We start from the raw sequence: 72,089 nt of genomic DNA on the forward strand, positions 1-72,089 counted from the left end.
CCCTTAAGGACGCAGGGCTTTTCAGTTTTTGCATTTTCATTTTTTCCTCATCACCTTCTAAAAATCATAACGCTTTCAATTTTGCACATAAAATTCCACATGATGGCTTATTTTTTGCTCCACCAATGCTACTTTGCAGTGACATTAGTCATTTTACCAAAAAATCCACGGCGAAACGGAAAAAAAATTCATTGTGCGACAAGATTGAAGAAAAAATGTAACTTTGTAACTATGTTACTATCTAATCTAGTAAACCTATTAGTCAATAGCCCAGCATTCAGATGATCACTACAGGTCCAGCTTCCTAAATTGAAAGGAAGATTTTTTTTTTTGGCATTCTTTTCCACCGTTCAGCGTGAATCAGAAGGTCCACCAATTTTTTCCTGAATGCTTAATTTGTCAACGTAACTATGCAATAGAAATGGCATAAGAGAAATTGCCACTGTGTGTATTGTAGATCACATGGATATTAATACTGTACATATTTTATATCAATGACAGAAAAATACACCGTCTATATTACTTTTCATCATGTCTGCTGCATTTTGTTTCTGCTGTTTGTATTGTACTGCCAGGTCTATTCACATTAGCCACTTAGTGCAAACTACCAACTACTGTTTTAAGTTGATAGTATTTATGCAAAACCCGACATGGAAACCAGTATGATAAAATAGAGGATATAAACATTGACATATCCCATCAAAACAAGTATGTGCGCCTTCTCATACTGCTGCTGTATGTGATTAACCAGAGCCGCATCCGATCCAGGAACAGCAAGTAAAATACATTAAGTGAGTTTTGTCTGACACCATTCTGGATTCGACTGCACCTCTGCAGTTGTACTCAAGGCTTAGTCAGAAGCCACATGTTACATATCCTCATCGAGAAAAGGAAATTGAAGGTAATTTGGAGCAACCTGGTAGGTTTGTTAAGTTGTTTAGCCTTTCCCTGAAGTTTTTTTTCATATGACATTAAAACTTACTTGCTTGAATAACTGCTGAAAACAAATGCCATGAATCTGGGTAAGATTCTATAACCACAAAAAATCTGTCTAAAAATGGATATATTTAGTTTATTCCAACTATTAAGTGCTGAGGCATCAGAAACCATGCTATTTGCCACAAAAAATATTTTCAATATATTCAAAACTGCCTGCAGCAAAAATCTGGTGCTGTTTGTGCAATAACAATAACATTGTTCCACATTCTCGGTCTTTTTGGACACTTTAGGGCCATGCTTGACAAAGGATCCTAACTTAAAGTTAAATGTGACAAAATCACTTATTGGCACACATTTTTGACGCAAGGTGCAATTGTTGACTAGACAGCCTAAAGATGGCCTAAATTTTTATATATATGGCCTGAGCCATTATTAACCTCTTGGGGATGCAGGGTGTATGCATACGCCCTGCATCCCCGATCCTTAAGGACTCAGGGTGAACCTGTACGCCCTAAGCCCGGTCCCGGTGTTTAAAACAGGGTCACGCCGTGACCCCGCATCACACCGGGTCAGTCCCTGTTGCTATTCATAGCCGGGACCCTGGGCTAACAGCACGCGGCACCGATCGTTGTGCCGCGCACTATTAACCCTTCAGACGCGGCAGTCAAAGTTGACCTCCGCGTCTGAAAGTGAAAGTAAATGCTTCCCGGCAGCTCAGTCGGGCTGATCGGGACATCGCAATAAAATCGCGATGTTCCGATCAGCTGGGACACAGGCAGATATCTCCTTACCTGTCTCCGCGGTGTCCAATCGGGGTTTGATTGCACCAAGCCTGAGCTACAGGCTTGAGCAATTGAGCCCCTATCTCACTGATCCGTGCAAAGCTATGGCTTTGCAGGGATCAGCATAAGAGATCAGTGTGTGCAGTGTTATAGGTCCCTATGGGAGCTATAGCACTGCAAAAAAAAGTGGAAAAAAAAGTTAACAAAGGTCATTTAACCCCTTCCCTAATAAAAGTTTGAATTACCCCCCTTTTCCCATAAAAAAATAAAAAAAAACTGTGTAAAAAAATAAACATATGTGGTATCGCCGCGTGCGGAAATGTCCGAACTATAAAAATATATCATTAAATTGCACGGTCAATGGCGTGCGCACAAAAAAATTCCAAAGTCCAAAATAGCGTGTTTTTGGTTGCTTTTTATATCATGAAAACATTTATAAAAAGTGATCAAAAAGTCCGATCAATACAAAAATGGTACCGATAAAATGCCCATATGCGGAAAAATAAAAAGTTATAGGGAATGAGAATTTTTAACGTATAAATTTTCCTGCATGTAGTTATGATTTTTTTCCGAAGTGCGACAATATCCAACATTTATAAGTAGGGTATCATTTTAACCTTATGGACTTACAGAATAAAGATAAGGTGTTATTTTTACCGAAAAATGCACTGCGTAGAAACGGAAGCCCCCAAAAGTTACAAAATGACATTTTTTCTTCAATTTTGTCGCACAATTAATTTTTTTTTCCGTTTCGCCGTGGATTTTTGGGTAAAATGACTAATGTCACTACAAAGTAGAATAGGTGGCGCAAAAAATAAGCCATCATATGGAATTTTATGTGCAAAATTGAAAGCGTTATGATTTTTAGAAGGTGATGAGGAAAAAATGAAAATGCAAATACACGGAAAAACGCTGAGTTTTTAAGGTGAAAATAGGCTGAGTCCCTAAGGGGTTAAAAATATAATATAAACAGAGGTGGGGATGGCGTGACTATAAACTCTATACCAAACCAGGTGAATTCAAAGGAATGCAAAATTTGGCACATTCTTAAACTGTCTAAGTATACACTGTCTAATTATTAGACAGTTTCGGATTATGTCCCCCAATGTCTCTTAAAAGCATTCTCGGGTATATAAGGCCAATGTCTTGAATAGGCTATCTATGTTTAAATAGTGTTGGTCCAACCACGGAAACCCCTTCCAATCAAATACAAAGTGTGGCATATATGGACATCGTGGAACACTTTTCTTTGTTTACTCAGGTACAGTGGAAGGAATAAATAAATAAAAAATGTACCCCAGAAAAACAGCTCCAAAGTATTGGCAACTAGGTTTTCTCCTTCCCTGCAATCTTTTGTTCACTTCCTGTTGTTCAGAGAAATCTGTCTCTAGTTACAGACACAGCAAGATGGAACACAGGAAATGGGGTGGGGCTTAGCATGTGCTCTGTGCTGGAGAGAGGAGAGAGAAAGACTGTTCAGAGGATCTCAGTCTAGACAAGGTAAGTTCCCTCTCATCTCAGCAGCAGCACAGTGCTAAGGTAACCCTTTCCTTGAGTTAATGCTGCTGTTGCTCATATCATTCTTGCAAAGCCAGTGCATTAGTAACTCCTTCTGCCCCCACATGCCGCCTATAATAATGTATTGTATAAATCCTCATCAATCATAATGCCAGCCTATTTAATGCATAGGGTAAGCCTTTCCTTGCTGTGGTGCTGCTGTTTCTTTTCTTTTCTGCTGACATAGCACTTGGCAAAAAATCCAGTGCATCAGTAACCTTTTCTCCCTCCACATACCATCTATAGTACTGTACTATGTTAATCATCAGCCCAGGACAGTGAAAAGCTTCAGTGCACTTTCATGTGCCGTATGTCATGACATAGCAGAGAAGAGTATGCGATGTGTTGTGCTGTGATTGGCCAAAACAGTAATTGAAGAAATATCTATGTAAGTACTACTGGCAAACAGCTCAGCTCTGGTCCTGTCCCTTCCCCTCCGAGACGGGGAGCATAAGAAATAGCTGTGCACCATGAAGTGGACTCTTATAGGATCGATTATTTAAGTTTTTTTAATGATAAGTATGCCAATTCCCCTTTTCATGTCACTCTAATTTTTCATGTCATCTTTTTATTTTTGGTTGAGTAATTGGAAAACCTAAACTGTATGCACAATTTATGCATGTGTTTTTTTGTTTTTTGTTTTTGACAATTTTATTGAAGTTTATTACCAAAACTGTGGCAAAATACTTAAAAAAAAATGTTTTAGGGTTCAGGGTTTATCCACAAAGTAACCTGTCCACCTGTTTATTCTTCCCTCTTTGCAAGCAGCATAAATTAATGACAGATGGGCTGATTTCCGTTTCACTATATCTATAATGAGGTTTTATAAATCTCATAATTTATTTGATGCATGACTATTCCAGTGTCATAAGACAGGAAACCAATGTATTCGTTAGCCTATTTGTCAAGTTATGTGGGAAATTACACAAGGAATAACTGAGAAATAGTACAATTTAGAATTCCAAGAAAAAACTTTGAGTATTGTTTTTACCCATGAATTTAAAGGGGTTTTCCCATGAAGATAAGTAAGTCTTAACAGGGTACTCCGGCACTAAGACATCTTATCCCCTATCCAAAGGATAGGAGATAAGATGCCTAATCATGGGGGTCCCACCGCTGGGGACCCCCGTGATCTTGTACGCAGCACCCGTTAGAATCAGTCCCCGGAGCGTGAACGCTCCGGGTCTGATTACTGGCGATCACGGGGACGGAGCATTGTGATGTCACGGCTCCGCCCCCGTGTGACGTCACACTCCGCCCCCTCAATGCAAGCCCGTGGGAGGGGGTGTGACAGCGGGACCCCCGTGATCAGGCATCTTATCCCCTATCCTTTGGATAGGGGATAAGATGTCTTAGCGCCGGAGTACCGCTTTAACTGATACATATGTGAAAATAAACATATTTCCAATGTACAAGCATTTCTGAAAATGCACTATATGGGAGACATAGACTTACAAATCGCCAAGGTGCCTGCTTTTTTTTTCCCTTGCTGCCCTAGGTTTTGACCATCTTAGGGCATCCACTGAGATGGTCAAGCATGCTCAGTTAACCCCTTAAGGACCACGGGTGTACAGGTACGCCCTGACGTCCTGGTACTTAAGGGCCAAGGGCGTACCTGTACGCCAGTGGGAATTCCGGTCCTCGCCGCTCGCCGGGTGGGGACTGGACCGGGATGCCTGCTGGATCATTCAGCAGGTACCCCATGAGTCTTCGGTGAGTCGGAAAAAAAGGGTGAGTGGGCACAGCCCCATTCACCCTTACCCAGCAGGAGTGAGGTGGCACGGGTACCAACTCACGACCACGTGATTGATCGGTCGGAACGACCGACCAATCACTACCCTGCTGGGTGGTGATCGGGGCGGTGATCGGTACCGGCGGGGGTCTTCTACCTTTGCCTGGCCCAGGGGGGTTCCCCTCAGGAGCGGCGGCAGTGGACAGGAGCAGCAGGAGCGGTGGCAGCAGCGGCGGCGGTCCCGGCGGTGCAGGTGACAGGATACAGCAGGAGGTGAGGCCTGTTCATCTCCGGCTGTTGCTTAGCAAGAACTCTCAGCATGCACAGCCAAAGGGCATGCTGGGAGTTGTAGTTTTGCAACAGCTGGAGTTCCATATACAACTCCCAGTATGCCCTTTGGTAGTCTGTGCATGCTGGGGGGTTGTAGTTATGCAACAGCTGGGGGCACATTTTTTCTATGGAAAAAGTGTGCATCCAACTGTTTCTATAACTACAACTCCCAGCATGCACGGACAGCTGAAGGGCATGCTGGAAGCTGTAGCAGTGTGCCTCCAGCTGTGGCAAAACTACAACTCTCAGCATGCCCTTCGGCTGTCAATGCATGCTGAGAGTTGCAGTTTTGCAACAGCTGAAGGCACACTGGTTGTGAAACAGAGTTTGTGTCCTAACTCAGTGTTTCGCAACCAGTGTGCCTCCGGCTGTTGCAAAAATACAACTCCCAGCATGCACTGAGAGACTGTACGTGCTGAGAGTTGGTTGTGAAACAATGAGTTAAGTAATAAACTCTCAGTGTTTCGCAACCAATGTGCCTCCAGCTGTTGCATAAGTACAACTCCCAGCATGTATGGTCTGGCCGTTCCATGCTGGGAGTTGTAGTTTAGCAACCGCTGGAGGTTCCCCTCCCCCCCCCCCCCCCCCCCCCCCCGAGTGTGAATGTACAGGGTAATTTCACACAGGTGGGCATTTACAGCGAGTTTTCTTCTGCAAGTTTGAGATGCGGTAAATTTTCTGCCGCAGCTTAAACTCCCAGCAAGAAACTCACTGTAAACCCCCACCCATGTGAATGTACCCTAAAAACACTACACTACATCTACACAAAATAAAAAGTAAAAACACTGCATATACATATACCCTTACACAGTCCTCACCCCCACACCCCCCCCCCACCAAAAAAAAATTCTTGTATGGCACTGTTTCCAAAACGGAGCCTCCAGCTGTTGAAAAAAAAACACCCAGTATTTTGACAGAGAGCCACTGACTGTCAAAGCAGGCTGGGAGTTTTGTAACAGCTGGAGACACCCTGTTTGAGAAACACTGCCATAGGGTATTTTGGTGGCGGATGCAAATCTCCAATTCAGGTCTCAAATGCACTCGCTTTGGAGCCCGATTTTGTTGCCTTCCTCAGGGGGTTGCCACCCCCTGAAGAAGGCAATGAAACAGCAGCTGTTGGAGTAGTGGAGTGAAGCGGTCCCCAGTGAACATGGGTGAGGATAATCTTGGCGCTTTATATGCATGTGCACTTTTGTGTTATGTAGTACTGTAGCGGGGTGCTATAATAGGTTGAGACTTTCAGGTGTGAGTCCTGATATTTCAGGCATACCCACTGAGCACTAACTGTATTATTTGGTCACATTGCATATTAGTGTTGAGCGGCATAGGCCATATTCGAATTTGTGATATTTCGCAAATATATGGACGAATATTCGTCATATATGCGCTAAATTCGCATATTCGGAATATTCGTGTTTTATTTTCGCATATGTGAACATTCGCATATGTGAAAATTCGCATATGCGAACATATGCATAAACAAAAATTAGCATAAACAAAATAAATCGCATATGCGAAAATTTGCATATGCAAATTTCCGCATATACAAAAATTTGCTCGCCAGTCTCACACAGTAGTATTAGAGTCTTCTTTACACCACACAAGCTGGAAGCAGAGATTGCTGATCACTGTGATGTGTACTGTGAAAAAAAAAAAAAGAATATTCGTAATTGCGAATATCTAGTGCTATATTCGCGAATTCGCAAATATTCAAGAATATGCGAAATTGGCGTATAAAATTTGCATTGTGAATATTCGCGCGCAACACTATTGCATATGGCACTTTTTTGGAATTCTTTTGAGAAATAATATTACCTATATAAAGTTCTTGGTGTATAACAGTACTGAACCGCACACTCCAACTGTATTATATTGGTGAATCCTGTCTGTAAGAGCTTGATGTTATTTTAATATATGCTTAATAAAATTGTGTTCTATTCACTTATCCAAGTGTAAGCTCTACATTTCTTTAGTATATAGCAAAAAAACAGCATGTTAGTGTAACATTTTTTATTTTTTACACTAACAATCTGATGTGGCCCCATACTTAAAATTTTCACAAGCGGCAAAAGCAAAAAAAAAATAATAATAATTTGTAACGCAATTCCTCCTGAGTACAGAAATACGTATATGTGTAAGAAAAGTGCTCTGCGGGCACACAGCATGGCTCAGTAGTGAGAGCGCACCATGTACATTTCAAGTCTAAATTGGTGATTTGCACAGGGGTGGCTGATTTTACAGCGGTTCTGACATAAATGCAAAACAATAAATATCCACATGTGACCCCATTTTGGAAACTACACCCCTCATGGAACATAACACGGGGTATAGTGAGCCTTAACACCCCACAGGTGTTTGATGAATTATCGTTAAAGTTGGATGTGGAAAAAACAAATTTCACTAAAATGCTGGTGTTACCCTACATTTTTAATTTTCACAAGGGAAAATAGGGAAAAAAAAGCCCCCCAAAATTTGTAGCCCCATTTCTTCTGAGTATGGATAACCCATATATGGATGTAAAGTGCTCTGTGAGCGAACTACAATGCTCAGAAGTGAAGGAGCGCCATTGGGCTTTTGGAGAGAGAATGTGTCCGAAATTGATGGCCATGTGTGTTTACAAAGCTCCCATGGTGCCAGAACAGTGGACCCCTCCCCCCCCCCCACATGTGACCCCATTTTGGAAACTACACCCCTCACGTAATTTAATAAGGGGTACAGTGAGCATTTACACCCCACAGGTGTCAGATTTGTGGATCAGTGGTCCATGAAAATGAAAAATTTTATTTTTCATTTGCACAGCCCACTGTTTCAAAGATCTGTCAAACGCCAGTGGGGTGTAAATGCTCACTGCACCCCTTATTAAAATCTGTGAGGGGTGTAGTTTCCAAAATGTGGTCACATGTGGGGGGGGGGGGGTCCACTGTTCTGTCACAACCGGGGCTTCGTAAATGCATATGGGCCCCCGACTTCTATTCCAACCAAATTCTCTCTCCAAATGCTCAATGGCGCTCCTTCTCTTCTGAGCATTGTAGTTCGCCCGCAGAACACTTTACATCCACATATGGGGTATTTCCATACTCAGAAGAGATGGGGTTACAAATTATTGGGGGAATTTTCTCCTATTACCCCTTGTAAAAATTTTAAATTTGGGGGAAAACCAGCATTTTAGTGAAAAAAAACCATTTACACATCCGGCTTTAATGAAATGTCGTCAATCACCTGTGGGGTGTTAAGGCTCACTGTACTCCTTGTTACCTTCCTTGAGGGGTGTAGTTTCCAAAATAGTATGCCATGTTTTTTTTTTTTTTGCTGTTCTGGCACCATAGGGGCTGTCCAAAATTCCATTGTCACTCTTTCCCTTCCGAGCCCTCTACTGCGCCCGCAGAACACTTTACATCCACATATGAGGTATTTCCTTACTCAAGAGAAAATTAGGGTACAAATTTTAAGGGGATTTCTCTCCTTTTAACCTTTGTAAAAATTCAAAAACTACAAGAACGTGCGAGTGTAAAAAGATTTTGAATTTTCTCCTTCACTTTGCTGCTATTCCTGTGAAACACCTAAAGGGTTAACACACTTTCTGAATGTCATTTTGAATACCTTGAGGGGTTTAGTTTTTAAAATGGAGTCATTTATACTCTATTTCTAATATGAAGGCCTTCCAAATCCACTTTGAAACTGAACTGGTCCCAGAAAAATTCAGATTTAGAATTTTTTTTGAAAAATTGGAAAATTGCTGCTGAGCTTTTAAGCCCTCTGATGTCTTCCAAAAGTAAAAACATGTCAACTTTATGATGCAAACATAAAGTAGACATATTTTATATGTGAATCAATATATAATTTAATTGGAATGTCCATTTTCCTTACAAGCAGAGAGCTTCAAAGTAAAAAAAAATGCTAAATTTTCAAATTTTTCATAAAATTTGGGAATTTTTCACCAAGAAATGATGCAAGCGTTGACGAAAATTTACCACTATGTTATAGTTAAATATGTCATGAAAAAACAATCTCGGAATCAAATTCATAAGTAAAAGCATCCCAGAGATATTAATGCTTAAAGCGACAGTGGTCATATGTGCAAAAAATGCTCTGGTTCTTAAGGTGTAAATGGGCTTGGTCTTTAAGGGGTTAAACTGCATGTTGTTTGTTAATCTCTACTGTGTATGCAAGCAAGAGGAGTTGTGGGAAAGTATATGCTCTATTGCCTAGCAACAGCAGGTCACAGTTCTGAGAAGAAACCAGGAAGTGAACAGATCCATGGGGGAGAAGAACAGTACAATGGTGTTATTTATGGTACCTAAGAAAACAGCACACTTGTGCTCTCTTACATATATGTATGTGGGACACATCTGATTTTACCAACTCTGCTTCATGAAAATACCCCTTTAAGTACTTCCTAAATCAGACATGTAAGGGGTGCTGATAAAACTTCTTTAAATCAGCAATAGGCATGCAAGGGATAACTTAGCCTTCTACTTACATGAAAACATCAGAAAACATACAACGTTCCAAGCCCTCTGGGTGATAATTGGTAACATTGCAAAGTTGTGAATGTTTCAGAAAATTACCACATATAAAGTTCAATAGAGGACCACTGGGACTATTACTAGGCCAACAGTCTATGCAGCTGAACTAATAAAGGCTGAACGACTGCAGCCCAAATCAACATGTTAAAGAGAACCTATGGTTACAAAACAATAATCACAATGCCTCGGTAGTGAGATGAAGATGCGTTTAACCTCCATGTTTGGCTCTTTTTTTATTTCATAGTTTTTTTTTGTTCTTTGTTTTTTTTCCCGAAATGTTCATATTCTTTATAGAGATGAACAAAGTTACAGTGATTCGATTCGTCATGAATCTCACGGCTCGGCAGTTGCTGACTTTAGTGATAAAAATGGGATATTAGTCCTCAGCTCAATATCAAAAAGATTAATGGGGGATGTCTGGTATCAATAATAGAGAAAAAACTAAATTGGTATATAAATGATATTTAATAGATATTAGATATTAAATAGTGCGTTCCCGCAGGGCCCTACGGTGGCGCACAATTAGTTAAAAAGTAATAAATATAAAAAATGCAACAAGTTATTACACTACAGAGCGAATGATGCTCCTAATAACAAATGTATCTATTATGGCTATTATGGCTAACAGCCGTATAATGATACACTGGGTGATGATGTGACATACAATGTTACTCTGATCAGAATGGTGGTAAGTTCAATGTGCACAAAAAATAAAATTAAATATAAAACGTTCCTACTGGAAAGGAAATGGCCTAATAGAAAAAATGATAAAAAATGCAAAAAAAGTCCTGTAAATAAAAAGTAACAGTGCAAAAAGTCCTGTAAATAAAAAATGATGGAATTGTGTCCTGTAGGGTGGATCCTACAATTGACCTGAAATAATGTCCTGCAAAAAAATCGTATGCTGTATATGATTATAACATGTGAATAATTTGGAATTGGATCGCTGTTGCCGGTTTCTCCACTCCACAGCCAGATGGCCTGCAAATAGAAATATAGTCGCTGGCACAATTGTGCCACTCACCGCACCGCTGGTGGACAGATGGACGATGGACAAATGCGCTCTAGCCGGGGCGGCGTGATGGTCACAGGATATACAGCCGTTCTCACCGGCGAGCTGTCCCTTGGCATCAGGTGTACTCTAGCCGGGGCGGAGTGTTGGTCGCGGAATATCCAGCCGCTCTCACCGGCGAGTTGGTTCTTGGCGTCTGACGTAGCAGGTCAGCTGATGGCAGGTCAGCTGACCTTGTGTGGGAGGTTAGTTGATACTAGATGACGTTGAATATCAATAATGCATGCAGATGGAGATATTAATCCGATGATGGAGGGCTCTGCACCGGTTCAGCAGATGAATTGGAATACAGGACCATGTAATGGATGAATAGTAAATGAGATCTCTCCAGAGAGGAACTATCCGATCAGTGCTTGTATAACCGCAGCTGTAGTGTGAACTAGACCAATATAAAAAGGCTCAATCACAGTCACTGTGATTGAGCCTTTTTATATTGGTTGGTGACTGTGATTGAGCCTTTTTATATTGGTTGGTGACTGTGATTGAGCCTTTTTATATTGGTGGTGACTGTGATTGAGCCTTTTTAAATTGGTGGTGACTGTGATTGAGCCTTTTTATATTGGTGGTGACTGTGATTGAGCCTTTTTATATTGGTCTAGTTCACACTACAGCTGCGGTTATACAAGCACTGATCGGATAGTTCCTCTCTGGAGAGATCTCATTTACTATTCATCCATTACATGGTCCTGTATTCCAATTCATCTGCTGAACCGGTGCAGAGCCCTCCATCATCGGATTAATATCTCCATCTGCATGCAGTTAGACAAAAAATTGTTAAGAGAAGAGGCTACATGGATATATAGACTAAAAACCCTTAGCCCATATGGACTTAACGAAGGGTTTACTTTCTCCGCCTTCCTCTAAAAATTGCCTGCCCATCATTCTATCAATATATATTTTTAACAATCAGTTTATAAATTCAACACTAGTCTACACAAGAGCAGATGTCGTGTTATGAGTAGAAAAAAGAAGAAGAAAAAGAACCATTAGAAAGCAGGTTGTGCCTATATCAATTTAATGTAGGTTCTGTTGGAATCAAATAAGTAAGCGCCCTGTAAACCTAAACATCATAATAACTATGTAATACTAATACCATTTAACAACGCCTAATAGAGATCCTTAGAGCATGGTTTATATATATATATATATATATATATATATATATATATATACATATATATATGTGTACTTAGTTGTGTGTATATATGCATATACAAAAAATATGATTCTAGCCGATTCAATACTCACCTGTGGGGAGGATAGATTCGAGTGCGATATTCCCCTTGGAGGTTGGTTGATGAGCAGGTTCAATCTAGTTAAAGGTAACACAAAGACAAAAATATTGTTACTCAATTCCCCCCCCCCCCCCCCAAGATACTCACCTAAGCTTGATGGGGGTGTCCGATGAGGGTGATGTGCCTTGCCCCCGTGGTGGAGGAGGGTGATAGAGGAAGTCTAATTCGTAAAAGAATAGTGAATAAGTCAAAAAAATTAATCTTCCTGTTTGGTAACTAGTTTAATAAAATATTCAGTCATCAAATTAAAAACCTAAGGAAACATCAGGAATTTCCCCCACCTATATAACAAACAAACCAACCCCCCCTCCCCTTCCTCCCTCCCCCCCCCCTCCCCCCCTTCTCCTCTCCCCTCTCCTTCCTTCCCCCCCCCCCCCCCCGCCCCCCCCTTTCCCCTTCCCCTCTCTCCTTCCAAATTTGGAAAGATATTACATAACTCTGGACAAGAACTATCCAATAAAAAAAGAAAAAAAGGAAAAAAAATGTAATCTTATTTAAATATCAAAGCATAGGATCATAATGCAGAGATGGAATAATGGAGTAATATACCTCTAAAAGACTCTAAGAGCTTGCGCACACTAGTTTGCGCATACAGTGTTTAAGACATCTAACAGTTCGCGCACACGAGAGTGCGCACACGTGATGATAAGCCCAGGGACGAGGAAAAGAGATCAAGAGTTCGCGCAGCCGAGACTACGCCACTCACGTCATGTACTGACGTAGTAAGTAAACAAAAGAATTGATTGGCTAACGGACCTGAGAAGGATGTCACAAATTAGGGCTGACCTTGGAGCAGGACTCTAAATGGAGCCAGAGCCCATCAATCAAAAGGGCTGATCCAATGAGCTGCCTGCATTTTGACAATTGCAGCTCATTGGTTGTGTAACACATCCTGCTGTCTATCAGTGACGTTACAAACGTAGGCTATAAACATGACCGACATCGCATCCACGCTCATTTTCCCGCTACCTCTTGATAACGCTACGTCGTAGCGAAACATGTTGAGGGGGGCAGAGTGGATATTTTAACCATGGCAGCGCTTCTGCTCCTAAGCAATAACCCTGTATGACCTGCAGGCATACAGGATAGTTTACTCACAAACAAGGAGGAAATTAGCAGAGAAGTTTGCATTGAAAATCTAACAATCAAAAGGATAATTGGAGCAAATATCGCTGTTTGATTTTAATACATATGTGTAGAAACTAATAAAGCTTATGGGAATTTTAATCACAATAAGTAGTATATGGGAAATTAGGTTTTTTTTGGATTCCCAAAGGGGAATCTATTGGAAATAAACGGCACTGGAGACATGGCGCCTACATCTCACGGCCACATGAGCCCTGTGGGGGCTGAACTGGAGGAGGAGGGGCACATTGGAGCACAGTTTAGGTTTTGCGAGATGTGTGGTTTGTATAGTCATCTGACAGGAGAGGAGGAGCAAGAGGAGCTAGAGGGTAATGAGGGCCCAGACACACCGTGGCAGTATACAGTGAAGATGGAGACAGGGAGTCCCTCCGAGCCACTTTCACAAATGGCACGATGCATGCTCACTTGCTTGCGTAGTGACCGCCGAATTGTCACCATTCAGCAGCGAGATGACTTCTGGCTCTCCACCTTATTGGACCCTCACTACCAGTACCAAATGGGGGCCATTTTTACACCCACTGAGAGGGAGGACAAACTGACCTACTACAGAGACATCCTACGTAGTCAGTTGGTCGATGCCTATCTGTGCCATCGTCCATCCTCTCTCAGGTCTGACCCGGGGGGGCCCTCTGCAATCACCTTCCACTGCCATAGCTGCTACGGAGGGGTGGGGTGGCAGGAGCAGTACCAGCTCCATCAGCAGAAGCCTGAGTCTACAGTCGCTGATGAGTAGCTTTTTTCCCCCGCAAAGTGAAGCAACTCATCAGCAGCAGGTAGACCTGGAGCAGGACCAGAACCAGCAGGTGGTGGAATTCCTTGACATGACCATGCCAACACACCTTGAAGATCCGCTGGACTTCTGGGCAGCCAAACTTGATTTGTGGCCGCAACTTGCAGAGTTTGCCCTGGAAAAGCTGTCCTGTAGTGTGCCAGTAGTGTGCCATCAGAGTGGGTGTTTAGTGCGGCGGGGGCCATTGTAACCCCAAGGAGAGCTCGTCTGTTCACGAAAAATGTGGAGAGACTGACCTTAGTGAAGATGAATCAGGCATGGATCAGCCAGGATTTCCACCCACCGATGCCTGATGCATAAGAGTAGATTGACCATGGTACCACACCAACACTTCACAAATATGGATAGTGCTAGACATATTTAAGGTGCTGCTCCTCAGTTACAGACATTCCTTGGCATCAGACATCATGTAAGTATTGATGATATGCATTAGCTTAAACTTAACGTTTCTTAGGATAAAATGCATGTACCTAAATTCTTTTTTAAATCAAACCAAAGGAAAGGTGTGCAAAAAACACCATGTGCCACCTACACCACCAAGTATTGATGTGATGAAAAAACCTCTAAAAGGTGGAAGGGAACAACGTATGGTCCATTGTAACCAGTGGGGGTAAAAACTTCCCCTGTAAGGCAGCATTATTAATTCCCTTCTTGGCAAGTGTTACTCGCCCTAAAAAGTGTGGCCACACAGTAACCTCTCCCTATTTCCACCTACAATCACTGCCATTTCCCACTGCCAAGAAGGGAATTAATAATGTGAGAGTTGGGCCTTACAGGGGTAGTTTTTACCCCCATCGGTTACAATGAACCATACATTGTTCCCTTCCACCTTTTAGAGGTCTTTGCATCAGATCAATACTTGGTGGTGTAGGTGGCACATGGTGTATTTTGCACACCTTTCCTTTTGTTTGATTTAAAAAAAAATGTGGGTAGATATATTTTATCCTAAGAATATTATTAAAAGTTATGTTTTACGTAATGCATATCCTCAATACTTACTTGTGCACACTAACACTTTTACAAAACAGAACATTTTCTTCTTCCTACCTGCCTCAGCTACTATTCTGATCCTGCCACCCGCCTGATGCCACACATCTGATGCCAAGTTCTCCTTTTTTCACCCACCTTCGTCACCAGGTACTGGTATTGCCACCCTCCGCCCCACTATGTCAACGGGTCACTTTCAGGACTCCTGATGCTGCTGATGCCACCTCCAGTCTGTCTCATACTGCCACCATATGTTCTCCTCATGCTGATGCCAGCTCCAGGCTGTCTCATTCTGCCACCATATGTTCTCCTCATGCTGCCACCTCCAGGCTGTCTCATTCTGCCACCATATGTTCTCCTCATGCTGCTGCCACCTCCAGGCTGTCTCATTCTGCAACTATATGGTCTCCTCATGCTGCCGCCACCTCCACGCTGGGTCATTTAGGCACTATATGGTCTCCTCATGCTGCCGCCAACTCCAGGCTGTGTCATTCAGCCGCTATATGGTCTCCTCATGCTGCCGCCAACTCCAGGCAGTGTCATTCAGCCACTATAGCATGCAAGGGCCCTTATGTTATGCGCCAACACAGTTTTTGTTTTGGGATTGTATCTGTAGAGGTAAAGCTGCTCAAAAATGGCTATTTTACATATCAGAAAATTTCAAAAATGTGCAATTTTATACCATTAAATCCAAAATGTCTTTTAGTTCACATTGAACCCAATATTACCTCTGTAATTATTATGGATTTAAAATTACGTGCAAATGTCAAACATAGAAAACATCTGCTTTGCAAATAGTTTTATATTTTTTGCTTTAACCCCAAAGGTCTAAAACAACATCTAAAAAAACTAAAAAAAATGACACTAATGCTAAAACAAAGTTGAAAATACAGATAAAATGCAGAACAAGAAACATTGAAAAATGTCAGGTTTTTTTTACCTATAAAATGGATTTTTGTGAGGACAGAAAAACACACCAAAAATATGTTCACATAACCTTGAACTTATTGCGAGATTCCATTAAATGTTCATTCTTACAAGGAGATACAGGTTGGGAATCTCTATCCTGTGTTGATGCAGGTGAGGGTTTGTTTTCAATCTATTGTTGTAGAATCACCAGAAAGTATGTAGTGGGTAAAGATAAGAAGAACATATAATGGAACTCATAAGTCACAAAATTAGTTATGTGACCTTGAAGATGCACGTACAAAAATGTTTCCTGTTATCACATTTGGTGTTATCTGTTCTTGGGTAAATGAACATGTTTCCAGAATACAGTCACTGCTCTGTTTCTTGGATCTGTTCCAATAACTAATGATAAGTATGATATCTGTCTCGCAGGGTACTTGTTTGCTATCTGAGAGTTCTAGTGTTTAAGTAAATTCCTTACTGTGTAGTCTTAAGCCAGTGCTTACTATCATATTGATTTAATAATAATAATTCTTATTTATTTATATAGCGCACACAGATTACGCATCGTTGTACACTCAAATAGGTTCAGTTTCAACAAAGTTTCAACAAAAATATATCAACGTTGTATGCATGAAAGTATATAGAGAACTACAGTATATGATGCCATAAATACCTGCAAACAATTTAATACGAGTCTCGCAAGTACCTTATCAAATCCTATGCCTTTGCTTGTCTATAGCCACTATTACATTGTCTTTTTCCTATGCTGATTTAATGATCAATGTCAAAATATCTTTATGAACTAATGAACTCAGTAAGACTTTAATCTAAACATGAAACTTATACCTATTTATAGTTTTATACCATTGCTTTGCTTTCTTATTGGTAAAAATGCATGCTTTATTTCTGTGGCTGAAGTTTTGATCGGCAATCTGTGATATCTCTTCTTTTTATTGGGGAGGAATGTCTCTTTTTTATTGTTATTGTTATTACTATGTTATTAGAAAAATTACAATTCAATACAAAACTGTTTTAAGAAACACATTTTCTCTGTACAGGGATTCTGAGATTGGTATGCTGTGCTGTTTTTTTTCATATCATACATATAAATATAGAACAACCTAGTGCTTAAATAATTCTCACTGCTCATTAAAACCTTAAATCACTTGAACATAACTTAAGTTCTTTTTTAAATGTAAAAAAACCCCATGTAATATGTCAATTTACTCACCCTATTGCAGATAATAAGAGATACATGCAGCTTGTTTAAGCCTGTTATAAAGTTTTTGATGCCCCTTTAAATTGTTACTGTCATCAGAAACATTTTTTGACATGCTGCTCACACATCAAAAGTTTTGATGGAACCAGGTGTCCCCCTAAGACCTACTCGCTAGTTTTAAGTTCACTCCCCAGCTGTCAATCAAATCTGACTTTTTCTCTGTCTATGCAAACTGCCGCCCTATTTCCTGGCTTATAATAAGCAATCACAGCGGGTCTCCGGAGTGACACGTGTGGGCAGCACGTCAGTAGTTTTTACCATTTAAACATTATCAACTAAGAAATTCTGTATGTATGTATGTCCTAAATTATAAATTAATGTAGTCATTTGATTTAAATGGGCACTGTCAGAATAAAAAACATTTTTTTTTACATCTTTGCAAAGCATTAACCATTCTAATAAACTTCATAAATGAATTTTATCTCCTTTTTAACTAATACTAATTAGAATATAATCCTGTCTGGCGGCAGCATTATCTTTGCCCCAGCTGAAGCACAGGCCAGGACAAAATCATGTAAGTGAGGGTGGGAAAAGCACTACTTCGTGCCCACTCCTGTCCTGAGTTACAGAGCAACCTGTAGTGATTGGATAAAGAGACCGGGCTCATCACAGCAGACTCTAGGAGGAAGGGAATGCATGGTGAGTGCAACGGTTGTGGTAAGGTGGATCCACTGACCTGTGGGGATGAAAGCATGGGCCATATCAGAGAGCGGAGTCTAAGGTGCCACTGGTTTCCACCAGAGCCTGCCGCAAAGCAGGATGGACTTGCTGCAGCAGGTGGCACCCAGGTCCCTACCCCTGGTACGATTCATCCCATCAGGCAGCTGAGGAATAACATGGCACAGGAAGATAGAGGCACAAACGTCAGGACTGGCAGGAGGTCAGGGCAGGCGGCAAAGAAGCGAGGTCTGGTTACATAGCAAGTAGGTCAGAAGGCAGGCGGCACAGGAGCAAGGTCAGAATACGTAGAAAGGGTCAGATACACAGCGAGGCACAGGAAAATGCTTTCTCTAAGGCAACTAGGCAACAAAGATCTGGCAGGGGTCAAGGGGAAGTGAGAATTACTTATAGGGTCAGCGCCCAATTATTGGTGCGCTGGCTCTTTAAATCTCAGAGAGCCGGCAGGAACCGATGAATCAGACCTTGTGTCCAGTATGTTCTCCTCAGGTTCCCAAGATCTTTTTTCAAGCCCAAACCCTTTCAAATCCACCAAGAAGCAGCGTTTTCCTCTGACGATCTTGGTGGACAATATCTCCTTGACTTCAAAGATGTCAGAGGAACCAGAAACAGGAGTGGAAGAGACATCCCCATGAGAAAAACAATTAAGAAAACGGGTTTGAGGAGAGAGACGTGAAATTACTTCTGAATGCGTAGAGAAGGAGGCAGATGGAGTAAGACACAGGATTAATGCATTGCATGACTTTTAAAGGGCCCAGGAAATGGGGACCCAATTTGTAGATGGGAATCTTAAAAGGAATATACTTGGTGGACAACCAGACTTTGTCTCCAGGTAAAAAGATCAGAGGAGGTCTTCTTTTCTTGTAAGCCTGTGAGTTCATGGGGAGGATACAAGAATTAAAGCGCAGAGTTTCTTGCCAAAGAGAAGAAAAGTCCCGTAATAAAATATCCACCACAGGTACTTCAGAAGGAACAGGTAGAGGAAGAGGAGGATGAGGGTGATGGCCGTAGACAATGAAGAACGGGGAAGTTTTAGTAGCTTCAGAGTCCCGGTGGTTATTTGAAAACTCTGCCCAAGGAAGCAGGGTGGCCCAAACATCTTGACGAGCAGAAACAAAATGACAAAAAGATAATCTCAGAGAATCTAGTATGTAGCAGAAAAGTCAAGCTTGATCTTGAGACAAGAGCAGAGAGCCCGCCAGAATTTGGAAACAAACTGAACCCCACTATCAAAGACAATGTGACACGGAAGACCATGCAAACAAAAAATATGCTGAAGGAATTGATCCGCCAGTTGTAGAGCTGATGGAAGTCCAGGTGGGGGCACAAGATGAGCCATCTTGGAAAAACGATCAACGACCACACAAATTACTGAGTTTTTGCAGGAGGGAGGCAGATCGGTGACAAAGTCCATAGCAATGTGAGACCAAGGGCACTCCAGGAGAGGCAAAGGAAGTAAAAGTGCCGCAGGCTTGAGCCGAGGAGTCTTGTCACTGGCACAGGCCGTACAGAAATGTACAAAATCAGTGACCTCACGCTCCAGATTCGGCCACCATTAATGTCGGGTGATCAATTGAATGGACTGACGTATTCCAGCATGTCCGGCTAGTAAAGAAGAATGTCCCCAATACTACACTTTGTGTCTCAGACGAGGAGGCACAAAAGACTTTCCTGGAGGAACTTGCTGAAGTATAACAGGCACCACTGTAATCATTCGTTCAGGAGGGACAATATGCTAAGGAGTAGAGTCCAGACCATTTACAACAGAAGCTTTAGAGAGAGCATAAGCTCTGACATTTTTGTCTGCAGGTCGAAAATAGATAAAGAACTTCAATCGGGAAAAGAAAAGAGACGATCTGGCCTGCCGGGGGTTGAGACTCTGTGCAGACTGAAGATATAAAAGATTTTTATGGTCCGTGTAGATACTGACAGGATGAGTAGAACCTTCCAATAAGTGACGCCACACTTCTAAGGCAAGTTTAATGGCCAAGAGTTCCCGGTCTCCAATAGAATAGTTCCTCTCGGCAGGCGAGAATGTTTTAGAAAAGAAACCACAAGTCACCATCTTACCCCTTGAGTTAAGATGGTGCCAGCTCCTACTGTAGATAGAACAGCTTTTCTGGGTCGGGTCTAGACAGAGCTGGTGCAGAAGCGAAGGGAGACTTCAATTGGGTAATAGAATCTTCTGCTTCCGTGGACCAAGACTTGGAATTACAGTTTTTCTTGGTGAGTGCCACTATCGGAGCAATCAAGGAGGAGAAATGTGGAATGAGTTGTCTATAATAATTGGCGAATCCAAGAAAGCGTTGTATGGCCCAAAGGCCGCAAGGTCATGGCCAATTGAGTACAACTTGACTGGATCCATCTGAAGGCCTTTGCTAGAGACAATGAGAGATATTTATCAAAGGATTTAGACTGGTTTTTCCTGTCTAAAATTGTCTTTTGCTTTAGAGGATTTTTAGAACATGATGCATTCTAGTCAATTGTAGACAGAAAAAAGCATTGGTGCTGAATTTATCAAGAGCGACTTTTCAGCGACAAGTCGCATTGGCTGAGAGTATGCCAAAATGTCAGACCATGCTGGAGCAGGTTTAAATACAGTCTAAAGCATAGATCCCGAAGTCTGTGCACAGAATTTATCAAGAGCCGTGCGACTTTTGATAAATTAGGCGCGACTTTTGATAAATTAGGCGCACAATAGACCTGCCTAACACTCTGTAGTTTGGACTATATTGATGCGGGACATAGACAGCTTTGATAAATCTCCCCCAATGTAACCCAGGAATGGAAGACTCTTCTTTTCAAAGAGACATTTCTCGAGTTTGGCATAAAGATGATCATTCCGCAGGCGACGTAAGACCTGGCGCACATGAGTGCGATGCACCTCCAAGTTTGGAGAGAAGATCCCGGAAGATGTCATTTACAAATGGCATCACTAAGTACTGAAAGTGTCCATCACGTGTATTAAAAGCCGTCTTCCATTTGTCTCCCTCTCGAACCCTGATTAAATTATATGCTCCTTGCAGGTCAAATTTGATGAAGACCTTGGCGCCCCTCAGACAGTCGAAGAGCTCAGAAATGAGAGGTAAAGGATACAGATTCTTGATGGTAATTTTATTGAGACCACAGTAGTCAATGCAAGGGTGAAGATAGCCTTCCTTCTTCTCCACAAAAAATAATCCAGCTCCCACATGAGAGGAGGATTTCTGGATAAAACCTCTCTTGAGGTTCTCCTTAATATACAGAGACATAGCTTGAGTTTCTGGCACTGAGAGAGGGTAGATTCTTTCCCGGGGAGGTGTAGTGCCTGGCAGAAGCTCAATAGGACAATCATAGGGTCGATGTGGAGGAAGACTTTCGGCCTGTTTCTTGCAAAACACATCAGCAAAGTCCTGATAAGGAGAGGGCAGACCCGGCAGAGAAGAAGGTGCAGGAAGAGAGTGCTTCAATTGTGGTGCCAAAAGGCAGTGTTTCTGACAACCTTGACCCCAGCGAGGAATTTCTCCTGTTTGCCAATTAAGAACGCTTTCTCTAAGGTAAGTAGGCAACAAAGATCCGGCAGGGGTCAAGGGGAAGTAAGAATTACTTATAGGTTCAGCGCCCAATTATTGGAACACTGGCCCTTTAAATCTCAGAAAGCCGGCGTGCATGCGTCCCCGCTCCCTAGGGCGTGCCCGCTGGCTCTCTGAGATTTAAAGGGCCAGCGCACCAATAATTGGGCGCTGAGCCTATAAGTAATTCTCACTTCCCCTTGACCCCTGACTGTGAGAGAGCACAGTGGAACCAGGAACGTGGAAGGGAGCGAGTCTGCTGGCCGGGAGGCTGCAGACAGGGACAGGTAAGGAGGCAGCAGTGCCACCCGTTCCGGAGACAGCATAGGGCGGCGGGTTAGAAGTGCGCCCGTGACCAGCATGTCTGGCCGCGGGGCCACTTGTAGCAGTGAGTGAAGGCGGGCTCAGTTCTTGCCTTTGACAGGCCCCTTCCTAAGCAGTGGATGTCAGAATAAGTGAGCATCAGAACAGTGGTACTTGTGAGACAAATACAGAGACTAGACACATAAAAATACATGTAAAAAATATGCATGACCTAGTAACATACACAAGCATAATTTTTTCAGCAATATGACAAGTACGCTTTATTAATTATTAATTATATGATTATGACTTATGGCCATGCAGGCCTGAAACATGACAATCTGTTACGGTTTCTATATCCAAGAATGTGGTTTTGTAACATAGTTTGTAAGGTTGAAAAAAAGACAAGAGTCCATCGAGTTCAACGTAAAACCTTTCTATGTTGATTCAGAAGGAGGCTAAAACTCCCAATGAGGCTGATGCCCCATAACAGAGAATTTACTTCCCGATCCCAATATGGCGATCAGAATAAATCCCTGGTTCTATCCCTATAAATCTAGTCTCCATAACCTGTAATGTTATTACACTCTAGAAAAACTCTATTTGACATGGTCAAATAGCGGTTAAAGGGGTATTCCATGAATTTTTTTTATTTGATTATGCTACAGGGGCTGTAAAGTTAGTGTAGTTCATAAAATAGTGTCTGTCTGTACCTGTCTCGCATTCTTATGTGATCTTTGCTCTGGGTGTTCATTTTTAACAGCATAAAAAATTACTCCTGTCTCAGGTATTCCAAAGACGCAGTGCGGCCGAGACACTACCTCACTAGTCAGGTGATGACAGGGAGCCTGTTCTGCTTCAATGGGTGGAACGACCATCGGGAATTAGCAACAGCTGGATGCACCCTGGTCAAAAAGCACTGGTCTTTTGCATTGAATTCAGCTTGTTTGTGATTCAATAGGTGGGGTGGCTGATGTGTGGGAGGGAGAAAAGTGGAATGATGGGATTTGTAGTAAAAGAGAAAACTCCAACAAGAAGTACAGATCTCGTTTCAGCAGTATCCTGCGTATCATCACAGAATTCACAAAAAGAGAGCCACAGATTTATGATAATCTCACAACATAGCCATTTAACCCAAAGACAAGAGTAGATCCTTCCTAAGCATGTTCATTACTGTCTGGCAGGTATGTACTAAAATCACCTTATGGTGGATAACCCCTTTAAGGATTTTTATGCCTCACAAACGTGCTGAAATTCATGCACTATACTTTCTTTGGATTTGGGACTTAGCTCCGTGCACATCTCATCACTTCTAATTCTAACTGAGGATAGTTTGTATTTTCTTACACTGCTTTCATGTATGTTTCTATCAAAAGGGATAAAAATGCAAAAGTGATAACCAATAAATTATCCAACAAAGGCAGAGGTGCAATTTGAAGTTCTTGGTCCCTAAATCAACATCATTAAGAGGGCCTCTTAGCTAGCACACATAAATTATTTATAATATCACTCTCATTAAAATGGACAAGGGGAACTTTAGGCCCCAGAGGCCCCACATGAGGTGACCACAGCCTCTGTAACACCCAGATTTATTTCACTGTAAGGGCACGTTCACACATACAGGATCTTCTGCATATTTTTTCTGAATATTTTGTGCAGCTGATTTTGCTAGTATGGATATTGTAGTATATGTGGAACCTAAAGTCTGATGGTCTTTTTATCGATTATTTCAAATGTGTCCTTAAACAGTGAAACTAACAGCAAAGGACTGAAATATCCCTTAGAAATGAATGTCAATTATTATTGTCTTCTGCTCCTAGGTCACTGTTGGGGGAGGATATGCGGGGATAAAGAAATAGACAGGAAGAGGAAATGAGCAATTTATTGTTTTTGTCATCCAGAAAGTTGATGGGGAATAAAGCAGCAGGTGCTGTATGCAGACTGTGTGCTCTCAGATGGAAGGACATTGACTGAAGCCTCACACAGAGGAGAGTCTATCCAATCGTGAATTCAGGACAAAAAGAAAATAGGTCATGTTATGCTAATGTCGCTGCCACTGCACATATGTTACTGTCTCCTGAGGGCAGATACTTCGTAGACTTCATTGAGATCAGGAAAGATTGAGAAAGTATCAAATCTTCCGTAATATTTACAAAGCAAACACCTCCACATTTATTTACTGTAAACACATATGTTGTATACAAACATAAACTCTAGAACTGTGAGACAACCTCACTGTATGTAATTTACTGTATTAGTATATCATTTACTGTCATTGTGCTTTATTTACAACTCAGTGTATACCAATTCCCCTTTGGCCTAAGCCCATCCTGGACTGAATCCCTATTTCTAGGGAACCCCCTCTAAAATTTCCATTTTATTATTTCTCACTTAAGAAATAATTCATGTACCGTATATACTCGAGCATAAGCTGACCCGAATACAAGCCGAGGCCCCTAATTTCACCCCAAAAACCCAGGAAAAGTTATTGACTCGACTATAAGCCTAGGGTGGGAAATACATCATCCCCCCCCCCCTGTCATCATCCAGACCCCCGTCATTAACACCCTCATCATCATCACCCTGTCATCATCCCCCCTTCATCATCACCGCCTGTCATTATCCCCCCTTCATCATTACCCTGTCATCATCCCCCTTCATCATCACTGCCTGTCATCATCCCCCCTTCATCATTACCCTGTCATCATCCCCCCCTTCATCATTACCCTGTCATCATCCCCCCTTCATCATCCCCCCTTCATCATCACCGCCTGTCATCATCCCCCCTTCATCATTACCCTGTCATCATCCCCCCTTCATCATCCCCCTTCATCATCACTGCCTGTCATCATCCCCCTGTCATCATCCCACACCCCCCTTCATCATTACCACCTGTCATCATCCCCCTGTCATCATCCCATACCCCCCTTCATCATCACCGTCTGTCATCATCCCCTTGCCATCATCCCACCCCCCCTTCATCATCACCACCTGTCATCGTCCCCCTATCATCATCCCACACCCCCACTTCATCATCACCATCTGTCATCATCCCACACCTCCCCCCCCCCTCATCATCACCGCCTGTCATCATCCCACCCCCCCTCCCCTTCATCATTACCACCTGTCAATGACACCCCCTTTAGTTTTGTACTCACCTCTCCACTGCGGGAAGGAAGGGTGAGCTGGTCAGGGCCATCTGTGCTGCAGGGACCATCCGGTGGGGAGGGATAGTCATTCCGGGCTGTCCATCTTCACCATGGGGGCCTCTTCTCCGCGCTTCAGGCCTGGAATAGGGACGTTGCCTTGACGATGACGCACAGGGACATTGCGCATTAACGTCCCTGTGCGTCGTCGTCAAGGCAACGTTACTATTCCGGGGCCGAAGCGCGGAGAAGAGGCCCCCCAGTGAAGATAGACAGCCCAGAACGACTATCTCTCCCCACCAGACGGTCCCTGCATAGATGGCCCGGACCAGTTCACCCTTCCTTCCCACCGAGGGGTGGTGAGTACAAATCTAAAGGGGGTGGGGGGTCTGGATGATGACGAAGGCCCCAGTGGTCTTCAACCTGCGGACCTCAATGTTTCAAAACTACAACTCCCAACATGCCCGGACAGCTGATGGCTGTCCGGGCATGCTAGCAGTTGTAGTGGGGGTACACGTGTGAAACTTAAAAAAGCATTGGGGATAGATCATATTAGGGAGATACAGCAGCATACCAATCTGAATATGAACATCAATTAGGGTTATACCCAATATAATTGTGTTGACAGTAATGATCGGAATTTCTCAGAATTATGATTCTGCTGCAATAAATCCCCAAAATAAAGGAGTGGACTAATACAATCACTCAGAAAAGGATTTTATATCCACTTTGTAATTTTACATTTCTATATGACTATATATGAACACATAGAGTATACAAGAATAATTTTTAAGTGAGAAGTAATAAATTGAAATTTTAGGGGGGGGGGGGGGGGGTTCCCCAGAAATAGGGATTCAGTCCTGGCTGGGCTTAGGCTCAAAAGGGAATTGGTATACATTGCAACCCTGGGAATCCTTTTGGGGAATTTTGGATTATAGATGATTATTTACAATTCAGGGCACCTTCACTTACACATGTGTGAGGCATATAAGAAAACTGGATGAATGGATAGATATTTAATAAAAAAGGATTTTAGCTCTGGATTTTTTAAATACTTTGTTGGTTCCAAGCAGGGGTTTGGATATGAACCGACCATACTTTCATTGATCCTTTGAGCGGTGCCAGACATAGAAGGACAAGTAGCTCCTTAGCAAAGATTTAAAAAAAAAAAATTAGGTCACTTGCTTGTTGGCTAATAAGGCAGAAGCTGTGGACACCTCATCCATATGCAGAATCTCCCCACCCATTAAAATAGTGACAAGACCGAGCTCAAATGGGTATGTTCTCTGCAGGGGTGACATCAAAAACAAGGTTTAATTAACAAGTAACAAGCCTTTGCCATGCAATGCATCACCTCTAATTTCTTACACCTTAAAGGGGTACTCTGCCTCTAGACATCTCATTCCCTATAAAATAGGATAGGGGATAAGATTTCTTGTCTGGGGACCCCTGCGAACTCAGCTGCGGCACCCCAGACATCCAGTGCACGGGCGAACTTCGCTCCATGCCAGATGACTGGCAATGTGGGGTGGAGGCTCGTGATGTCATGGTCACGCCCCGCTTGTTACATCATGGTTACACCCCCTCAATACAAGTCTATGGGAAGGGACTTGACGGCAGTCACGCCCTCTCTCATAGACTTGCATTGAGGAGGCGTGACTGCCGTGACCTCACGAGCCTCTAGCGTTGTACCCGACGCTCTAAACAAATGCCAGGTGCATCAGGGAGATCGTGGGATAGGATAGGGGATAAGTTGTCAAGGGGCAGAGTACCCCTTTAACATCTGCACCATTCCACATCTGTTTAATTCATCAGTGGTGCCACTGGGCTTTATGGCCTGGAGAGCCAGAGCAAGCACCTGGACTTTCACATTTGATACCTGAACCTACAAGATACATTTGTATATGATGAAATGAATCCCTGAGTTACTGTTTGATAGTCCTTTTCTTTCAAAAGGGCACCATTACTATGTGTTCACTCTCAAATTAAATCAACAAAAATGTCTGGGAATGTTTGGTTGGAATGCCATAAATGTCAAAAACATGAAAACCCTTTTTAAAAAACAAACAAACCTTTTGACAAGACATACTTACGTGTCAGTAGGTTTGATCAGTGGAGGTCCACTGGTGAGGAGCACCAATCTCTGTAACAAAGGGAAAAAGGTGCTCAGCTGGGCATCATCAAAAGGGGGAGAGGGGGGGGGGGGGGGCATTTATGAAACTAGTAGGTATTAAAAAGTTGCAGATTTATGTGCAAATTCCTATTTTGCACAAAAATTTTATATTTGTTTCAACTTTGTATCTCACTTACCCTGTGAGCAGGGCCTAGTGTACAGTGTAAAGGGAAGGGGTGTGGCCCCACGCTACACATGATTTACTACACTTGACTCTAGAGAGTTAACGTAAATTGTAGCTGAAATCTATGCTAGCTTTAGTTCACTAACAGATTTAGAAGCGATGCACATAGGCAGTGACTGATTTATTAAGGGGCATGCTCCACTTAATAAATTGAGCAAAGCAAAAGTCAGCGGGATTTACTTAAAGGAAACTGACAGTTAACCTGCACTAAACCCAGTATACTGGGTTATATTGCGGGTGAACTCCTTTAAAATGGGTAATTCACTTAAATCCGTTCGGGAGGTTTAGAGTTATGTTGGTAAATACCTTTATTCCTAATGTGCTCCAGTGCGCATTGGAGGTGGGGAGCCGTCTGGCCTGGCTCCCCTGCCTCATTTATATTCTGCCCGCAGCCCCGCCTCTGGCTTCATTATTCAAATTGTTCATTCCCACGTCACTAGGAAGTGAGAGCTGGGGGGGGGGTGAGCACTCTGCTCTCTGAGTTTAGTGCAGTTGAACTATCTGTCAGTTTCCCTTTAAGTCCGGCATTAAAACCACCGGTTTTAGTATATTCCCCCAAATGATTTATGCTTTCTGACCTATTTACTAATTTTATGGTATTGTTAACACATGGCAAAAAAAATGTCATGAGTATTGGGGTATCTATTAGGGGCCTAATTTAGGTTAAAGATTTGTACTGTGAACTAAATACATACACATATCATTTTGTATGTCTGGGGGACTTTGTAGTGTAATTTTGTTGGAAGGGTTATATAAGTTGCTCCAGTTTCCTGGTGCCGGACCATATGTTCACTACATCTCAGCTTAAATAAACTGTAATTACAGCCTAACATGAGCTAAGGCGTACAACAAAACCAAGGCAGCCAACTGAAAGGAATGGGACCATATGGTACGAGCTGTTCTTGCTTTGCCTCCTAACTCTGACGCTCTTGATTTTTTTACACTGCTTTCTGATACATTTCAGCTTCATTAAAAAAATCTGGTCATTGTCAGACGTTCGAGACAGTCCATTCACAGTTAACATGCCTTGGCCATACTTTCTAAACTCATTGTCCAGGATACACAGCAGAAGTTAGGAGCTGGGCCAGCGCCAAGAAGTGCACAGTTTGGTTCTAAAGAATGCTGTGCAGTCTGCTGCTCTCGGGCTGAAATGACATTCCCATCTGGTGGTTGTTTCCTGAGCGTTCCAACATCACTGAAACTTTTTTTTTTCTGAGTACTGAAAGACTACACATGATGTTATAATTGTTAAAGACATATGCACAAAAAGGTTTTAATTAATGTTGGCACATGCAAAAATAGAATTATAGAGTGCAAGACGTTCTCCGGGAAATATCTAGTATTCTTTATAAAGTGACATTTTCCATTACAGAGAAGTTATGCACAAAATCATGAGCTTGGGACCATATTGTGAGAAGCTGTGGGCAACCATGTACATGCTTTGTAAGCTACGCTTCTTTCCTTCTTTTACTTCTTACTAAGAGTGTATATAATAAGAACATTTAGTAAAAATATATTTGGTTTTGTTTTCACATATTTGTCTGTTCGTCTAATAATAGTTATTATGCAAGACTAGGTTTATACTTGTGTTATAAAACAGTTTTATCTGTATCCATGAGTCACTTCTTGCACAGACATTATCAATCACCCAATGAACCCTTTGTCCAATATGTCCATCAGTACGGAATAAACAAGCCTGTCTAAAGCTAAAAATATAACACGCTGAAAAAACATATTACATATAGAAAAATATACCTTTTGCAGACATGGCTTGATGAGCTGGAGGCAAGACACACCTAAAATGAGCACTGCCTGGTGCCTGTTCAATAAAGGGGTTATTATATATATATATATATATATATATATATATATATATATATATATATATCATTTTTTTTTTATATGAGAAACAGCTCCCATTGCCCCCTGGCACAAAATATGCCCTCCCAAGACTCCTTAGAGACACCTCAGAACCCCAACAAGGTGATCAGGCACACAAGCCGGTCCACAAAGAGTCAGATCCACATACTGACCAGCCATACTGCCCCTTATCTGACTTCCATACAGGTTGCACTGTTTAAGGCTGTCACCAATCCAGCCCTGCAGGAATGCAGAGGTTGTCCCTTATTCCTTCAAACCCACAAACCCAACAGATGGCAACATTGTGATAGAGGTACGAACCGCACCACTACAAAGCCTCTAACTAAGCCATCAAAAAATGCTGACTGCTCTCTTGAATTCCACATATCCAGCTACATACGCTACTCTTCATATGATCCTGAACAATACCTTACTCCAACTCAACTTCTGTGTTCACAGAGGAAAATGAAATGGCAGGTAATATACAGCGAGATAAGGTAAACTCTCCCTTACGTGACACTTGTCTAACCAAGGAAGAAAAAAAGTGGCGCCTAAAAAAAGTTACCCGTCAAAAAATAACATTTTGCCATAAAAACAAGCAAAGAAAGGCATACAGTAAGGTTAACAACCTTCCGGCTCCTTATATATGCCGCTAGCTAGCTGTGTTTTGAAAAAGAGCTTTTATTAAGTGATCTTGCTGAGCAACAGATTTAGCAAGTGCCGTCTGACATTATGATTTGTTACATGTTTGTCAAAAACTCTGTAACACATGAACTGACAAAAGGCCATAATTAATAGATGACCCTCAAAGTGTGTAAGTGGGTAAGTAACTGTCAAAGTGATAGGAAACAGAGTGTGGTTATTAATGGTACATACCTCCATACATGTTTAGGGTCCTATTCTTTTTAATATATTTATTAATGACCTTGTAGGGGGATTGAGTAGTAAAGTGTCAATCTATGCAGATGATACTAAGCTCTGTTAAGAGGTTAACACAATAGAGGACAGCACACTGTTCCAAATGGATCTAGATAGACTGGAGGTTTTGGTTACGAAGTGGCAGATAAGCTTCAACACTGATAAATCTATACATTGGGAGGGAAAATCCAGGCTGGGAATACGTATTAAATTGGAAAACACTGGGAATGATTGACATGGAAAGGACCTATTATGTATAAAGAGGGAGCAGTACAGAGATCTTTCCCATGATCAATTAATACCCAGGACTGTATCAGTATCAAAGGGGCATCCTCTATGTCTAGAGGAAAGAAGGTTTCTACACCAGAGGAGCTGGGCTTCTTTACTGTAAGAGCAGTGAGATTATGGAATGTATTGCCATGAATGGGGGGCAGCAGGGAGTAGTGATCCCTAAGCTGTCCCTAAAAAACACTCTTCCTGCCTACTTGCTCATCCACCCTAAATGATGGATCGACAACAAGTGCATAGGAGTAAGAGTCAAACAAAACAAACTGTACATGTCGGGAAACAAGTTAGGAACATGAATACTACATAGAAACAAACAGATATACCAGCACAAACAAGGCAGGAAATCAAGGTCAGGTCAGGAAATCAAGAGTACTGTTCACACTGGACTCAGAACAAGGAACACACAGGACACCACACTACAATCATGGAGGGACATCAATACCAAAGCCAAATAGGCTCCTAGCTAGTGGGCACTCTCCACTAAGTAATCAGGATACTAACCTATGAGAAAACAAAAATCCTAAATACAAGCAAACACAGGTACAGACACAAGACTAGATCACTCCTAGATAGACGGATTAGCACAAGGCTCAGAACAGGATTTTATCATAGGAGATCCAAGATCAAACAAGGTCAAAACAGGACTGACAAATGCACAGAGTGAATATGGACTCAGGAAACACAAAGCATATGCAGAACGAACAATACATGAAAATTAAAACCCGGCAAAGGTACTAAAACAAGGCAAGCTAAAATCTATATCAAACAGGACAGATAACCATGGTTAAAACTCAGGAAATTTGCTCAGACAGACAAAAGCTAAGGTGCATCATAAACAAGCCATGATCAGAGTCTTATTACCAGCCCCAAACAGCACCTGAAGGGGTCTTATATATCCTCCCAGTGCTGAAGTCAGGAAGGTTAACTCTTCCCATCCCAGGGAGAATTAACACAAACTGTTCAGACACAAACCTAATGTTTGAACAGGACCCAAAGCATAAAATGCAAAATACAGACAAACGGACATTACACCAATAAAGTTTTTTTCTACCTTACTCTGGATCAGCACGGTAGGGACACAATAGGGATACAGGTTGAACTTGATGGACTCCCACTGGCCTCTGACATATGGCAATTCTCCACATGGAAATGGCAGCTAAAAGCTTGAGCCACACAGTACTTTAGGAATTAACTTATTCTATTCCTCAATTTAAAAAAACTGTGTTTTAGCCTCTTAAGGACCAAGGACGTATCGGCCCGTGTCATAAGGGATCAGGCCTGGCCGGGACCCGTGGCTAATAGCGCACAGCACTGATTGTGGTGCCGCGCGCTATTAACCCTTTAGACACAGCGTTCAAATTTTAATACCGCATCTAAAGTGAAAGTAAAACAATGCCTGTTAGCTCAGGGAGCTGTTCGGGATCGCCGCGGCAAAATCGCGGCATCCCGAACAGCTTACAAGACAGCCGGAGGATCCCTACCTGCCTCTATGCTGTCCGATTGCCAAATGACTGCTCAGGGCCTGAGATCCAGACATGAGCAGTCAAGCGGCAGAATCATTGATCACTGGTTTCCTATGAGAAACCAGTGATCAGTGTAAAAGATCAGTGTTTGCAGTGTTATAGTCCTCTATGGGAGCACTGCAAACACTGCAAAAACACTGCAAAAAAAACCTGAAAAAAATAAGTGAATAAAGATCATTTAACCGCTCCCTTAATAAAAGTTTGAATCAACCCCCTTTTCCCATTTAAAAAAACAGTGTAAATAAAAATAAACATATGTGGTATCCGAATGATAAAAATATCCGAATGATAAAAATATATCATTAATTAAACCGCACGGTAAATGCCGTACGCGGCAAAAAATTCCAAAGTCCAAAATAGTGTATTTTTAGTCACTTTTTATATCATGAAAAAAGGAATAAAAAGCGATCAATAAGTCCGATCAATACAAAAATGGTACCGCTAAAAACTTTATATCAGGCCGCAAAAAGCCCTCATACCGTCCCATACGCGGAAAAATAAAAAAGTTATAGAGGTCAAAAGAGGACAATTTTAAACGCATAAAATTTCCTGCTTGTAGTTATGATTTTTTTCAGAAGAACGTCAAATTCCAACCTATATAAGTAGGGTAAGTTACAAAATGGCATTTTTTTTTCAATTTTGTCTCACAATGATTTTTTTTTCCCGTTTCACTGTAGATTTTTGGGTAAAATGTCATTACAAAGTAGAAATGGTGGCGCAAAAAATAAGCCATCATATGGATTTTTAGGTGCAAAATTGAAAGAGTTATGATTTTTTAAAGGTAAGGAGGAAAAAATGAAAGTGCAAAAATGGAAAAACCCCTGGTCCTTAAGGGGTTAAAAATTGTACAGCAGGCTCCACTTAACCTAATCGCCAGGAGAGGTCCTGGTTAGAGATGAGCGAACTTACAGTAAATTCGATTCGTCACGAACTTCTCGGCTCGGCGGTTGCTGACTTCTCCTGCATAAATGAGTTCAGCTTTCAGGTGCTCCCGTGGGCTGGAAAAGGTGGATATAGTCCTAGGAAAGTGTCTCCTAGGACTGTATCCACCTTTTCCAGCCCACAGGAGCACCTGAAAGCTGAACTAATTTATGCAGGATAAGTCAGCAACCGCCGAGCCGAGAAGTTTGTGACGAATCGAATTTACTGTAAGTTCGCTCATCTCTAGTCCTGGTGTCTGATGTCCTTATCTGTTTTTACAATAAATCTACTGCTTGAACTAGTGAGTGCTGCAACATTTTTCTTTGTGGATGTTTCCAAAATCTATTGGTCAAGCTTATATACCAAGCAGGTTTTTGCCCATTTCAGTGCTTGAAAGAGGCAGTGTTACCTGTGGCCTATGGAATCCATGCAGGGCCGGCTAAACTACTTTAGCTTGACCTCCAATATTTTGCTGAGTGTTAACTAGAATTTGGAAATAAAGTGAAAGCTCCATTCTGAAACAATGCACTTACGGAGATCAAGAAGGTAGAACACATGCTCGATGAACAGGAAGGACAAGGCTGCTGTTCAGGAAAGTCAAGTGAATTAAATATTCTGTCCCCCCACAAGACTGTGCAAATATGAAGCTTATGGAGATGTCCACAAGCTCTCTAAAGTAAGAAACTGATGGAGTAAACTGACTGGTCATAAGTGAGACCTCTTAGAACAGGACAACACAGTCCTTAAAGGGGCACTCCGCCCCCAGACATCTTATCATCTTATCCCATAAGATGTCTGATCGCGGGGGGTCCTGCCGCTGGGGACCCCCGCAATCTCCGTGCTGCACCCGGTGTTTGTTTAAAGAGTTGGGTGCAGCGCTGGAGGCTCGTGACATCATGGCCACGCCCCCTTAATGCAAGTCTATGGATTACCCCTTTAACATCTCATGCCATAGAAGACCATTAGTAACCACAATAAATAGAGTCCAGATTTTTTATGTACTCCTGGATTGGCAACACGATTGGATGAACGGAATCAAATAGGTATCTCTTATATTATGGAACAGAAAATTGCCCAAGAGGCATATCTTTGAGCAAGATGCAACTGGATCTGACAAATGATTGGAGCTTAGAATCTTGGTCTTTAGGATCAAAAGAGGCAAACAAGGCATCTGCCTTCACAATTTTGCCTGAAAAAAGTAGACCTTAGAGAAAAGCAAGGGCCAGCATGCTTGATGGGGTTAAAACAAAGTATAAGCTGTAGATAAATCAAAATTGTGTAATGGTGTAAAGTGTCTCCACACCTTAAGAGCTAGTTAAAAAGCCAAAAACGCCAATGCTGTAATTCTTTTCAGCATGAGGAAAAGCCATGGTGAAGAAACCACAGGAGAAAAAATTCCCATTGCTTCTTACTTTTTGTGAGAGAACAGCTGTAATGTCTACTGATGATGCATAGACTTCAAGAATAAAGGACTTGGTGAAATCAGGCCAGTGATAACTGTAGCCAAGGGGAAAGCGTACTTTAACTCTAAAAGACCCATTCTTCCTTTGAACCCAGTTCTTGAGATGGACCCTCTTTTCGGTGAGCAGTGATGAATATATTGTTGTAACAAATCGCAGGAAACATTGGATGGCACAAATGACCTGTGGATGAGGTCAGAATCTTCTGTAGGCCCTAGAAGGAATATTATACCAGAAAACATTGAGTTCATACAGCACTTCATATAAAAATTATATTTTATTATAAATTTAAAACATGATGACAAAAAAACATGTAGCATGAATAGGGTTTTTAAATGACAACATCCAGAATACAAATAAAGTGCCCAGAGGAGAAAGTTCAGATGGCTGATAAATGAATACCTCTTGTATTCAATCACAATAGTTGGGACACTACTTAGTGCTGATTGCACTGCCTACATCTACCAATAATATCCAGGGATGGCTTCATACTACCTCATAGTTGCCAAAATTATTTGAATTAACATTTCTTACCCATAATTGTGTGATGAGGGCAGATGTTATTACCCTAGGGCAGATGGCATTAACCCCCTGTGTTCGTGATGCCAGGGCGTGGTTTAACCTCTTCACCACCCGAAGGTATACTGCTGGATCCTGGGCTAGGCACGGGGCAAATAATGACTCCGACGCCAAGTTACAGAACAACGGCAGCTTTACTGAGATAGACAGGTTTAACAGTCTTAACAGCTTAGCCAGGCCCAAGGAGGTGACCAGTGACTTCAGAGACTTTAGGGCTCGCTGGGACTTTGATACAGGGCCACGCTGACTTAACACAGATTAATCTTGACTGACTTGACTGGGACTGACTAGACAGACTTCACCCCGTATGTAGCTGACCAGGTTTTTACGTTCACTTTGCTGTGGGGTAGTGGACTGCGTGGCTGCGTGGTAGGCTTCAGGCCTCCTTGGGACACCAGACACTCTCTCAGGACTTGACCTTGATGCACTCAGTAGAGAAGAGACTGAACTAGCTCCTCCCAGGGTTTATATGGGGGAGACTCTGGAGGGGTCCCATAAGTCACTCTATAGGTCACATGGTCAATGGTACCTTCCTTGGATACAACACTTGACAACAGTATTTAAAGGTATATGACAAGTTATATACATTACATTAGATAACACAGGTGGTAGTTAACTACTTAGGGAATACAGACAAAAGAGGGGCTCAGGGTCACTGAATAGAGTCTACCTGACAGGGCAGCAAGGGTACAGGAGTGCAACTCCTGTACTGGGCCACCACGATTGGAAACAGCCACTGCACTCTTCTGACCTCCATACACGTTTCGAGATCTTTTTTAAGAAGTGTTGCATGACATCCAACTCCTTACACTGTTCTTGTGCCTGAGCCTGCCCGTACCTCCAGTCATTTTCTGGAATACCTCCTTTTTCCCCTAGTTGTTTTCTAGAATACAACCACAATGATGATGATTCAGGTATTCATCTGCACTTTTCATTAATTCTCTTGGATATTTTTTAATACCTCAGCTACATCCCCAACCCCAGTTTTACCAACTTTGACCTGACCGTTTACCAAATGAGAAAAAGAGCTCAACTGCATAGGTGCTTCAACAGCCTAGACAAAATATCTCCTCTGTCACAAAGTCTGAAATACCTTTTAAAACCGTTAAAAAAAAAAAAAAAAACTAACATTCTATCAAATCCATGCAGTCTGACATTTTCAATTTACATCACTTTCAGACCTGTGCTGGCACTATAGGCACAGTGTCTAAAATATAGTAAGAATGTCCTACTTTTCAAGTGGACCTGATTGGTAAAATCACAGGTAGTTCATTTTCGATTGACCCATCAGTTCTCTTGCAGTCCTTAACCCCTTAAGGACCTATGGATACGCCCTGGCTTCCTGGTACTTAAGGACCTAGGACGTATCTATATACCAGTGGGAATTTCGGTCCCCGCCGCATGCCGGGCAGGGACCGGACCGGGGTGACTGCTGACATCCATCAGCAGGCACCCCGTGCAAATCCCCAGGGGGGTCATCAGACCCCCCCATGTTGGCGATCAGCGCAAATCGCAGGTGAATTCACACTTGCAATTTGCGCTGATTCTGGGTCATACGGGTCTATGGTGACCCTGTGACCCGGAATATAAGGGCGATCGTGGTTGTCTAAGACACCCACGATCCCCCTCAAGTGAAAGGAGTGAGGTGGCAGGGGTGCCACCCCTCCTATCCCTGCTATTGGTCGCCTGAAGTGACGACCAATAGCAGATCGGGGGCGGGAGGTTAACTTTCGGTTTCCCCATTCTGCCCACCGACAATAGGCCGGGCAGTACGGGGAAACCGAAGAGGACTGACAGCAGATGATCCACTTACCCATCCAGAGGCAGCGGGCAACGGAGATCGGCGGGCGGCGATGACGTGTGGCTGGCTCCCTGGATCCTACGGAAACCGTTGAGCTGCCTAGCAACATCTGGAGGGCTACAGTCTGAGACCACTATACAGTGGTCTGTAAACTGTTGCCCTCCAGATGTTGCATAAATACAACTCCCAGCATGCCCAGACAGCTGTTTTCTGGGATTTGTAGTTTTGCCACAGCTGGGGGGTCACAGTTTGGAGATCACTGTGCAGTGATCTCTAAACTGTTGCCCTCTAGATCTTGCAAAACTACAACTCCTAGTATGCCCACACAGCAGTTTGTGGTCTCTAAATTTTAGCCCTCCAGATGTTGCAAAACTGCAAATCCCAGCATGCCCAAACAGTAAACAGCTGTCTCGGCATGCTGGGATTCGTAGTTACGTACCTCGGGCTGTTGCATAACTACATCTCCCAGCATGCCCTTCGGTGATCAGTACATGCTGGGAGTTGTAGTTTTGCAACAGCTGGAGGCACACTGGTTGGAAAATACTGAATTAGGTAACAGAACCTAACTGAAGGTTTTCTAACCAGTGTGTCTCCAGCTGTTGCAAAAGTACAACTCCCAGCATGCACGGTCTGTCAGTAATGCTGAAAGTAGTTTTGAAACAGATGGAGGCTTGCCCCCCCCCCCCCCCCCCATGTGAACATACAGGGTACATTCACACGGGCAGGTTTACAGTAAGCTTCCTGCTTCAAGTTTGGGCTGCGGCAAAATTTTCGCCTCAGCGCAAACTCCTAGCGGGAAGCTCATCATAACACGCCGGTGCAAATGTACCCTAAAAACACTACACTAACACATAATAAAGGGTAAAACACTACATATACACCCCCTTACACTGCCCCCCCCCCCAATAAAAATGAAAAACGTATTGTACGGCAGTGTTTCCAAAACGGAGCCTCCAGATTTTGCAAAAGAACATCTCCCAGCATTTCTGGACAGCCGCTGAGTATTTTGGGGTATTTCCATACTCGTGAGAAATTGCACTACAAATTTTGGGGGGCTTTTTCTCCTTTTACCCCTTATGCTGGTATTGCCCCATACTTTTTATTTTCACAAGCGGTAAAAGGAAAAAAAGACCCCCAAAATTTGTAACGCAATTTCTCCTGAGTACGGAAATACCCCATATGTGGGCATAAAATGCTTTGCGGGCGCACAACAAGGCTCAGGAGTGAGAGCGCACCATGTACATTTGAGGCCTAAATTGGTGATTTGCACAGGGGTGGCTGATATTACAGCGGTTCTGACATAAACACAAAAATAAATACCCACATGTGACCGCATTTTGGAAACTACACCCCTCACGGAACGTAACAAGGGGTAAAGTGAGCCTTAACACCCCACAGTGTTTGACGAATTTTCATTAAAGTTGGATGGGAAAATACTCATTGTAAATACTCATTGCACCCCTTATTAAATTCTGTGAGGGGTGTAGATTCCAAAATGGGGTCACATGTGGGGGGGGGTCGACTGTTCTGGCACCATGGGGGGCTTTGTAAACGCACATGGCTCCTGACTTCCATTCCAAACGAATTCTCTCTCCAAAAGCTCAATGGTGCTTCTCCTCTTCTGAGCATTGTAGTGCGCCAGCAGAGCACTTGACGTCCACACATGGGGGATTTCCATGCTCAGAAGAAATGGGGTTACAAATTTTGGGGGTCATTTTCTCCTATTAACCCTTGTAAAAATTTAAAAATTTAGGGGAAAAACAGCATTTTGGTGAAAACGTTTTTTTTTTCATTTACACATCCAACTTTAACAAAACGTCATCAAACACCAGTGAGGTGTTAAGGCTCACTGTACCCCTTGTTACATTCCTTAAGGGGTGTAGTTTCCAAAATAGTATGCCATGAGGGTATTTTTTGCTGTTCTGATACCACAGGGGCTTCCTAAGTGCGACATGCCCCCCAAAAACCATTTCAGCAAAATTTGCTTTCCAAAAGCCAAATGTGACTCCTTCTCTTCTGAGCATTGTAGTTCGCCCGCAGAGCATTTTACGTCCTAACATGGGGTATTTCCATACTCAGAAGAGATGTGGTTACAAATTTTCTCCCATTAGCCTTTGTAAAAATGGTAAATTTGGGGAAAAAACTGCACTTTTAATGAAAAGTCGTCAAACACCTGTGGGGTGTTTAGGCTAACTGGACCCCTTGTTACATGCCTTGAGGGGTGTAGTTTCCAAAATGGTATGCCATGTGGGGGTTTTATGCTTTTCTGGCACCATAGGGGCTTCCTAAATGTGACATGCCCCCAAAAATCATTTCAGCAAAATTCACTCTCCAAAATCCCATTTTTGCTCCTTCCCTTCTGAGCCCTCTACTGCACCCTCCGAACACTTGACATACACACATGAGGTATCTCTTTACTCGAGAGAAATTGGGTTACAAATTTTGGGGGGCTTTTTCTCCTATTACCACTTGAAAAAAATTCAAAAACTGTGTCTACATTGACATGTGAGTGTAAACAATGAAGATTTTGAATTTTCTCCTTCAATTTGCTGCTATTCCTGTGAAACACCTAAAGGGTTAACACACTTTCTGAATGTCATTTTGGATACTTTGAGGGGTGCAGTTTTTATAATGGGGTCATTTGTGGGGTATTTCTAAAAAGAAGGCCCTTCAAATCCACTTCAAACCTGAACTGGTCCCTGAAAAATTCCAATTTTGAAAATTTTGTGAAAAATTGGAAAATTGCTGCTGTAATTTGAAGCCCTCTGATGTCTTCCAAAAGTAAAAACATGTCAACTTTATGATGCAAACGTAAAGTAGACATATTGTATATGTGAATAAATATATAACGTATTTGGAATATCCATTTTCCTTATAAGCAGAGAGCTTCAAAGTATTAAAAAAATGCAACATTTTCAATTTTTTCAACAAACTTTGGAATTTTTCACCAAGAATTGATGCAAGTATTGACAACATTTTACCACTAATATAAAGTAGAATATGTCACGAAAAAAACATTCTCGGAATCAGAATGAAAAGTAAAAGCATGCCAGAGTTATTAATGTTTAATGGGACAGTGGTCAGATGTTCAAAAAATGGCCAGTCCTTAAGGTATAAATGGGCTGAGTCCTTAAGGGGTTAAACAAAAGTGGAGCACACAACTAGAGATGATGGTGATCTAAGCACTGGGACCAATCAATACTGTCTGTGTGACATGTCAAAAATTTTTTATTTATTTAAATGACAGTAATTCTTCAATGCGTCTGTCTCAGTGCCTTTTCTCTATTTAACTGCCCAAACTATGATTGCATTTGAAAAAAACTCCTGTCCATCACCTGATCAGAATGGTTTCATAGGGGTAATATTTTGCTTTTTGGAAACGGCTAGCTGACATATGTCTTATAGGCCATGCAACACTTTCTGGGGTAAAAGGTATCCGAATTAACTCTTCTTTAGAAATCTTGAAAAAAATACGATATCTTCAGAGAATGAAGGGACTTGCAATTGACTCTAAAGAATCTTCCGATATATACATAAAGTGTACCTGTCATAAGCAATAACTTTTCTACATAATGTAGAAAACAACATTATTTGAATGTTTGTAATATACATTGGTTAAAACATGTTTATATTTTTGTCCCTGCAGCTATTGCATGTTTGTCTCTGTGAGGAGACCAAATACAGAAAGTGTGGGAGGACAAACTGCTTCTGTCTTCTTTACATTACAACAAAAACTCACCTTAGCGCTTTTCCTTCTTCTGAGTTTGAGCAACTGTGGCATCAAAATTTCTTTAGTTTACTGCCAAGATACTCTTCTATATTTCTATCTACTGACCTAATGTTACCCACTGCAGTATTTTTCTCTACCCTTCCGGAATATATGCAGTCAATAACAAAGACTACTATTTTTCGTCACATTCTATCTATAGTTATTGGCATCTACCTGTCATACTTTGTACTACTATTGTGTCAGATTTGTACCCTGCTGCTCCAGGTGTATTATTGTCTGAGTTCTTTAAAACAAAAACGAAAAATGTTTTCCAGTGGAGTACCCCTTTAAACACCAATTGGCTACCTGATTTAATAGGCACAGGAAGGGCTTTGATTTGGAGTTATTAAAACAGTGCTCTTCCTAATGGGCATTGTATTGATATCTGACAACAATCTGTGTTTGTGTAGAGCCTTCCTTTCTCCAAATTGTCCAGCTTTTTAAATAGTTACTTTGTCACAATCACACCCTATCGGTCCAGCCAAGACATTAGAGAGAGTGTGATGGTGCAAGGGTTAAAGCCGCCAGACCTCTGGGTATCCACTACAAGTCCCAGCAAGTCACCAAATTAACCCTTAGATAAACGTGTTTAGCAGAGCCTCCTTCAGAAAGGTGAGCTCATATATTTAGAGATCAAAGACCAGAGCTGATTAATTAAACATTTAATCTGATAAAAGGTATCACAGTGCTGACTATATAAAAATAAACAAATTACATACAGGTACATAAATATATAAAGAGTTTAGCAAGGCAAGTTCAGAAAACAAAAGATGTAGTTCTTACAGCATGATGATATAGCAGTCCATGAGTGAGTGAGAGTCCAGTTGTTCTTAGGATGGTCTTGCCAGCTTGTCGCACAGCATTGAACAGCCTGAGTCTAGCATTGTTAAATATTATATAGCTGCCTTTTTGGAAGGGAGACTCCATTCCCCCCTCCCCTCTGATCCCACCAGGGGGTCTTCTCTCTTCCTGGCCCCTTATCTGTTTGATTATATGATGGGACCAGAGTGCATGACTTCAAAAAAACCTTTGACTTCAAAGAAGATGTAAACAAATAGCCAGACCCCCCAATAAAATGCAATACACAAAAACACAGTCTGAATGACCTCTCACCCATGGCTTGGATAGCACATCACACAGTTATAATTATAATACACATATAGGATTTTAATAATCAGGCCTTGGGCCTAACATACTTGATCTGCTGGTCTTTCTAGTCTTGTCACAAGTGAGAGGATAGGGGATAAGATGTCTAAGCACCGGAGTACCCCTTTAATGGCCATTGGCAGCCGTACGCCATTTTCCTTAGAGGCCAGTATTCTAGGCTAACACTCCGCATGCTGTGCATGTCAGCTAGAATACCCATCTCTAACATTGCCTATAGGAAAGGAATGCAAGATGGAAGAGGAAATGGTGCAGAGGAAAGTAAGGAATTCTTTAGCTGTACAGTGTGGCTGTCTAGGCCATAATGAAGGCACACTTTAAACCAGTTATTTCCATGCAGTGCTGAAATTGCAATAACCTTTGTTTTTATTCTGCAGTGCAATAAATATCCTGCTTTTACTAAAGCATTCCTATGAATGAGTCACCTGGAAGCCTCTGGAAGTATCACTTTTTCTTGTACAGATGACCTTTTATAGCACAAGCTGCATAAATGGAAATTTTTGTTTCTAACTTAATGGGATAGTCGTCTATGTTTTTTCTTTTATTATCAGAATTTCTTCCACATTAATACTTCAGATGGCCCATTTATTTCAGTGTTTTTCCAAGTTCCTTTATAAGGGAATCTGGCTTTAATTTCGGTTTGTCATATTATTGTTTTGTTTCATTAAAAACACAGATACGATCTTTTTACTGGGGTAGGTTGGGTAATAAAATTTTGAGAATTATATTAGGAAATTCTAAGAGGTTTCTTTTTAAATTATATAAAGAAATACAGGCTAATAAAAACACAGGTTTTATACAGACAGTATAGGTAGTATAGGCAGGAAGACAGCTGAGGAAGGCTCCTACACCAAAACACGTCCTTGAACTACACTATGGCATAATAAATCTCCACTGTACATTACTGGTGAGTGCTGGGTATCATCTTTCTTCTACCTGTGGCTTTACCCTACCTCGTGCACCACCGCAGATTCTATGGAAGTGCCGACATATCCCTATACAGTTACTCTACAGACATAAAGTACACATCTTTATGGTTACAGAAAGTTTTTCTGGTCACATACTGTAATGTGGATTGTGTAAGTCACAAGCCCTGTAAGAAGGTGTGGTAGTTTTGTGCAAGGATTCCAAGCTTGTGGACCCAAGAATAGTGACAGGTTGGCAGCAGTAGCTTTAATGAAGCCTTGGCATGGTCAGGAATAGAGCAAAGGGTCATCACCAGGAGATCAGAAATACACCATGTAAGAGAATAAAGCAGGTATGCATTAAATAACTGGGGTTTTCCAGGAATAGAAAAACACAGCTTTCTTTCTTTCTTACTTTCTTTCTAAAACAGCTCCCATCTGTCTCCAGAATGGGCATGGTTCTGCAGCTCAGTTCCATTGAAGGGAATAAAGCCAAGTTGTAAAACCACACCCAACCTGGAGACAGACGTGGAGCTGTTTTTGAAAGAAATTAGCTGTGTTTTTCTATTCCAGGATAACCCCTTTAAGGAGTTAGCCACAAACAGAAGTAGAACAAGTATCTACCAACTAATCAAAAGGACAGAAGGATAGTCAGCAGCAAGGTAAAGACCAGGATCATATTCAGAGGTCAAATGTAATAGCAAAATACAGGAATAAGAATTACTGAAGAATGTACCTCAATCACCATGACCGTGATATGTTATAGCTGAAGACCCTCTTAAATAGGCTGCTAGAACCTGACATCAACTTGGGGCAGTTGCCTTGCCAACCACATGTCATCATGAAGGCACAGAGGATGAGCCATGGCCTGATTTAGTAGAACAACAACAACAAGACTTGTAACAAGATATTGTTACATTACTGAAGGAGCAACTGATGCCAGCATGGACTTGTCACAGGAACTGAAAGCTGTGGAGATCCTCACTGAGAGCGGGGTTCCATTCCTGAGGGGAGGTCCCAGCGGAGGTCTTAGCAGTCGGACTCCATGCGATCAGCTACTTAATTGTGTCTGAAGTTCTCCCCTAAAGTGCCACTGACATTTTAAAAACTTTTGACATGTCAAAGGGACAGTCAGGGCTCAGTCCACTAATCTTTCAGCTAAGTGCTTCTCCCTCACTCGCTGCTCCACAAGACAGGCTCTATAGACATTTTAGTGAATAGGATTGTACAGATTGCCTAAAAAGTTGAGCATAGACATACAACAGCTGGTATGTCTTCTGATACCAATTTACATATGCTTTTTTAATTCTTTTTAGTGTAAAAAAAATTGGACTAAATCTCATAATAGACATTAGTAGACCATTAAACAGTTCCCATATATGCAAGATCCCGTCGGCAGGTTTCATGAAGAAAATTCTAATGTTTATTGCTAAATTAATGCAATAAGAGCTGTCAATAAGGCAGACTGGACTCCATCCGTTAATCTAAGTCTTCGTTCACACTTGCATCAGAGGTTCTGGACAGCATGACAAAAACCCAACATAACCCATTAGGCTAGGTTCACACTACGGAATTTCTGGGCAGAATTTCTGCCGGAGATCGAGCCAGCGGCGCTAGGACCAAGCAGACTGCATTCCTGCCCCCATAGACTGCAATGCATTTCTGGGTGGATCTTTTGGGAGATCTGCTCAGAAATGCATTGCCATCTATGGGGACGGCAATGTAGACCGTGCGGTCCTAGTGCCGCCGGCTCGATCTCCCGCAGAAATTGTACCCAGAAATTCCACAGTGTGAACTTAGCCTTAAAGTCAGTGAGGTCGATTGGGTGCCACCAGTGTCCAGTGTGCATTAGATCCAGCTGTGCTGTTTTTTTTTTTCCTATAACAAAGATGTGAGTGATGCTAAGATCATCAGATAAAAATTTTTATAAGGGCTATAGCACTAAGAATGGTTATTCATTCAAAATTCTTAACGTTTCTTGCACATCTTGTATATCAGTTACAGCTGTACAGAAATCTTAATGTGTCACACTGTCAAGTTACGGAAGTTCAATGTATATCCATTGAGAGATCTCTCAGCCTAAAAGGAGGGGAAATGTCCTCTGAAAGGATTTCTATGTAAGGCTAAGCATCTTAACATATTTTGGAGGAATTGGCTCCATGAGAATACACAAGGGAAGGGGGGGGAGGATAGAAAAAAAAATCACCACACCAAGACCTCGTATTATAACCATACTGTTACTAATGGAAAAACTGTACACAGACCAATATCCACCATACAGTGCCCATCCAATTGTAGATACCTGCTCTACTTAGTCTCTGAAGACTGTATAAGTACAGTTACAACCAGTGGCGTACAGGTGACGTCTTCTTTGATCTGAGTCGTTCCCTTTCTCTTTAGCATGTTCATCTGGCCCTGCGCCAGGACAATTTCTACCAGCCACAACCAGTCTCTGCAGTACCTGCCAGACAAACTTTTTATATTCCAGAATTTTCAGCATCCTCTTTTCTTTTTCCTTTGTCTATGGTGCCTTCAACAGTAATAATGCCCATTTGTTGTCCGAGCATGTAAGTGTGTTAGGGAGAAGGGGGAGGTGGGTTTCCCAAATAAGTAGGTACAGAAGGTTGCTCAAGTAGGTAGACAGGACCCACCAGTATGTACTTTCCCAAATTAATAAAGTAGGTGCTCAAGTAGGTATTTTCCTCAGTATATACAAAGGGTGGCAAAGTGGGTATTTTCCACAGTATAGGTACCCCATATGTAGTTTACTTCTGTATCTAGGACCCCAGTAGGTAGTTCTGCTCTGCATTTGAGTGCCCCACATATAGTAACCCTATGTAGATATGCTCCCAGAAGGTAGTTTTCCTCTGTATATTAGTCTCCAATAGGAAGTTTCCCTTTGTATATAGCTTTCTCAGTAGGTAGTTTGCTTTTGTATATAGGTCCCCAATAGGTATTTCCCCTGTATATAGATCCCCAGTATGTAGTTCCCCTCTGAATATAGGCCCCTAGTAGGTAGTTTTCCCTTTTGATAGCCCCCTCACCAATAAAACTGTGAAAACGCTCCTTGTGTACAACCCTTATTGGCTCTTGTTATATAATAGCAACCAGACAGATATACGGTATGTTTTAACCTGTTGGGGACGAAGGGCGTCCTGGTACTTAAGGACGAAGGGCGTATCCATAAGCCCGTGGGAATTTCGGTCCCCGCCGCGCGCCGGGTGGGGACCGGGCCGGGTGACTGCTGATATCTATCAGCAGGCACCACGTGCAAATGCCCAGGGGGTCATTAGACCCCCCCATGTCGGCGATCGGCGCAAATCGCAAGTAAATTCACACTTGCGATTTGCGCCGATTCCGGGTCATTACGGGTCTATGGTGACCCGGTGACCCGGAATAGAAGGGGGATCACGGGTGTCTAAGACACCCATGATCCCCCCTAAAGCGATAGAAGTGAGGTGGCAGGGGTGCCACCCTTCCTATTTCTGCTATTGGTGGTCTAGACGCGACCATCAATAGCAGATCGGGGACGGGGGGGTTTACTTTCGTTTTCCTCGTCCTGCCCACCCACAATAGGCGGGGCAGAACGGGGAAAACGAAGAGGAGTGGCGCCGACGTCAACTTACCCCTCCGGAGGCAGCGGAGCGACGGCGATCGGCGACCGAGATCTGCGGGCGGCGTGCGGCAGAAGAGGACGGCTCCCTGGATGCGACGGAAGCCGGTGAGTAGTTGCCTAGCAACATCTAGAGGGCTACAGTCTGAGACCACTATAGTGGTCTCTAGACTGTAACCCTCCAGATGTTGCAAAACTACAACTCCCAGCATGCCCAGACAGCTGTTTGCTGTGTGGGCATGCTGGAATTTGTAGTTTTGCAACAGCTGGAGGTCTGCAGTTTAGAGACCACTGCACAGTGATCTCTATACTGCCCTCTAGATCTTGCAAAACTACAACTCCTAGCATGCCCACACAGCTGTTTGCTGTCTGGGCATGCTGGGAGTTGTAGTTTTGCAACATCTGGAGGTCCACAGTTTGGAGATCACTGTTCAGTGGTCTCTAAATTGTAGCACTCCAGATGTTGCAAAACTACAAATTCCAGCATGCCCATACAGAAAACAGCTGTCTCGGCATGCTGGGAGTTGTAGTTGCTTACCTCCAGCTGTTGTATAACTACATCTCCCAGCATGCCCTTCTGTGATCAGTACATGCTGGGAATTGTAGTTTTGCAACAGTTGGAGGTACACTGGTTGGAAAATACTGAGTTAGGTAACAGAACCTAACTGAAGGTTCTCCAACCAGTGTGCCTCCAGCTGTTGCAAAACTACAACTCCCAGCATGCCCGGTCTGTCAGTACATGCTGGGAGTTGTAGTTTTGAAACAGCTGGAGGTGTGCCCCCCCTCCCCCCATGTGAACGTACAGGGTACATTCACACGGGCGGGTTTACAGCAAGTTTCCTGCTTCAAGTATGAGCTGTGGCAAATTTTTTGCCGCAGCGCAAATTCCTAGCGGGAAACTCACCGTAAGCCGCCAGTGCGAATGTACCCTAAAAACACTACACTACACTAACACCTAATAAAGAGTAAAACACTACATATACACCCCCTTACACTGTCCCCCCCCCCCCCCCCCCCAATAAAAATGAAAAACGTATTGTACGGCAGTGTTTCCAAAACGGAGCCTCCAGCTGCTGCAAAACAACAACTCCCAGCATTTCCGGACAGCCACTGACTGTCCAGGCATGCTGGGAGTTTAGCAACAGCTGGAGGCACCCTGTTTGGGAATCACTGGCATAGAATACCCTATGTCCACCCCTATGCAATCCCTAATTTAGTCCTCAAATGCACATGGCGCTCTCTCACTTCGGAGCCCTGTCGTATTTCAAGGAAACAGTTTAGGGACACATATGTAGTATCTCCGTACTCGGGAGAAATTACACTACAAGTTTTAGGGGGATTTTTCTCCTTTTACCCCTTATGAAAAGGAAAAGTTGGGGTCTACACCAGCCTGTTAGTGTAAAAAAAAATTTTTTTTCACTAACATGCTGGTGTTGCCCTTTTCTTTTCATTTTCACAAGAGGTAAAAGGAAAAAAAGACCCCCAAAATTTGTAACGCAATTTCTCCTGAGTACGGAAATACCCCATATGTAGGCGTAAAATGCTCTGCGGACGCACAACAAGGCTCAGGAGTGAGAGCACACTATGTACATTTGAGGCCGAAATTGGTGATTTACACAGGGGTGGCTGATTTTACAGCGGTTCTGACATAAACCCCAAAAAATAAATACCCACATGTGAAACTACACCCCTCACGGAATGTAACAAGGGGTACAGTGAGCATTTACGCCCTACAAGTGTCTGACAGATTTTTGGAACAGTGGTCCGTGAAAATGAAAAATGTAATTTTTTTGTTTGCACATCCCACTGTTCCAACGATCTGTCAAACGCCAGTAGGGTGTAAATGCTCACTGTACCCCTTATTACATTCCGTGAGGGGTGTAGTTTCCAAAATGGGGTCACATGTGGGGGGGTCCACTGTTCTGGCACCACGGGGGGCTTTGTAAATGCACATGGCCCCCGACTTCCATTCCAAACAAATTATCTCTCTAAAAGCTCAATGGCACTCCTTCTCTTCTTAGCATTGTAGTTCGCTCGCAGTGCACTTGACGTCCAAACATGGGGTATTTCCATATGGGGTTACAAATTTTGGGGGCATTTTCTCCTATTACCCTTTGTAAAAAAGTAAAATTTGGGGATAAACCATCATTTTAGTGGATTTTTTTTTTCATTTATACATCCGACTTTAACAAAAAGTTGTCAAACACCTGTGGGGTGTTAAGGCTCACTGGACCCCTTGTTACGTTTCTTGAGGGGTGTCGTTTCCATAATAGTGTGCAATGTGGGGGGTTTTGCTGTCCTGGCACCATAGGAGCTTCCTAAATGGGACATGCCCCCCAAAAACCATTTCAGAAAAACTCACTCTCCTAAATCCCATTGTTGCTCCTTCGCTTCTGAGCCCTCTAGTGCACCCGCCGAACACTTGACATACACATATGAGGTATTTTCTTACTCGAGCGAAATTGGGTTACAAATTTTGAGAGGATTTTTTTCCTTTTACCCCTTGTAAAAATTCAAAAACTGGGTCTACAAGAACATGCCAGTGTAAAAAATTAACACACTTACTGAATGTCAATATGAATACTTTGAGGGGTGCAGTATTTACAATGGGGTCATTTATGGGGTATTTCTAACGAGAAGACCCTTCAAATCCCCTTCAAACCTGAACTGGTCCCTGAAAAATTCCGATTTTGAAAATTTTGCAAAAAATTGGAAAATTGCTGCTGCACTTTGAAGCCCTCTGATGTTTTCCAAAAGTAAAAACTCATCAATTTTATGATGCAAACATATAGTAGACATATTGTATATGTGAATCAATATATAATTTATTTGGAATATCCATATTCCTTATAAGCAGAGAGCTTCAAAGTTAGAAAAATGCAAAATTTACATATTTTTCATGACATTTTTGCATTTTTCACCAAGAAAAGGATGCAAGTATCGCCGAAAATTTACCACTAACATAAAGTAGAATATGTCACGAAAAAACAATCTCAGAATCAAATTTATAAGTAAAAGCATCCCATAGTTATTAATGCTTAAAGTGACACAGGTCAGATTTGCAAAATATGCTCCCGTCCTTAGGGTCATAATGGTCTCCGTCCCCAAGGGGTTAGTACAAAGTGGCAACGTGTCTGCTTGCTTCTTATCCTTTGTCAAGTCATTTATTTGTCATATTGGACTTTCAGCCTAGCCCAAGAATGCTGGCACCCATATATATTAGAATATATAGACTATTCAGTAACATTAAAAGGGTATTTTAGCATGGAATTTCTTTCTGAAAGCGAGTAAGGGTGCTTAAAAAATAAAAAAAAGAGTGCCTACTTACCTGTACCAATACCCCCCCACAGCTGCCCCAACCCTGCTGCTATGCTCTGCTCCCCACTTTGACCCTGCAGGGAATGCTGGCTGCAGCCAGTGACTGGTTGAGTGGATCAGGGCAAGTAGGTATGCTTTAATATTTTAGTTTTAAGGCAGCCTTACTTAAACATTCCCCAGCTATAATTCTCTTTTAAATCACATTTAGTCATAGAGAGAGACAAAAAAAGTTCATAACCAAACCATAACCAAAAACGCAACAAAATTGTGCATGTGTAAAAGTGCCAACCACTGGGGATAGGGAAGAACAATATTGGAAATTGGGAAAGTAATACTGAAAGCTGTTGCCCTAGTTAAAATTAAGATTTTGAGAAATGGTTTTCGCCATATAATCCACAGATTAAAGGGGTACTCCGGTGGAAAACCTTTTTTTTTTTTTTTTTTTTTTTTTTTAAATCAGCTTGTGCCAGAAAGTTAAATTAAGTTTGTAAATAAATTCTATTAAACAATCTTAATCTTTCCAGTACTTATTAGCTGCTGAATACTACAGAGGAAATTATTTTCTTTTTATGACCACGGTGCTCTCTGCTGACATCTCTGTCCATTTTAGGAACTGTCCAGAAAAGCATATGTTTTCTATGGGGATTTTCTCCTACTCTGGACAGTTCTTAAAATGGACAGAGATGTCAGCAGGGAGCACTGTGCTCGTGATGTCAGCAGAGAGCTCTGTGTTCCAAAAAGAAAACAATTTCCTCTGTATTATTCAGCAGCTGATAAGTACTGGAAGGATTTAAGGACGCAGGGCGTACCTGTACGCCCTGTGTCCAGTCCTGGCATATAACGCGGTCCCGCCGTGACCCCTCATCATACCGAGTCGGTCCCGGCAGCTAATGATAGCCGGGACCTTGGGCTAATAGCGTGCGGCACCAATCGTTGTGCATCGCGCTATTAACCCTTTAGACGCGGCAATCAAACTTGATCGCCTCGTCTAAAATTAAATGAAATGATAAAATCGCAATGTCCGGATCAGCTAGCACGCGAACGGAGGCCCCCTCACCTGTCTCCATCGCGTCCGATCAACTGCTTATAACACTGATCAATGCAAAGCTATGGCTTTGCAGTGATCAATGTAAAAGATCAGTGTGTACAGTGTTATAGTGTATTTTTGGTCACTTTTTATATCATGAAAAATTTAATAAAAAGCAATCAAAAAGTCCAATCAATATAAAAATGGTACCAATAAAAACTTCAGATCACGGCGCAAAAAATGAGTCCTCATACCGGCCCGTACACAGAAAAATAAAAAGGGGTCATGAGATGAAAATTTTTAATGTATACATTTTCCTGCATGTATTTATGATTTTTTTTCAGAAGTACAACAAAATGAAACCTACATAAGTAGGGTATCATTTTAGCCATATGGACCTACAGAATAAAGATAAGGTATCATTTTTACAGGAACATGCACTGTGTAGAAACGGAAGACCCCAAAAGTTACAAAATTTAATTTTTTCTTACATTTTGTTGCACAATGAATTTTTTTTCCGTTTTGCTGTGGATTGTTTGGTAAAATGACTAATGTCACTGCAAAGTAGAATTGGTGGCGTAAAAAATAAGCCATAATATGGAATTTTATGTGCAATATTGAAAGCGTTATGATTTTTAGAAGGTGATGAGGAAAAAATGAAAATGCAAAAACCGAAAAACGCTGAGTCCTTAAGGGTTAATAGAAGTAATTTACAAATCTGTTTAACTTTCTGGCATCAGTTGATTTAGAAAAAAAAAAGTTTTCCACCGGAGTACCTCTTTAAGGATGGGAAAGTGGAAAAAAGTGAGAAGTTTTGAGGTAATATACTATAAGGGGAAAAAGAAGGCCCTAGAGAGTGGAATAGATGCAAATAAAAAAAGAACAGACATCGGGTTAACAGGGGAGGGAGAGGGGTTATGGGGGGGGGGGATAGGGGAGATATGTATTCAATGTATTTTTATTTCTTTTTTTATATTTTTATATTTATGGTGTATCGAGTTGTATATGTGAAAAAGGAATAAATAAAAAAAAAAAAGTGCCAACCACTATACTGATAAGAACACATATAGTCATCACACAATGGTCTTCCTGAATATAGCCATGCAATATTAAGCTCCTTACTGACCTCCACTGGAGAACAATTACATAAGTCATTCTAAAGATAAATTATGCATACCATGGACATAGAATTTAAATCAATAAGCCCTGAAAAATAACATAGAATCATTTCTCACCCAAATTCTCACTGACTGCAAGCATGGCTGTAGAACATCAGTGTGAGACAATGTACTAGGCATATTAGAGCAACATGCATTAAAGGAAAGCTGTAGTGGTATATAACTTATCCCCTATCCGAAAGGCAGAGGATAAGCTATAGATTGCGGGGGATCCTAGCGGTCAGATCTCCTGTACGGGGACCCGGCAGAACCTTTCATCCCAGCATGATGCAGCGGCTGACATGCCCAATCCATGTATCTCTATGGGATATATAGGGGGTGCGTGTCGGCCGCCGCATCATGCCGGGGATGGACACGCTTCCTTCATGAGCACTAGTGTTGCTCGCGAATATTCGCAATTCGGATATTATTCGCGAATATCGCATATTCGCGAATTCGCGAATTTCGCGAATATAGCGCTATATATTCGTAATTACGAATATTCGTTTTTTTTTTTTTCTTCACAGCACACATCACAGTGATCACCCCTCTCTGCTTCCAGCTTGTGTGGTGTAAAGAAGGCTCTAATACTACTGTGTGAGACTGCCGGACGAAAATTCGCATATGCGAAAATTAGCATATGCTAATTTCCGCATATGCGAATTTTCGCGTGCGCTAACTTTTTATATGCTAATTTTCGCATACGCGAATGTTCGCATATGCGAAAATAAAACGCGAACATTACGAATATGCGAATATTCGCGAATATATGACGAATATTCGTCCATATATTCGCGAATATTCGCAAATTCGAATATGGCCTATGCCGCTCAACACTAATGAGCACTGCCGGGGCCCCGTACAGGAGATTGCTGGGGCCCCAGCGGTTGGACCCCCCAGCGATCTATATAAGTTATATACCACTACAGCTTTCCTTTAATAGAGCATATGAAGTGCCAGTCTGCACCAGACAAGCCCTATAGATCTACTGATGTATGATAGTAACAAATAAGAATTAGTTAAAAACGAGTGTGACTACAGACTACACAGGGTTTGCTTTTAGTCTGTTACTATGGAGACACATTCCTTTAGGTGAGTTGTATACATGTTGTGTCAGACAGGGTAATGTGTGCATTAACCTCTTTGAAACGCCAGGGCGTAGTTGACTAATACACCACCCGAGGTAGACCAGCGTCACCAGTGCCAGGCACGGGGCAAATAATCACTCCGATGCAAGGTTACGGTTAACTGGTATGCTTTACTGAGGTAGACAAGGTGTTAAAGTCCATACAGCTCACATGGGCACTAAGGAGATGCAGGGTGAACTTAGGGCAGCTTCTCGGCTTGCTGGGACTTGTAGTTGCAGTTGTATAGACTGATGCAGCCATGCTTGAATTTAGTAATTGACTGACTTGACTACTGGGACTGGACTGGACTTCAGCAGAATTCCCCACTATGTTTAGGTCCTACCATTGGCTTTGACTTTCACCGACAGTGCAGGGGTTAACTTGAAGTAGATGCCTGGTTGCTGGACCAGGCCTCCTTCAGGAACACTCCACAGACTCCTCAGACTTGTCTACACTGTACCTCAGCTCAGCACTGAACTGAAGAGAGTGAGCTGAACCCTGACCTCACTATATAAGGGGGACAGTTTAGAGAGATCCCATTGGTCACTGACAAGCCACCTGTTCACCTTGCATACTCCCCTTGACAACAAAGGCTCCTTAGCAACATAGGTAACAGTACATATAAAACCCAGTTTATCACAAACCACAATTTTTTTTTTGTAAGACCAAAAAGAAAATGGACAAAAAACAAAACACAGATATAAAAAAAAGCAGTTTTTAAATTTTTATTTTGATGAGCCAATTAAGGCTCAAAATCAGGCTCAAAATTGTGTGCGCATAGTCCAATAATAATTAAAAATAGTTGCAAATGTGTAGATATCCTTTAGGTTCAAAATAAATGTCCGTTTTGAGTGGGACTGTAACCTAGTAATGCCCACCCTGGAATGTTTCCATATTGCCATGTATATTTTATTATACACATAGGAGGCTTGTTTTTCTCACCTGCATTAACAAGTCCAATTTCTAAGATTGGTTAACAAGACAAAGAGAGTAGAAGGCTTTTGAAACGCGTTGTCTGTTATTCCTGTTTACAGTTTGATTACAGTTTGTTATTATAGTTTAAATCTTAAGAAATGAAGATGTTCTGATAACAGCCGGATGAGAAGCTGGCAAGATGCAGGAACAGATTCATTGTCGACAGTCCTGGTTATGCACAGAAGGGCCAGTGTAAAACACAAAGAACACACAATATTGCACAGGCACCAATGAATGGGCAGCCTTAGGTAGAAGATACTGAGCCAGGACAGATGGGGGAAAGTTTTAAGGTGTGCACACTGCCACCTTAAGGGAGGCAGGGAGAGCATGCAGGGCTTGGACCAAGAGCCTTCACTGGTGAGTGCTGGAAGTGATAGCATGCCAGAGATTGTTTAACATATGGTAAACGTCTTATTACTGTATTACTTATCATTGGCCGAGGTGACACACCAATCCAGCCAGTGAATGGCTGAGCGGGGCAGCTCCTTTTGGAACAATATCTAACAAAAACAAGGAAGAAATAGGTACTGGGAGCAATCCGAATTTGTTATTAGGTATATGGAGCCTGGACATTTTAGTATCAATATAATTATTGTTATGATAATAACAATAATAATAATAATTATTATTATTACTATTGTTGTTATTATTAAAGTAGATCTCCATAGCTGCTTTCCCACCCGTTCTGCAAAGTTCAGTGTCGAGAGACACCCAATGAGTTCTGGGCAGAAGCCTTATTTTAATTAATAATAGGACTCTTGCATGGAAACCTCTGGTTGTCGTATGGTTACCTCATCAACCTAACCGCTGAGTGTGGGCAACATTGTACAACATCAAATTGGAGAGAAACTCTTGAGGTACACTTTTAAGGGAATCTGTGATTGGTTTCTTAGTCACCTCTCTTAATAAGGTCCTTCTCTCCGAATTACTTAGTTTGGTGGGGCGGCCAATCCTAGGAAGAGTTCTGGTTGTTCCAAATTTTTTATGTTTAAAAATGATGGAAGCCAATGCGCTCTTGGGAATTTTCAGTGTAGCAGAATGTTCTTTTGTGCATTTCTCCAGATCTGTGTTTAGATACAATCCTTTCTCTGAACTCTACAGGCAGTTCTTCCTCCCTCATGGCTTGGATTTGGCTTTGACATGCATTGTTTTTATATAGACAGGGCTGTGTTTTTCCAAATCCTGTCCAATCATCTGAATTTACTACATACATAACAAAATGTAAAAAAAAAAAAAAGGAAGGGTCTGAGGACTTTCCAAATATACTGTATATTAAACTCATGTCTAGATAAGAAATGTGGAGTTTTGTCAAATCTTGTATATAACCTTTTTTCTATTATGCAAATTAACCTATAGTGCCCACAGGGTGTTCACCAGTACTACAAGTGCCTAGAAAACCCTTTCACATGTGATTAACTCCTTGTGGACGTAGGGTTTTTCTGTTTTTGCACTTTCGTTTTTTCCTCCTTACCTTTAAAAAATCATAACCCTTTCAATTTTGCACCTAAAAATCCATATGATGGCTTATTTTTTGCACCACTAATTCTACTTTGTAATGACATCAGTCATTTTACCCAAAAGTCTACGGCGAAACGGGAAAAAAAATAATTGTGCGAAAAAAATGAAGAAAAAACGCCATTTTGTAACTTTTGGGGGCTTCTGTTTCTACACAGTACATTTTTTCGAAAAATTACACCTTATCTTTATTCTGTAGGTCCATACAGTAAAAATGGTACCCTACTTATATAGGTTTGATTTTGTCGTACTTCTGGAAAAAATCTAAACTGCATGCAGGAAAAATTATTCGTTTAAAATTGTAATTTTCTGACCCCTATAACTTTTTTATTTTTAGGGGCGTGGCGGCCCCCTCCCATAGACTTGCATTAAGGGGGGGGGGCGTGATGTCAAGAGGGGAGCGAGTTTGCTCTGTGCAGTAATGACAGCTGGGTGCTGCAGCTGAGATCCCTGGGGTCCCCAGCGGCGGGACCCCCACGATCAGACATCTTATCTCCTATCCTTTGGATAGGGGATAAGATGTCTAGGGGCAGAGTACCCTGACCATTGTCACTTTAAGCATTAATAACTCTGGAATGCTTTTATTTTTCATTCTGATTCTGAGATTGTTTTTTCGTGACATATTCCACTTTATGTTAGTGGTAAATTTTCATCGACACTTGCATAATTTCTTGGTGAAAAATTCCAAAATTTTATGAAAAAGTTGAAAATTTTGCTTTTTTTTTTTTTACTTTGAAACTCTGTGCTTATAAGGAACATGGACATCCCAAATAAATTATATATTGATTCACATATACAATATGTTTACTTTATGTTTGCATCATAAAGTTGACATGTTTTTACTTTTGGAAGACATCAGAGGGCTTCAAAGTTCAGTAGCAATTTTCCAATTTTTCACAAAATTTTCTAAATCAGAATTTTTCAGGGACCAGTTCAGTTTTGAAGTGGATTTGAAGGGCCTTCATATTTGAAATACCCCATACATGACCCCATTATAAAAACTGCACCCCTCAAAGTATGCAAAATGGCATTCAGAAAGTGTATTTATTCTTTAGGTGTTTCACAGGAATAGCAGCACAGTGAAGGAGAAAATTCAAAATCTTCATTTTTTTACACTTGCATGTTCTTGTATTTTCATTTTAGTGACATTTTTTTTTTTTCATTTACACATCCAACTTTAACAAAAAGTCGTCAAACTCCTGTGGGGTGTTAAGGCTTACTGTACCCCTTGTTACGTTCCTTAAGGGGTGTAGTTTCCAAAATAGTATGCCATGTGTTTTGTTTTGTTTTTTTTGCTTTTGTGGCACCACAGGGGCTTCCTAAATGCGACATGCCACCCAAAAACCATTTCAGCAAAATTTGCTTTCCAAAAGCCAAATGTGACTCCTTCTGTTCTGAGCATTGTAGTTTGCCCCCAGAGCATTTTACGTCCTAACATGGGGTATTTCCATACTCAGAAGCGATGGGGTTCAAAATTTGGGGAGCATTTTCTCCCATTACCCTTTGTAAAAATGGTAAATCTGGGGAAAAACTGCACTTTAGTGGAATTTTTTATTTATTTACACATCTGACTTTAACGAAAAGTCGTCAAACACCTGTGGGGTGTTAAGGCTCACTGGACCCCTTGTTACGTGCCTTGAGAGGTATAGTTTCCAAAATGATATGCCATGTGGGGGTTTTCTGCTATTCTGGCACCATAGGGGCTTCCTAAATGCGACATGCCCCCCAAAAACCATTTCAGAAAAAATCACTCTCCAAAATCCCATTGTTGCTCCTTCCCTTCTGAGCCCCCTACTGCGCCCGCCGAACACTTGACATACATATATGAGGTATTTACTTACTCAAGAGAAATTGGGTTACAAATTTTGGGGGACTTTTTCTCCTATTACTCCATGTAAAAATTCAAAAACTGCGTCTACAAGAACATGCGAGTGTAAAAAATGAAGATTTTGAATTTTCTCCTTCACTTGCTGCTATTCCTGTGAAACACCTAAAGGGTTAACACACTTACTGAATGTCATTTTGGGTACTTTGAGGGGTGCAGTTTTTAAAATGGGGTCATTTGTGGGGTATTTCTAATATGAAGTCCCTTCAAATCCACTTCAAAACTGAACTGGTCCCTGAAAAATTCCGATTTTGAAAATTTCGTGAAAAATTGGAAAATTGCTGCTGAACTTTAAAGCCCTCTGATGTCTTCAAAAAGTAAAAACATGTCAACTTTATGATGAAAATATAAATTAGACATATTGTATTTGTGAATCAATATATCATTTATTTGGAATGTCTGTTTTCCTTACAAGCAGAGAGCTTCAAAGTTAGAAAAATGCTAAATTTTCTATTTTTTCATCAAATTTTGGAATTTTTCACCAAGAAATGATGCAAGTATCGACAAAAATTTACCATTACCATGAAGTAGAATATGTCATGAAAAAGCATTATCGGAATCAGAATGAAAAGTAAAAGCATCCCAGAGTTATTAATGCTTAAAGTGACTGTGGTCAAATGTGCAAACAATGGCCAGGTCCTTAAGGTGAAAATGGGCTGGGTCTTTAAGGGGTTAACGGGTTAAAGGGGCATTCCACTGTAAACATCTTATCCCCTATCCAAAGGGGGACCCCGCGATCTCTGCTGTGGCACCTCTGTCATTCAGTGCACAGAGCGAACTCCGCTCCATGCCTGATGACTGGCAATGCCATTCATGTCTATGGGAGGAGGCATGACAGCTATATGTACTAGCCGTCACGTCCCCTCCCATAGACTTGAATGGGGGGGCATGGTATGACGTCACGAAAGCGGAAGCTGCAAGCTTCCGTGTTCCGGATGCCGCCGCTATCAGCCCAGAGATCGTGGGAGTCCCCAGCGGCGGGACCCCCGCCATTTATTATCTTATCCCCTATCCTTTGGATAGGGGATAAGATGTTTACAACGGAGTACCCCTTTAACATGGCACATGCATAAGATTTCATGACAGAGAGGAAATGAAATGACAGCATAGAGGCTGTCTATCATAGGCCAGGGGCTAGAGGCGAGAGAAGAATAGGGCAAGGGAAAGAGTTTTACAGTGCAGGACCAGTGCATCATCAAATGGTAGGTATGACGGTGACCCTAAACCTATATGCCCTATTACAATGCATTCTCCATTTGAGTGCTAATATCATAAATTGGTGTTTATTGAAAGAGCGTTATATATGGATTGATTATTGTTCATGTGGCTGTTTACTTTCATCTTTTGTTGGCCATCCGTGTTCCGGATCCCACCGCTGCCAACCGAGAGATCGTAGGAATACCCAGCGGTGAGACCCCCACCATCTATCATCTTATCTCCTATCCTTTGGATAGGGGATAAGATGTTTACAGTGGAGTACCCCTTTAACATGGCACATGCTCTGTGATTTTATCACAGAGAGGAAGTGAAATGACAGCATAGAAGCAGGACCAGCGCATCATCAAATAGTAGGTATGACATTGACCCTAAACCTAAATGCCCTATTACAAGGGGTGATGCATTCTCCATTTGAGTGCTAATATCATAGATTGGTGTTTATTGAAAGAGCGTTATATATGGATTGATTATTGTTCATGTGGCCGTTTGCTTTCATCTTTTGTTGGCCATCCATCTCCTTCTACACCAGGAGATGTGTGCCGAATGAGCGATGGATTTTTTCAGCCAATTATATCAGCCTTTTCGGTCAATAATTGGTCAATGTAATAAGGCTCTAAATGGTATTCCAGATTTTTTTTTTATTTGACTATGCTACGGGGGCTGTAAAGTTAGTGTTGTTCATAATATAATGTCTGTACCTGTGTGTGATGGTTTTTCTCACAATTCTTCTGTGATTTTAACCCCAATATTTATTTTTAACAGCATACAAAATTACTGTTGTCTCAGATTTTTCCCTGGTTGCAATGTGGCCGAGACCTGACACGCTAGTCAGCTGATGACAGGGAGCCTGTCTGCTTCAATGGGTGGAGTGATCGCTTGGTGGGAGAGAGATCAATCTGCAACTAATGCAACAGCCGTAGGCACCCTGATTGAAAACCACAGGTCTTTTGAATGGATGCAGCTTATTTATGTTTCAATGGGTGGGGTGGCTGATGTGTGGCAGGGAGGAAAAATGAATTATGGTATTTGTAGGCCAAGAAGAAAACTCAAACAGGAAATACCAGTTCACAAAAAACTAGCCACAATGTTATGGTAGATTCACAACGTAGCCATTTAGCCCCAAGACAAGCGCAGATCCTTCCTAAGCATGCCCATTACTGTCTGGCAGGTACGTACTAAAATCCCCTTATGGTGGATAACCCCTTTAAATCTTATCTAGGCATGTGCCTAGTGAATATATAGAAAATGTTTTCCAGGGGTGTACCCCTTTAAATGCCTTAACTGTAGGTATTTGTAAAACTCTTTTGACGGAATACTAAATATTTGACTAATTTCATTAAAGGGTAATAGTTTACAACTCATCACTAAGTCATTCATTCCCTTAATTCCCTTTTCTATACAAAGATAAAAGTCAGTATGGGGTAATAGATATTCTATAGCTGATAGAGGTATATTCATAAATCTTCGGGGACATATCATTTTTTTCCTTACCATATACACCCATATTTGTAAGGAAGCTTTAAAAGTTGAGTTTAGTGATCTCCCCTTCACCTGTAAGGGCTAATCCCCATAATACCCTTTGTAAATCCGAGCCCCCTAGTAGTTCCCTTTCTAATTCTACCCATTGCGGGGATGATGTGTTTGCATGCCACCAGCGTTTCAATTGTGACAATATAGTCACTCTATAATAAGTAATCAAGTCCGGGCAGCCCACTCCCCCTTTTTCAATTGGAAGAAAAAGTATGTTTCTATTCACCCTCGCTTTTTTATGTGCCCAGATAAACCCCATCAGTAATGTTTGTAACTTCCGCAGTGTACTCCGCAGTGTGATCGGTAAGTTCCTGAACAAGTACATTATTTTAGGTAGCATAAACATTTTCGTAATTGCCAACCTTCCCATCCATGACGTTGACACCTTCAAAAATTGATTAATTTGTTTCTGTAATTGTAAATTGAGATACTGCACATTGTGAAAAACATTTTTGACAGAGAACTCGTAAGCCTCACTCCAAAATATACTATACATTCTACTGCCCAAGAAAGTGAATATATTCCTTTAAGTCTCCCTATTGTAGCTAGATCTAAATTAATGGGTAAGATTGTTGATTTGTCTATGTTCATTTTATAGTAGCGGACATTACTATAATTATTTATGATTTCCATTATTACTGGTAGAGATTTTTCCAGTTCTTCCACCATCAATAAGATATCATCTGCGAATAAGCATAAACGGTGATCTGCACCCCTATTTTTATTCCCTTAATTCCTACCGCTTCCCTAATGCTTTGAGCCAGAGGCTCAATTATCATGGCAAATATCATTGGTGACAGTGGACACCCTTGTCTTGTTCCATAAAGATCCCTTTAAGCACACACAAAAAATTTTAGTCGACAAGCCGCCCAGAGCAGGCGTCCTGTGCAGGAGATCACGAGGTGTCCCAACAGTCGATATCCCCCCACCCCCATGGCAATTCTCCGCACCCCCACCCCCTTGATATCTAAAACTTATCCTCTATCCTTTGAATAGGGGATACATTTTTGTGCACAATAGTTTTCCTTTAACCTCAAAAGGTAATAATGTGCCTTCATAATTATCAGAAATATAAAGGGTTTAATGTTTTCCCTGGCATAAACTCAACTGAAAATGGGAATTAGAAGAAGGATCATTCCTGTTCGGTCTTCTTGGGCAGCCGCCACAAAGGATTTCTTCTGTAGGAGGAGAAAATGCGAAAACTGCTTTTCTAAATCTGTCTCTTCATAAACTAAGAACATAATGTAATGTACAGGGTGGGCCATTTATATGGATACACCTTAATAAAATGGGAATGATTGGTGATATTAACTTCCTGTTTGTGGCACAATAGTATATGTGAGGGGGGAAACTTTTCAAGATGGGTGGTGACCATGGTGGCCATTTTGAAGTCCAACTTTTGTTTTTTCAATAGGAAGAGGGTCATGTGACACATCAAACTTATTGGGGATTTCACAAGAAAAACAATGATGTGCTTGGTTTTAACATAACTTTATTATTTCATGAGTTATTTACAAGTTACTGAATACTTATAAAATGTGTTCAATGTGCTGCCCATTGTGTTGGATTGTCAACGTGACCCTCTTCTCCCACTCTTCACACACTGATAGCAACACCGCAGGAGAAATGCTAGCACAGGCTTCCAGTGTCCGTAGTTTCAGGTGCTGCACATCTCGTATCTTCACAGCATAGACAATTGCCTTCAGATGACCCCAAAGATAAAAGTCCAAGGGGGTCAGATCGGGAGACCTTGGGGGCCATTCAACTGAATATGCGAAATTGCTACATGATGATGTGTTTTCCTCTTTATGCACTGAAGCTGGCACGTTCCTTGAGTTTTTCCAGCAAGATGGTGCACCACCACATTATGGGTGTCAGGTCCGAGCATTCCTAGATGAACAGTTTCCTGGAAAGTGGATTGCTCATTGTGGGCCAGTTGAATGGCCCCCAAGGTTTCCCGATCTGACCCCCTTAGACTTTTATCTTTGGGGTCATCTGAAGGCAATTGTCTATGCTGTGAAGATACGAGATGTGCAGCACCTGAAACTACGGATGCTGGAAGCCTGTGCTAGCATTTCTCCTGTGGTGTTGCTATCAGTGTGTGAAGAGTGGGAGAAGAGGGTTGTATTGACAATCCCACACAATGGGCAGCACATTGAAATCATTTTATAAGTGGTCAGAAACTTGTAAATAACTTATGAAAGAATAAAGTTACATTAAAACCACGCACATCATTGTGAAATCCCCAATAAGTTTGATGTGTCACATGACCCTCTTCCTATTGAAAAAACAAAAGTTGGATTAAAAATGGCTGACTTCAAAATGGCCGCCATGGTCACCACCCATCTTGAAAAGTTTCCCCCTCACATATACTAATGTGCCACAAACAGTAAGTTACTATCACCAACCATTCCCATTTTATTAAGGTGTATTCATATAAATGGCCCACCCTGTATATATAATAATATAATATAACGGTTACAGGATTAAAAAGGGTAAGGAGTGGAGACAAAAACAAGAAACAGACAGGTGACATACATCTACAAATTACTGTATTTTATAGGATAGGCATTTTTTTTTTAATGGAGTTTTGTGGTAACATTTTCATGCTTTCGTAACAAAATGAATCTTGATGTTTTGTATATACTCTGAAATGTAGCCATAAAAAAAGAATAATAGTAACAGGAAGACTGAACAAGAGTGAAGCTATTCACAATAGCGTTTTTATAGCATTTCATAATATACAATATGTCCATGCATAAAAGAGTTGTTTTTTCATACTTTGCAATGAACATGCTGTATACTTAGTGACCATCTTGTACACAAGGAAAAAGGATGCTGTCTGCAGGGGCTCACAACTAGTGTTGGGCGCGAATATTCGCATTTTGAATTTTTACCGCGAATATCGCAAATTCGCGAACATATTCCCTATATATTCAAAATTGCGAATATTTGTTTTCCTGCATATTCGCATATGTGAATATTCGTATATTCCTTCTTTTCTCTTGTGGGCCAATTAGAATGAAGCAAATACACTTGTCAGAGGTTATCAACAACATCCCTATCAACCAATAGTAAAGTTGCCCACCCCCTCACTGTTTTCTTCCTCCAATACGCAAATATGCGAATATTCGCATATGCGAATATGTGAGTATAACGAATATGCGAAATTCGCGAATATAGGACGAGTATTCGTCTATATATTCGCCAAATATCGCGAATTCGAATATGGTCAATGCCGCTCATCACTATTCACAGCCTACATTATCACTCCCAAGAGGCAGATGCAGAATGGATAGTAATGTGCATTTAAGACCCAGAAACGTTATGAAAATTGGTGCCTTTTTCATAAATATCCTATTAATATAATCCAAAATAGAGGCTTTTAGGGAGGAAAGAGATAAAGAGAAATTTGAGGGGGAAAACTAAACTAGACAGAACTGGTCTGGGCAGAAATGTGAACACATCTACTATAAAGTATTTCAATGTCACTGACAAATTCCAGTGACCAAACATGAGAAATGTTCAAACTTGTCCCACTTCCTGTTGTGGACCTTTGGACCTTGTCAGCAATATATTAGCCTGCCTTGTACTTGCTATATCTCTTTTCTGTTCAAGGACTGCTTGTGTTTTGTAGGAAAACTGTTATCTAGAAAGATAAGGAGTATGTGGTCATATTGGCTGCCTCTCCCTATTTGTCAGGAAAAAATTCCGATAAGTAAAATGTATATTTCTTTTCTCCGAGGCTCAGGCGGAGCTGTCCCGTTCCAGGATTTCTGAGGGTCATTGACAGGCCACATGTTCACGGTTTATAAACATTGCTTATTAATGTACATGCCATTTGTTACATTACTGTCTGCTCAATAGAACATTGACTGGAACATAGTTTTAATTTTAGGTCATTTGTGTTTCTTCTGTGCATTGAATTGAATTGAGACTATATAAATAAAGATGAGTGAACCTCCGGAGACTTGTTTCTGGAGGTTTCACATAACACATACGATTATGGCTAAAAATGCATGCGTAACATAAAATATGCCGCAAAATTTTAAGTGTGAGCCAAGCTGTAAAGTGTTCATAATGCCATTAAAAAAAGCATTTTTGGAGTCCTTGGCTATTTATTTTATTTTTATTTTTTAATGCAGCATACTGTGGCTATGGCTATGGATTTCTCCCATAGACCACCATAGTTTTTTTTGTTTTTTTTTTATGTAAAAAATAAAATAATATACCACAGGTATAAATGAAAGGATTTTGTTTATCTGTCTTAACTGAGAGCCTTCTGTACATCTATTATATTCCATGAATAACTTGGTTTTGTTTTGTGTTTGCAGCCGGAGCATGACAAGATACATTTCCTCCTTTTTGTCTAATTATCCTTAAACAATAAATGGCGTAAGATTGTTAGGGTCTATCGGAAACCTTGACTTGATTAAACATTCCATCAGGCCGGAGCTGCGTGCTGGTGTGTCCTTGGCGAGAAGCAGCAGTTCCACATTCCAAAATGAACATGGCTCGCTTTTTATTAGACTATTAATGAAACAAACAAAGGCGAAGGTTTCATAACTTCCGTTCCTGTTTATGAAGAATGAGAATACAGAAAAGAAGGGATTATCATTATCATTCAGAGGACAAGACAGTGGGTGCGCAGTATGAATTCTCCTTGTGTGCTACTAAGGCTTATGCAACACAGAACGCGTGGCAGGGGCTTACGTAAAGGAAAAATATAATCTGCAATAAATGAAATCCTAATCCTGGTGAGGGACTGAGATATTTGAGAAAGTGCATATTTATAAATGATCCAAAATAAAATGCATAATGAAGTTACAGGATAGAAATATAAGACCTACAGTACAGACCAAAAGTTTGGAAACACCTTCCCATTCACAGTTTTCTTTATTTTCATGACTATGAAAATTGTAGATTCCCACTGAAGGCATCAAAACTATGAATTAACACATGTGGAATTATATAAATAACAAAAAAGTGTGAAACAACTGAAATATGTCATTCTAGGTTCTTCAAAGTAGCCACCTTTTGCTTTGATTACTGCTTTGCACACTCTTGGCATTCTCTTGCTGAGATTCAAGAGGTAGTCACCTGAAATGGTTTTCACTTCACAGTTGTGCTGGTGTGGAGGAGGAGGTGTGATGGTGTGGGGGTGCTTTGCTGGTGACACTGTTGGGCATACAGAACAAGCATGGTTACCACAGCATCTTGCAGCGGCATGCTATTCCATCCGGTTTGAGTTTAGTTGGACCATTATTTATTTTTCAACAGGACAATGACCCCAAACACACCTCCAGGCTGTGTAAGGGCTATTTGACCAAGAAGGAGAGTGATGGGGTGCTGCACCGGATGACCTGGCCTCCACAGTCACCAGACCTGAACCCAATCGAAATGGTTTGGGGTGAGCTGCAAAAGGGCCAACAAGTGCTAAGCATCTCTGGGAACTCCTTCAAGACTGTTGGAAGACCATTTCAGGTGACTACCTCTTGAAGCTCATCAAGACAATGCCAAGAGTGTGCAAAGCAGTAATCAAAGCAAAAGGTGGCTAGAACCTAGAATAGGACATATTTTCAGTTGTTTCACACTTTTTTGTTATGTATATAATTCCACATGTGTTAATTCATAGTTTTGATGCCTTCAGAGTGAATCTACAATTTTCGTAGTCATGAAAATAAAGAAAACTCTGAATGAGAAGGTGTGTCCAAACTTTTGGTCTGTGCTGTACGTGGAAAGGCCACATTTTATATGTTATAGAAGGCCATGTATACATGTATTCTTCTGATCTGCAGAAGAAATCCGCACCTAAAACTTATGATGTAGATTGGCAACGTTCTAAGTTTTTCTTAGTGTACCATTTGCTGGACATACTTCTCCTCCTCTTCTCTTTAGGCTAGGTTCAGACTACGAAATTTCTGCCTGCAATTCTGCTTTGAAATTGCAGGCAGAAATTCCGCTGGTTAATATGTACAAGCTAGAGAATGGGTTTTCCGTTCACAAATTCACACTTCGGAATTTTGGAAGCGGAATTTGTGAGCGTAAAATCCGCTTTAAAATATCCGCCTGAAGAATGGTGTTGCTCATTCTTCAGGTGGATATCCTCGCGGAACACATTGCATTCTATTGGGGACTGCAATGTCTGCGCAGTCCTAGCGCCGACTGATTCTGTCGGTGCTGGTTGCACTCGGAATCTCTGGGTGGAAATTTTCCGTCTGGAGATTCCACAGTGTGATCCTACAGAATTTCCGCCTGCAATTCCGCTTTGAAATTGCAGGCGGAAATTCCACTTGCTAAAATGTATAGTGTAGTGAATGGGTTTCCGTTCACAAATTGACACTTCGGAATTTGTGAAGCAGAATTTGTGAACGGAAAATCCGCTTGGAAATTTCCGCCTAAAGAATGGCGTTGCTCTTTTTTCAGGCAGAAATCTGCGCGGAACACATTGCAGTCTATTGGAGACTGCAGTGTCCGCACGGTCCCAGCGCCGACTGATTCAGCCGGCGCTGGCCGCACTCGGAATCTCCGGGCGGAAATTTTCTGCCCGGAGATTCCGTAGTCTGAACCTAGCCTTAGGGATCAGTCCTATGCCCTCTTGTCTTTTCTCTGTACACAGCCCCAGTGACCAGGGCAACATTTGCATATAAGTTATATATTCTTGTTTTTGTATGAGTTTCCTCTTACACTCCAAAAGATAAAAACGGTTAAATTGTTGCAGTGTACTTCTACACACACACACACATATATATATATATATATATATATATATATATATATATATATATACACACACACACATACTTACAGCCATCAAATGATCAGTTGATTTTGATAGTCTTCTTTTATTCCTGACCTACATTTCCGGACAGACTGTAGTTGTTCATGAAGTGCTGTGCAGTACAGTGTGCACCACAGTGGTGTTGTAAATAGGACACATAGAACAGGATGTGTACAAAGCTGTGTGTAGTGAAATCTATTTGCCTGCGCAGCAAATGTGCATTTGATGCCAAAAAGAAGTTTCTAAATAAACCTTTCACTCTTATACAATGCAGCATTAGTGTCTTTGTTATTGAGTTTTAGCTCAATATTTACATACACAAATAAGGCTCACCTCCAGATAAGAGCGACCGCATTTATTTATTTTTTGTTTGCAATAAGCTACTAGTGATGAATTACTTTCTGCAATGTACCCTGGGAAATCGGTTCTGAGATCATAGATATCTCCCATATGACTCCATTGGAATAGCACCTCGCAGTAAACAGGATGTAGGGAAGAGGAGAAATATCAACACGTTAAATGAGAAAAAGGTAAACAGCAAATCTGGAAAGCAGCAAATTCAAGACTGAGAGAAGCTCTGTAACTTCTTTGTTGTGCTTCTTGAAATGATATTTGGTAGAACAATCTGAATGAATAATAAAGCTGTAATACAGATAAATCCTTTCCTAAGTAAAGTAATGGTGGAATAATATTTCATATTACCGTATATTATTCATATTGTATGTAAAAGGGTACTACAGCCACCATTTAAAGGGAATGCGTTACCTAGATTATTCTACTGATTAGATTCTGTTAGCTTTTCTGATTTGCTTCTATTTTTAATTTTTTGTGTTCACTATTTCTTCAAATAGACAATACAGTGGACATTTAGCAAAACCTTTCCAGAGGAAAAGTTGCTGAGTTGCCCATAGCAACCAATCAGATCGCTTCTTTCATTTTACAGAGCTGACTGGTTACTATGGGCAACTCAGCAACTATTCTTCTGGACAGGTTTTGATAAATCTCCTCCTACATGTATATTGCAGAGTAAGTAGTGAATATAGAGAACAAAATAAAACAGGCCATTTATCATACTACAATGGATAGTCGTCCTCAGGGAAGATGGCAATTAGAGATGAGCGAACTTACAGTAAATTCGATTCTTCACGAACTTCTCGGCTCGGCAGTTGCTGACTTTTCCTGCATAAATTAGTTCAGCTTTCAGGTGCTCCGGTGGGCTGGAAAAGGTGGATACAGTCCTAGGAGACTCTTTTCTTGGACTGTATCCACCTTTACCAGCCCACTGGAGCCCCTGAAAGCTGAACTAATTTATGCAGGATAAGTCATCAACTGCCGAGCCGAGAAGTTTGTGACGAATCGAATTTACTGTAAATGCGCTCATCTCTAATGGCAATGTGTTAATATATAATCACAGACAATGCATCACAATATAAACAGTTACATCACAAACAAGAACACATCAAGCAAGCATAACAATACATAATAGAAGAATGTAACATGTAGGTATGTTCAATTCATATATTAACTAGAGATGAGCGAATTTCTGAAAAAATTTTCGCAAAAAATTAGCTTTGGTCCGAATTTATTTGCGGCAAATCTGTATTAAAAACTGCTATTTCTGGCCTACAGAGAGCCTCAATAAGGGTGTAGAACACTTTGCCTTGCTGTAACATGCATAGGGTGTGTGCTGGGTGAAATGGCTGTTTTATGTGAATCCACTAACCTGTGAGGAAGATGGCGTGCTCCGTACCAGGGAGCGGAGTCTAAGGTGCCTATAACGACGAGCGCTCCGGGTCCCGCTGCATCCCCGGAGCGCTCACGGCGTCTCTCTGCTTGCAGCGCTCCGGTCAGCGCTGCTGACCGCGAGCACTGCTGCACTCTCACCGGAGGGGACACGATCCGCGGGACGGGACGTGCCCACTCACGGATCGCGTCCGAGGTCTCTTACCCACCACGTCCTCCTTCACTTCCCTCCTGGAGCACGGCCCCGCTCTCTAGGGCGCGCGCGTGCCGACTCTATGAAATTTAACCCCTTAAGGACTCAGGGTTTTTCCGTTTTTGCACTTTCGTTTTTTCCTCCTTACCTTTTAAAAATCATAACCCTTTCAATTTTCCACCTAAAAATCCATATTATGGCTTATTTTTTGCGTTGCCAATTCTACTTTGCAGTGACATTAGTCATTTTACCCAAAAATGCACGGCGAAACAGAAAAAAAATCATTGTGCGACAAAATCGAAGAAAAAACGCAATTTTGTAACTTTTGAGGGCTTCCGTTTCTACGCAGTGCATATTTCGGTAAAAATTACACCTTATCATTATTCTGTAGGTCCATACGGTTAAAATGATACCCTACTTATATAGGTTTTATTTTGTCGCACTTCTGGAAAATTTATACGTTTAAAAATGTCATCTTCTGACCCCTATAACTTTTTTATTTTTCCACATACAGGGCAGTATGAGGACTCATTTTTTGCGCCGTGATCTGAAGTTTTTATTGGTGTGATTTTTGTTTTGATCGCACTTTTGATCACTTTTTATTCATTTTTTAATGGTATAAAAAGTGACCAAAAATGCGCTTTTTTTGACTTTGGAATTTTTTTGCGCGTGCGCCATTGACCGTGCGGTTTAATTAATGATATATTTTTATAGTTCGGACATTTACGCACGCGGCGAGACCACATATGTTTATTTATTTTATTTTTTTACACTGTTTTATTTTTTTTATGGGAAAAGGGGGGTGATTCAAACTTTTATTAGGGAAGGGGTTAAATGACCTTTATTAACACTTTTAAAAAAACATTTTTTGCAGTGTTATAGGTTCCATAGGGACCTATAACACTGCACACACTGATCTTTTACACAGATCACAGGCGTGTATTAACACGCCTGTGATCAGTGTTATCGGCGCTTGACTGCTCCTGCCTGGATCTCAGGCACGGAGCAGTCATTCGCCGATCGGACACCGAGGAGGCAGGTAAGGGCCCTCCCGGTGTCCTGTCAGCTGTTCGGGATGCCGCGATTTCACTGCGGCGGTCCCGAACAGCCCGACTGAGCAGCCGGGTCACTTTCACTTTAGAAGCGGCGGTCAGCTTTGACCGCCGCTTCTAAAGGGTTAATACCACACATCGCCGCGATCGGCGATGTGTTGTATTAGCTGCGGGTCCCGGCCGTTGATGAGCGCCGGGACCGACGCGATATGATGCGGGATCGCGGCGCGATCCCGCTTCATATCGCGGGAGCCGGCGCAGGACGTAAATATACGTCCTGCGTTGTTAAGGGGTTAAAGGGCCAGTGCACCACTAATTGGTGCCTGGCCCAATCAGTACAAAACTTATAAAAACCTACTTCCCCTTCCTGTCCTTGCTGGATCTTGTTGCCTTGTGCCCTGTGAAAGCGTTTCTGTGTGTATCCCAAGCCTGTGTATCCAGACCCCTTGCCGTTGTTACCTTGACCTTCTGCTACGTCTGACCTCGCCTTGCCTTGTCCTTGTGTACCGCGCCTGTCTCAGCTGTCAGTGATGTTGAGTTGCTATCGGGTGGAACGACCTGGGGGTTACCTGCCGCAGCAAGTCCATCCCGCTTTGCGGCGGGCTCTGGTGAAAACCGGTAACCTCTTAGATTCCGTTCCCCTGGTACGGCCCATGCCATTGCCTCACTGACACAGAGGATCCACTCCCGTGTCCTCCCCGCATACCAGTCCTGACCCTGACAGTGCCGCTGGTTTTCACCAGAATCTGACGCTAAGAGGGACGGACTTGCAACAACAGGCGGCAACCAGGTCGGTACCTCTGATACAACTCGTCCCCACAGGCAGCCGAGGTATAATGAGACACGGGAAGGATGAGGCACATACGAAGTCAAGACAGGCAGAAGGTCAGGGCTGGCGGCAATGTAGCAAGGTCAGGTCACATAGCAAGAGGTCAGAAGGCAGGCAGCACAGGAGCAAGGTCAGGATACATAGCAAGGGGTCAGATACACGGCAAGGCAAGATACAAGTATACGCTTTCTTTTAGGCAACAAGGGCACAAAGATCTGGCAGGGAACAGTAGGAAGTGCCGGAACTAAATAGGGCTAGTTTGAGACAAGCACCAATTATTATTGGCCCTTTAAATTTAGAAGAGCCGGCGCACGCACGCCCTAGGAGGCGGGGACGCATGCGCCGGCAGAGACGGGCAAGAGAAGAACAAGGTGAGGAAAAGGTCCAGAGGGGACAGAAGAGGACGGGGCGGAAGATGAGCGAACCAATGCGAACGCAATGCGAACCACAGTACTGCGGGAGCAGAGGGCAGAGCCCTAACACTGGGTTAGTGAAATAATACTGTTATTCAGTATGACATGCCGATTAGAGGTGTCGCTATTAGAATCACTAGGTGATCGAGGTGTCGCAGAGCGGCACAATGACAGAGCCTGGAGGTGGCATCAGTATGAGGAGACCATATAGTGGCTGAATGACAAGACCATAGGGCCTCACAATTGAAAAGATTAAAGATATTTTTTAACATTTAAAATGAAGATCTCAAATAGATGAACCTTAAAAGTTTTATTTAATGTACCTGCAGCATAAGGAGACCACATGGCGGTAGAGTGACACAGCCTGGAGATGGCGGAAGCATGAGGAGACCATGTAGTGGCTGAATGACACAGCTTGTAGTTGGCAGCAACATGAGGAGACCATATAATGGCTGAATGACACAGCCTGGAGGTGTTGGCAGCATGAGGAGACCATATAGTGGCAGAATGACAGCCTGGAGTTGGCAGCAGCATGAAGAGACTATATAGTGGCTGAATGACACAGCCTGGAAGTGGCGGAAGCATGAGGAGATAATATAGTTGCAGAATGAGACAGCCTGGAGGTGGCAGCAGCATGAGGAGAACATATGGTGGCAGAAGGAGCCAGCCTGGAGCTGGCACCAGCATGAGGAGAACATATGATGGCAGTATGAGACAGCCTGGAGGTGGAATCAGCAGCATCAGGAGTCCTGAATGTGACCCGGTGACATAGTGGGGCGGTGGGTGGCAATACCAGTACCCGGTGACGAAGATGGGTGAAAAAAGAAGAATTTTGCATCAGATACGTGGCATCAGGTGGGTGGCAGGATCAGAATAGTAGCTGAGGCAGGTAGGCAGAAGAAAAAGGTCTCTTTTGTAAAAGTGTTAGTGTGCACAAGTAAGTATTGAGGATATGCATTATGTAAAACTTAACTTTTAATAATATTCTTAGGCTAAAATATATGTACCTACATTTTTTGTAAAGAGGCACTGTCATTGTTAAAAAATTTTCATATATTGCAGGACTAATTATAATATGACATTTCACGATATACACCTGTTAAAATTTTTTTTAAATTTTCACCTGAAATTCAAGCTCAAACT

The 72,089-nt window shown here is 41.8% G+C and overlaps 2 long non-coding RNA genes across 2 annotated transcripts in view; one reads left to right on the forward strand and one right to left on the reverse strand.

Annotated features, from left to right (window-relative positions):
* Positions 1-26,220: 26,220 nt before the first annotated feature.
* On the reverse strand, positions 26,221-53,282 carry LOC130367047 (uncharacterized). Its single transcript, XR_008892058.1, has 3 exons — positions 53,156-53,282; positions 27,119-27,168; positions 26,221-26,311 (listed from the first exon to the last, which is right to left on the reverse strand). It is a non-coding gene; the product is annotated as an uncharacterized LOC130367047 (long non-coding RNA).
* Positions 53,283-67,677: 14,395 nt separating this feature from the next.
* The window catches only part of LOC130367049 (uncharacterized), a 5,817-nt gene continuing 1,405 nt past the window's right edge, over positions 67,678-72,089 (forward strand). Inside the window, exons 1-2 of the long non-coding RNA XR_008892059.1 lie at positions 67,678-67,742; positions 71,276-71,801. This is a non-coding gene — a long non-coding RNA (uncharacterized LOC130367049). The remainder of the gene's footprint in view (positions 67,743-71,275; positions 71,802-72,089) is intronic.

This window comes from Hyla sarda, chromosome 4 (assembly GCF_029499605.1).
Source record: "Hyla sarda isolate aHylSar1 chromosome 4, aHylSar1.hap1, whole genome shotgun sequence".
In the NCBI taxonomy this organism is placed as follows: Eukaryota; Metazoa; Chordata; class Amphibia; order Anura; family Hylidae; genus Hyla; species Hyla sarda.